The 72,089-nt window shown below is 33.9% G+C and overlaps 1 protein-coding gene across 3 annotated transcripts; it reads left to right on the top strand.

The window, feature by feature from the left end:
• Positions 1–44,453: 44,453 nt before the first annotated feature.
• On the top strand, positions 44,454–49,909 carry LOC139847507 (sugar transporter ERD6-like 5). 3 transcript variants are annotated; one of them, XM_071837176.1, is made up of 18 exons: positions 44,454–44,930; positions 45,523–45,585; positions 45,815–45,904; positions 46,003–46,062; positions 46,168–46,233; positions 46,604–46,669; positions 46,741–46,816; positions 46,903–46,967; positions 47,198–47,290; positions 47,454–47,534; positions 47,613–47,697; positions 47,953–47,996; positions 48,074–48,136; positions 48,371–48,430; positions 48,520–48,573; positions 49,290–49,349; positions 49,471–49,585; positions 49,659–49,909. In XM_071837176.1, the coding sequence occupies exons 1-18, from the start codon at positions 44,769–44,771 to the stop codon at positions 49,784–49,786; spliced, it is 1,431 nt and encodes a 476-aa protein (XP_071693277.1). In that variant the 5' UTR covers positions 44,454–44,768; the 3' UTR covers positions 49,787–49,909. The 3 variants fall into 3 exon arrangements, with proteins under 3 accessions (XP_071693277.1, XP_071693276.1, XP_071693278.1); XM_071837175.1 differs by having other exon boundaries at positions 44,457–44,930; positions 45,505–45,585; XM_071837177.1 differs by having other exon boundaries at positions 44,815–44,930; positions 45,476–45,585.
• Positions 49,910–72,089: the final 22,180 nt, after the last annotated feature.

The raw sequence follows: 72,089 nt of genomic DNA, 5'->3' as shown, positions 1-72,089 counted from the left end.
CACGTTAATGCAGTACCTGTGAAGGTATGCGTAGCGTACTTAACTTTGTCCTCTTCAGTACACTTACTTATGGCAAACACCGATTCGACCTTCTAGGTTCCCTGTTTCAATCTAATTGGTCCTTCGGTTCCATCAAATTTCAAAGGTTTGCAGGCAGTGAATTCTTTGTAGGAGCATCCTACACGATTTCTTGTGAAATTAGTTCCACTGCTAGATCCAGAGTTATTATTATTTTGCATCGCAGCCTGTACTGCGGCTATGTTTGATGCAAGGAAAACACGGAAGTCTTCCTCGCTCATGTTCAAATTCTGACGAGTCATCGGTGTCATTTCCTTCAAAAATAGCCGAAAAGAATTAAGTTAATCATATAGAATTTTAAGAGTAGTCAATAGTATTTCGTAGCATAGTATGAACTCATTTATAAAAGTTTTTTCTTCATATTAGCATTTTATAGTTTTAATTCGGGTAGTACCTACCCGTTAAGTTCATACTTAGTAGCTAATATACAATTCAACTACTACAATTCTATATGAAAAAATTGATTATAATAATATTTCACGTTCAAATTTTATACAATATTTTACAAACTTACAATATCGCTATTACACATATAGGATGAAATATAGCACATGATAACTTTGCTACTCGGCAGCTATAAAGGCAATTCTAGTTAATACGTAAGTCGTTCAGCAAAAGAAATAAAGACACGTAATTCATAAGTCCAGAAACAAGTCATGCATTCTGGTTTTACTAAGATGACTTCCCATCCTTGGTCTTGTGAAAAGTAACAGTTATGACCATTGACTAGGCAGTATGTTGTAATGTCGTCAAAAGGACGAGGGTTTCGTAATGTCCAACAGCCCCGTAATAATCTAAAAATCTTGTTTCTCACCCCAACTACTGAATCCGTCACTTGTGGGAAGGTTTTATTTAAAAGTTGTAATCCGATGTTCTTTTTCTCATTTTGGTAAGAAGCGAACATCACTAACCCGTAAGCATAACATGCTTCTTTATGTTGCATGTTAGAAGCTCTTTCTAACTCACGAAATCCTATGTTGGGATATGTTGAGTCAAAATAGGTTCTTAACCCGTAGCGTAAAATTGCATTTGGGTTCCCCGCATTTAACGCTTTAAAGAAAACACGGCGTAACTTACGGTCACCCCAATGTGATATACCCCACCTATCAAAGGAAAGCCTTTTATAAACTAAGGCATTTCTGGAAAGTCTTTCAAATGTTTGACAAGTTAATTTTGCCATAACTAATTGTGCTGATGAATTCTGACCGACTCTAGACAAGATTTCATCAATCATATCCTCTGGTAGGTCTTCTAAAATATTCGGTTGTCTACCCTTAACGTCCATTTTGTGTTTTTATACTGTAAAATAGATAATGATTAGATTCGTAAAAGATAATTAACAAACAATACAAGCAATTTTTACATAGAACATAAAAGTACCAGCACACTACAATACATATAATACACAACATGATTACAACCCTCTAATCTGAATCACTGGTTTCTTCTTCTTCGGACTTGGTTCGTTTTCCTAATTTTCTAGGGATATATGGTGTTCCTCTAATACGAGCTGTCGTTTTCCACAATGGTTTAGAAAAACCTGGTGGTTTAGAGGTTCTCGGGTTATTGTTACATTTTTGGAAATACGGATGTTGCCGATACATATAAAGTTCATCGGGGTTGGAATCAGGTTTCTCTATTTTTATACCTTTTCCCTTATTATTTTCTTTTGCTTTATTAAATTGGGTCGAGGTAATTTCTATAACATCATCGGAATCCTCATCGGGATCCGATTCATCGAAAAATTGGTAATCTTCCCAATATTTTGCTTCCTCGGTGGAAACACCATTGACCATTATTGACTTTGGTCCGTTGGTTGAGGATTTTCTTTTATTTAACCAATTTACTGTAGGTATCAATATTTCTTCCTCTAGAACCTCTTCTTCTTCTGGTTCTTCCTCTTCCGGTTCCTCCTCTTCCGGTTCCTCTTCTTCCGGTTCCTCCTCTTCCGGTTCTTCTTCGGGAATTTGTGAATCTTTCTAAAATATATTCGACTATTCATTATTATTAGGTGAGTCGATGGGATTTGTACTAGTGGTAGACATCTATCACACAATATTAAACACATTAATAGGTTAATATATCACATAATATTTACATGTTAATAATATATAGTTTCCAACAAAAGTGTTAAGCAATCGTTTTTAAAGAAAACACGGTCGAAGTCCAGACTCACTAATGTATCCTAACAAACTCGATAAGACACACTAATGAAAATTTCTGGTTCTCTAAGACCAACGCTCGGATACCAACTGAAATGTCCCGTTCATATTGATTATAAACGTTCCATATTAATTGATTTCGTTGTGAGGTTTTGACCACTATATGAGACATTTTTCAAAGACTGCATTCGTTTTTAAAACAAACCATAACCTTTATTTTATCGACAAGGTTAAAAAGACACCACCTAGATTATCCAGAAATGATAATCTAAAAATATCACACTTACACACTACCAAAACATATTGGTTTACAATATTAATATGTTACAACAAAGTAAATCTCAAATGCAGTTTTAAACAATATTATACAAGCATGCTGACACCAAATCTTGTCCATATTTTAGCATGCAACAGCGGAAGCTCTTAATAATCACCTGAGAATAAACATGCTTTAAACATCAACAAAAATGTTGGTGAGTTATAGGTTTAACCTATATATTTATCAAATCATAATAATAGACCACAAAATTTCATATTTCAATATACATCCCATACATAGAGATAAAAATCATTCATATGGTGAACACCTGGTAACCGACATTAACAAGATGCATATAAGAATATCCCCTATCATTCCGGGAAATCCTTCAGACATGATAAAAACGAATTCGAAGTACTAAAGCATCCGGTACTTTGGATGGGGTTCGTTAGGCCCAATAGATCTATCTTTAGGATTCGCGTCAATTAGTAGATCGGTTTACTAGTTCTTAGGCTACCAAGCAAAAAGGGGCATATTTGGCTTCGATCATTCACCCATATAATGTAATTTCATTTACTTGTGTCTATTTCGTAAAACATTTATAAAACTGCATGTATTCTCATCCCAAAATATTAGATTTTAAAATTGGGACTATAACTCACTTTCACAGATTTTTACTTCGTCGGGAAGTAAGACTTGGCCACTGGTCGATTCACGAACCTATAACAAGTATGTACATATATATCAAAGTATGTTCAAAATATATTTACAACATTTTTAATACGTTTTACTGTTTTAAGTTTATTAAATCAGCTGTCCTCGTTAGTAACCTACAACTAGTTGTCCACAGTTAGATGTACAGAAATAAATTGATATATATTATCTTGAATCAATCCATGACCCAGTGTATACACGTCTCAGGCTAGGTCACAAATCAAAGTATATATATTTTTGGAATCAACCTCAACCCTGTATAGCTAACTCAAACATTACTGCATATAGAGTGTCTATGGTTGTTCCAAATAATATACATACATGGGTCGATATGATATGTCAAAACATTTGTATACGTGTCTATGGTATCCCAAGATTACATAATATATTAGAATATATGTATAATACAATATGAGTTAGCTAGGATATGATTAATATAGATTTGTTACCAATTTTCACGTAGCTACAACAAGCAAAATTATCCAATCTTGTTTTACCCATAACTTCTTCGTTTTAAATCCGTTTTGAGTGATTCAAGTTGCTATGATTTCATATTGAACTTAAGTTTATGAATCTAAACAGAAAAAGTATAATTTTATAGTCAAAAATACAGGTTACAAGTCGTTTTTGTAAAGGTAGTCATTTCAGTCGAAAAAACGACGTCTAGATGACCATTTTGGAAAACATACTTCCACTTTGAGTTTAACCATGATTTTTGGATATATTTTCATGTTCATAAGAAAAATTATTTTCCCAGAAGAACAACTTTTAGATCAAAGTTTATCATAGTTTTTAATTAACTAACCCAAAACAGCCTGCGGTGTTACTACGACGGCATATATCCGGTTTTACAGTGTTTTTTGTGTTTTCAGGTTTTTAAATCATTAAGTTAGCATATCATATAGATATAGAACATGTGTTTAGTTGATTTTAAAAGTCAAGTTAGAAGGATTAACTTTTGTTTGCGAACAAGTTTAGAATTAACTAAACTATGTTCTAGTGATTACAAGTTTAAACCTTCGAATAAGGTAGTTTTATATATATGAATCGAATGATGTTATGAACATTATTAATACCTCAGGTTTTGTGGATAAACCTACTAGAAATGAGAAAAATAGATCTAGCTTCAAAGGATCCTTGGATGGCTTGAAAGTTCTTGAAGTAAAATCATGACACGAAAACAAGTTCAAGTAAGATTTTCACTCGAAATAAGATTGTTAAAGTTATAGAAATTGAATCAAAGTTTGAATATGAGTATTACCTTGTATTAGAAAGATATATTACTGTAAATAAGAAAGATTTCTTGAGGTTGGATGATCACTCAAAGTGGATTTGCAAGATTGGAAGTAAGCTAGCAAACTTGGAAGTGTTGTTGGTGTGTTCTTGAGTAGTTGTTTTATAACTTGGTTTATGTATGGATTTATGAACTAGATTGAGCTAGATTTTGATGAAGATGATGAAGAACACTTAGAACAATGGAAGAACACTTGAGAGAGAGTAGTTTTATGCATGTAAGTTGCAAAATGAAAGTGCGTATGTGTGTGTTCATTTACGTGAATATGGTGTCACCATATAGCCTCCATTAGTTTGTAATTTTGTGTAATCATTTATGCTAGTTGCCAAATGATGGTTCCCATATGGTTAGGTGGCTCACATGGGCTGCTAAGAGCTGATCATTAGAGTGTATATACCAGTAGTACATACATCTAGAAGCTGTGTATTGTACAAGTACGAATACGGGTGTATACGAGTAAAATTGTTGATGAAAACGAATGAGGATGTAATTGTAAGCATTTTTGCTAAGTAGAAGTACTTTGATATGTGTCTTGAAGTCTTTCAAAAGTGTTTAAATACATTTAAATATACTACATGTATATACATTTTAACAGAGTCGTTAAGTCATCGTTAGTCGTTACATGTAAGTGTTGTTTTGAAACCTTTAAGTTAATGATTTTGTTAGATGTAACTAATCCATTGTTATTATACCTAAATGAGATGTTAAATTGTTATGTTAACATAACAACATGGTGTAAAAATATATCTTAACATCATTTATATGTTAAAATACTATTACAATGATAATCGTTACATATATGTCTCGTTTCGAAATTCTTAAGTTAGTAGTCTTGTTTTACATATGTAGTTCATTGTTATCATACTTAATGATATATAAAATTATCATTTTATCATGTTAATGTAGTGCAACCATATCTTAATATGATACATATGTATTTAGTAAGACGTTGTTATAACGATAATCGTTATATATATCGTTTTGAGTTTCTTAACTTAGTAATCTCATTTTTGTGTATATAACTCGTTGTTAATATACCTAGTGAGATATTTACTTATCATAATATCATGTTAACAATATATATATATATATATATATATATATATATATATATATATATATATATATATATATATATATATATTCCATATACATATATCAACATGCCATTTTTACAAGTTGTATCGATCGTGAATCGCCGGTCAACTTGGGTGGTCAATTGTCTATATGAAACCTATTTCATTTAATCAAGTCTTAACAAGTTTGATTGCTTAACATGTTGTAAACACTTAATCATGTAAATATCAATTTTCATTTAATATATGTAAACATGGAAAAGTTCGGGTCACTACAACAACCTTAGGATACTGAGCATTCAGATGACCAAAAACTTGACAACAAGAACATCGAGGAGGTTTCCACTCATATTCAACTCGAACAGTATCCACTATACGACGTTCACCGTCCATTCTAGGAATATCCACTTTTATCTCTTCCAACAAATTAACATCAGCTGAGACCTCAATCATAGCACGAGCAAAATTAGGACATCCCCATGCTTCAAGACACATAGTGCTCGTATACGAATCAAGCATCATGGGATTCCCAATTTTTGACGCAATAATACTAAGACCATCATCCGTAAAACCAGCTAACGGGACATCATATAGTTTGACCCAAACCGGAACTCTAGTTAAATCTTCTTTCGTAAGAGACACCTCCAGAGACCATTTATTCAAGATGATTGGGATTGTTCAAATCCACGGGCCATTTTGGATAACATTCAGCATGCCTTCCTCTGTTGTAAACTTAAAAAAGAAGAAACCTTTGGCATTCATCATAATTTTTTCAATACCATATTTCTTTCAGGCATTCAAAGCATAGTTTTGCACGACAGGGAAAGCAACACGACGACCAATAAAATATCCATACAAAGTATTGATATACCTTTTAGATGCTTCCTTTACGAACTCCAATGGGATTGTAACATCGACACCATCTTCCAAGGGGAGACTCTGTTCAATTTTTCGAAAATATGCCTTCTTTTGGAAGGTGGGACCTGCAACAACATGTACATATGATACCAAAGGATCCACACCACCTCTTGAATCAGACTTACTCCAAGAATGAGAAGAATTATGTTCCTTCATAACTTAAACAGCTTCGTTTCCTTCCCCAGATGCATGAGATAAAGGAAAGCTAGGGCGAAAGGAAGGCTTTGACTAACTCCTTCTAGGGTGTAATTCCAATCTCTCGTATGGCTACGAGACTCACAATCAGGCGTCGCACCTTAGTAAGCTTTCAGGAAAGTAAGGACTATTTATTGTATTGTCGCATCAAGGAAAGATGAAATCTTTTCTGTTAATACTCTTTATTCCCACATTTTTGGAATCCGGCGTCGGGACTGACGGGGCTCGAACCCGCAGCTTCCCCTGTATCTTCATCTTCATGTACTGATGGTCCTGATTTTGAATGAATCACACCATCATCATCTTTTACATCACCAGTCTTTTCATTACCATCAACCCTAATACCCTCCTTAATGAGTTGATCTTTCCTAGCCATATTGATTTCCTCCTGACCATACAAGTTTACTCCTGATCCATTATTTATAGTAGGTATCATATTAGTAAGTGGAGGCATGAAATAATGTTTAGGATCCTATTGAGACTTCTCTTCCACAATAGTTTGGTCATCACGAAGATATGATTCCTCATCAGAAGAATCCGATGCTGTATGCACACTTACCTTATCATAATCCCTATTATCCATCGTGTTTGATGTACCACCGATTAATGGATTCAAGATACCTTTAGATGTTGCGGTGTTATTTGTATCCTCTGATCTTGATTCCATGTTAACTGTATTATCACTTATGGCTGGATTACCATCTTCAACAACTCCTATTTTTCGGCTACGTAAAACCCTAACAGTGGATTTTGGATCGTTCTTTTTCTTCGCCCCTCCAGAATTCTTCCCCATAAGAGTAGATAGCGAGAAGATAAGAATTCACGCTAACAATCAAAACAAGAATAGTAGAAAACCATGAAGAATTACGAACGATCGTGAAGTTTTTAATAATCGCCGCAACACTCCTGAAAATTCGGAGCAAAACCTATTTGCAAAACCTATTAGTATCGCTTCATTTTTTTAATGAACATGTTTTAAATACAAGTTGCAAGTTTTCTATATATTAAACAATCAATATTCCAGCTTACATTTATTTAATCAAAGACATTTTAAATAATCAAGTTCTATTATATCGAAAAGCGTTTTCGTACATTTCGTACATTTGAAAATAGATCAATCGAGTATTATGAAGTTTAATCTTCCACTAACCGTTATCTAACTCTTGAAACTTGACAATTTGTTCTTACTTGTAAGTCACTTTACCATTTTCCGAATATTGTTAAAGTGGGAAGATTTCTCAAATCAATGTGGACCTCTCAACAGAGACTCGTAATCATAATTCAATATATTTGAAAATTCAATCATTTTATATTATCTTTTAATTCTGTCGATAATTATTTTAAATATATTTTGAAACAAATACGTTCATGTAAAGTATTATACATCTAATACTTTGTTAACGTTTTCAAGTTATAATATATACACATATACAAATATAATCATATCCGTTCATATAATGGTTTGTAACGACCCGCACTTTTTCGATCATACTATACTTATAAGATTAATATTTACATAAATTAAACCTTGCCAACATGATAAGCAATCCAAATTGTCGAGACTTATATTTCCGAAAAGAGTTTTACACAACGTTTGACCGTCTAGTTTGACCGATGATATCACGAACTATACAATATATGATAATTATACGTTTGTGTATATAAATGTATATATACATATTTAACATGATTAATAAATGTTTTAATATCTCATTTTGTATTAATAACAACAAGTTATATGTGTATTTTGAAACTACTAACTTAAGTTTTCAAAACGATAACTATACGTAACGTTATTTGACATAAATACTTAAGACTTATAATGTTATACATATATTGTATAAGTAATGTATTTAATCACTTTTAAAGACTTAAATACATAAAACCATATAAGTGTATTCACAAAAGATAGCTATATTTGAATCCTCATTTCATTTTTCACAAAATTTCTATACGTATACCTAGAGTATTTGTACTCGTATCATACCTAGCTCCTATACGTATTTACTAATAGTAAATACACATCAAAATCACCACCTAACCAGCCATTATTCATGCCCTTAGAGCTAGGTAATTACTTTTGGATGATTACTTGACTAATTATACAAGAAAACAACTAAAACTTTTGTCCTTGTACACCATCAAAAACGCCACCATCACCACCTTAAATACTTCCATTCATTTCCCATTTTTGATTCACTTTCACTTCAATTATCTTAGCAAAAACACACACTCTTTCAAGAACTCTAAACTCCATAACACTTCAGCAACTTACCAAGAAGATCTAGCTTCAAAAACCATACTAAAACACCATAAGAAAACCATACAAAAACACTTCAAGAAAACCCTCCAAGAACACCAACTTACTTCCAATCTTTCATCCACTTCCAACACCCTTTTGATTCTAGCTTCTTACTCCTCTTTTACAGCAAACTTATCCAAGGAACTTGAGGTAGAGTCTATGTTCATAACCTTATTTGATTCATATATATATAAGCTATCTTATTTTGTGGTACAAAAGTTTAACAACAAGAACATAGTTTGAATGTTTCAAACTTGTTTGCAAACTAAATAGATCCTTCTAACTTAACTTTTAAAATACTTCAAGACCTGTAATATAACTTATGTATATGCTAATTTAACAAGGTAAAACTTGGTTTTTCAAAGTATAAGTATTTTTAGAAAAATGGTCATTAAATGATTTTGTTGTAACAAAAATGTTTAACTTCATATGTTTCACTAATGTTTCACTTATGCCGTATGATTTTGAATACAAACCAAGGTATTTACAGTTCATAGTCTTAAAGAAGAACTCGATCCAAGAAGATGGCAATTTGAATCAACGAAAACGGATTTGTAACGAAGAAACTATGACCGAAACAAAATTGGTTATCCTAGATCATTTCAACTACGGGATCAATTGGAAAAAAATGATATAAATCACATATTTCTAAGATAACATGATATTTTATATATATGTACTTATAATTCAATTTTATATGGTTCAGGATCACCCGTAAGCAACACGAGAAGATTAATCATAAGATCCCATGATTGTACGCAACACGTCATTTGACAACACCGGTACTTTATGTACGCAACACGTCATTTGACAACACCGGTACCATGGGTCAAGATTAATCTCGACCAACACATATACGATGGGGTTTTATTGATTTCGTTGGGGGTTTTATTTATTTCATTGCGGGTATATTAAACATCTAAAAATGAACCATTAAAATTGAATTACTAACATCGGACTGCTAACTACGGACTAAGGAATTATTCAAAGTATTAAAAGTATAACAAGTATATATTTATAACGTTTGTTTAAAAATGAAAACATATTGATATATTATATATGGATAGGTTCGTGATATCAACCGGAAGACCGAGTCAAATTATATATATCATCAAGACAAGAGTGAGTATATAGTCCCACTTTTAAACTTTAAATATTTCGGGATGAGAATACATGTATTTTATGTTTTACGATATGGACACAAGTAACTGAAAAATATATTCTACGTTGAGTTGTACCACTGGCATACTTCCCTGTAGCTTGGTAACTAATATTTACAGCGGTATTGTAAACGCGAATCCTGTTGATAGATCTATTGGGCCTGACAACCCCAACCGGACTGGACGACCAGTATTCAACGGTTGCACAGTACTTCGTTTTGTGACTACACTTGGTACGGTGTAGTAAGATTTCATATTAAAGGGAATATGCGACGTGAAAATGTTAAGTATGGTTACCAAGTGCTCAACCACTTAGAATACTTTTATTAAACTGTTTATATACGAAATCTTGTGGTCTATATATATATTGCTGCCGGCATTAAACCTATATCTCACCAACTTTATGTTGACCTTTTAAAACATGTCTATTCTCAGGTGATTTCTAAAGCTTCCGCTGCATCATGTTGGATCTAACCAGGATCTTGCGTACGCATGTTTGTGTCAAAAATAAAACTGCATATCCGAGATGTTGTATTGTAAAATATGCTAGAAACCGTGTTGTTGTCATCATTTGTAAAGTTTGTAAGTCGAAGATTATCGCTAAACGTTAATCTTCTTTTTATTGTCTTAAGCTTGTAACAAAAATAATGGTTGTGGTTTGTAATGTATAATATATGCAGTTTTTCTTTTAAAAATGTCTCATATAGAGGTCAATACCTCGCAATGAAATCATACGTTATCTAACGCGTTCTTATGGTTAAGGACGGGTTATGACATGTGGTATCAGAGCGTTGGTCTTAGCGAACCAGGTTTGCATCAGTGTGTCTAACCGAGAAGTCGTTAGGATACATTAGTAAAGTCTGGACTTTGACCGGGTCTGATTTAAAAAAAAAAAAAAAAACCATTGCTTATCACTGTTGGTTAAAATTTATGTGTAAATATTATGTAAGTACTAATGGGTTAGTTGTTGTGTGATAGATGTCGGGCTCGAAACTTATTATCACATTCAGCGACTCCGAATCAGAACCTTCAGATTGTGTTTCAGTCATTAACATATCCGATGACGAAAGTGGTATTTTTGGGGAAGACTCACAATTTCCGGATGAACCAACTATAGAAATATCGGAAAGTGAACCCGAGGAGGAAAGTGAACCCGAGGAGGAAAGTGAACCCGAGGAGGAAAGTGAACCCGAGGAAGAAATACAGGAAATTACAAAAGACGAGTTCGAACTAGGAAAGAAACGAAAGGCTAATGAATTAGAAAATCCAAATCCCGAGTTTAATGAGAATGAAGTGGCACCAATTCCACTCAACACTACCACCCCTATCCCCGCTATTCCTATTAGTGCTATCCCCGCATCTAGTTCTTCGGCACCTCAGCCAAAACGTAGGGAGACAGCTAGGATTCGCGTTGGGGGATTCCCTGGACATAAATGTTTTGGGAAATAGACCAAATGATGCGCTGCCGTATTAAACCATGGAATCACATAATGTTTTGTATAATATTATTAGTGTGGTTTGTTTAAAGTTTGATGTAAGCATATGTAAAATAGCGAAGTATGAAATGCAATAATTTTCCATGGTTAAGTATTATTTAGATTGTAGTAATTGGTTCTGTACTAAGCTATTAAGTATGAACATTAACGGGTAGGTACTACCCTAGATATAATTATAAAACGCTAATAAGAAGAAAAGGCTTTTATAATAATACCTGGTTCATATTATTAACAAGCTATAAATGTACTATAAATACACACTACATCTATAATATTCCATGTGAATAATTATTTTCTTTCATTAGGAAATGGCGCGATTGAATCGAATGACGGAACAAGAACTCGAGGAACTCATCAACCAGCGAGTGAACGACAGAATGTTATGGGTTGAGGCTGCAAGAGCTGCTGCAGTTAACCCAAATCCTCGTGTAGGATGCTCCTACAAGACGTTTCAAGCTTGCAAGCCCTCATCATTCAGTGGAACGGAAGGACCGATCGGTTTAACCCGGTGGATAGAAAAGATGGAAACTGTGTTCAAAATCAGTGGTTGTGTTGAAAAGGACATGACCAAATACGCATCGTGCACTTTACAAGATAGTGCACTCACGTGGTGGAAAAATTATGTGAAGGCTGTAGGAGGAGATGTAGCTTATGATACTCCGTGGGAAGAATTCAAAACAATGATAATCACCGAGTATTGTCCAAGGAATGAGGTTATTAAGTTAGAAGATGAGTTACGAAGTTTGAAGGTGGTTGGTACTGAAATCACCAACTACAATCAGCGATTCATGGAATTGGTTTTACTATGTCCTGAATTGGTTCCAACCGAAGCACGGAAGATAGAAATGTACAAAGGTGGTTTGCCCAAAAAGGTCAAGGCAAACGTTACAGCATCGAAACCTAAAACAATTCATGAAGCTATAACCATGGCGAACGAGCTAATGGATCAGGTCATTTTGGACAAGAAAGCATTCAATACTGAGGTGAAGGTATTGGGGAACAAGAAAAAGTGGAATGGAGGTTATGATCGAGGTAACCAACAACAACCTTATAAGAAACAAGAAACCACGAAAGGTGCGGGTAGCGGTTCAGGCTCTGGTTACAAAGGACAAAGTCCTTTATGCAACCGTTGTCACAAACATCACTTTGGTTACTGTAGTGTGTTGTGCACCAAATGCAATCGACAGGGACATCTTGCTGAAGATTGTAAGGCTCTCGTTACAAATGCAAATGGTAACAAGACTCCTGCCACCAACGCAAATAGAACTGCTTTGGCTAACGTTACTTGTTTTGGGTGTGGAAAACAAGGTCATTATAAGAGTCAGTGCCCGAATCCAGAAAAGAATGGCGGACCTGCACGTGGAAGAGCGTTTGTTATTAATGCTACAGAGGCACGTGAAGACCCGGAGCTTGTTACGGGTACGTTTACCATCAATAACTTATCAGCATCTATTTTATTTGATACTGGCGCCGATAGAAGTTACGTGTGTATAAATTTTTACACTAAATTGAATTGTTCATCATTACCTCTAGATGCTAAGTACTTGATTGAGTTAGCTAATGGTAAACTAATCAAAGCCGATAAAATTTGTCGTGATTGTGAAATAAATCTAGCCGGAGAAACGTTTAAAATCGACTTAATACCCGTAGAATTAGGAGGTTTTGATGTAATAGTCGGCATGGACTGGATGTCCAAAATAGGAGCGGAAGTTGTTTGTGCTAAGAAGGCAATTCGTATTCCTGGTAAGGATAAAATACCGGTGATGATTTATGGAGAGAAGGGTAATTCAAAGCTAAAACTCATTAGCTGTTTGAAAGCCAAGAAGTGTTTAGAAAAGGGATGTTACGCTATTTTAGCACATGTTAATAAAGTCGAAAAGAAAGAAAAGTGCATCAACGACGTGCCTGTGGCAAGAGATTTTCCTGAAGTTTTTCCGGAAGAATTGCCGGGATTACCTCCATTTAGATCGGTAGAATTTCAAATAGATTTAGTACCAGGAGCTGCACCAGTGGCTCGTGCTCCATATAGACTTGCACCGTCCGAGTTAAAAGAACTTCAAAGTCAGTTAAAAGAATTACTGGACCGTGGATTCATACGACCGAGTACTTCACCGTGGGGAGCTCCAATTTTGTTTGTTAAGAAGAAAGATGGATCTTTTAGGATGTGTATAGACTATCGTGAATTAAATAAGTTAACTATCAAGAATCGATATCCACTACCGAGAATTGATGACTTATTTGATCAACTGCAAGGATCATGTATTTATTCAAAAATCGACCTAAGATCGGGCTATCATCAACTACGCGTTAAAGAAGAGGACATTCCGAAAACTGCTTTTCGGACACGTTATGGTCATTACGAATTTTTGGTTATGCCGTTTGGATTGACGAATGCGCCAGCTGTATTCATGGACCTCATGAATCGAGTTTGTAGTCCGTATTTAGATAAGTTTGTTATCGTTTTCATTGATGATATTCTTATCTATTCCAAGAGTGAGCAAGAGCATGAAGAGCATTTAAGGTTGATATTGGAATTGTTGAGAAAAGAACAACTATATGCTAAATTTTCTAAGTGTGCTTTCTGGTTGAAAGAAGTGCAATTTCTTGGTCACGTTGTTAATAGCGAAGGAATTCAGGTTGATCCAGCAAAAACTTAAGCTATTGAAAAATGGGAGACTCCTAAGACACCAACGCAGATACGCCAATTTTTGGGTTTAGCCGGTTATTATAGAAGGTTTATTCAAGATTTTTCCCGAATAGCTAAGCCGTTGACAGCGTTAACGCAAAAAGGGAAGAAATATGAATGGACCTCGGAGCAGGAGAACGCATTTCAAATACTGAAGAAGAAGTTAACTACGGCGCCTATTTTATCGTTACCAGAAGGGAACGATGATTTTGAAATATATTGTGACGCTTCGCGACAAGGTTTTGGTTGTGTTCTTATGCAACGGAAGAAAGTTATTGCATTTGCATCCCGACAATTGAAGATTCACGAGCGAAATTATACGACGCATGATCTAGAATTGGGAGCAGTCGTGTTTGCATTGAAGATGTGGAGACACTACTTGTATGGGGTTAAATTCACTGTGTTTACTGATCATAAAAGCCTTCAACATATTTTTGATCAGAAACAATTGAACATGAGGCAACGTAGGTGGGTCGAGTTAATAAACGACTATGATTGTGAAATTCGTTATCATCCCGAAAAGGCGAACGTGGTGGCCGATGCTTTAAGCAGAAAGGAACGAGAACCAATTCGAGTTCGAGCAATGAATATAAAAATTCGCATGAACCTCAACTCACAAATCAAAGAAGTTCAACGAGAAGCACTTACTAAAGAAAATAAAGGAAATGAAATAATGAAGAAGTATGAGAAGCAACTCGTTATGCGGGAAGATGGAATTCGATATTTTGCAAATCGTATTTGGGTACCGAAGTTGGGTGGATTAAGGAAGTTAATATTGAACGAGGCACATAAGACAAGATATTCGATACATCCTGGAGTTGGAAAGATGTACCAAGATCTTAAGACGCATTATTGGTGGCCTAATTTGAAGACAGACGTTGCAACATATGTTGGGGAATGTTTAACTTGTTCCAAAGTCAAAGCAGAACACCAGAAGCCGTCAGGGTTACTTCAACAACCAGAAATCCCAGAATGGAAATGGGATGGTATTACCATGGATTTCATCACGAAGTTACCAAAGACTGCCTGGGGATACGACACCATTTGGGTAATTGTTGATCGTCTTACCAAATCTGCACATTTCTTGCCTATAAAGGAAACAGATAGAATGGAGAAACTATTACGATTGTATATAAAGGAAGTTGTTTCAAGGCATGGAATACCTATTTCCATTATATCCGATCGTGATAGTAGATTTACCTCAAAGTTTTGGCAATCACTACAGGAGGCACTAGGAACTCGTTTGGATATGAGTACCGCATATCATCCGCAAACGGACGGACAGAGTGAAAGAACAATTCAGACTCTTGAAGACATGCTCAGGGCATGTGTGATCGATTTTGGAAACGGATGGGATAAATATCTACCGTTAGCAGAATTCTCGTATAATAATAGTTATCATGCGAGCATTGGAGCTGCGCCATTCGAAGCATTGTACGGAAGGAAGTGTAGATCTCCTATCTGTTGGAATGAAGTAGGAGATCGACATTTAACTGGTCCCGAGATCATACATGAAACGACTGAGAAGATAGTGCAAATCAAGGAGAGATTGAAAACAGCCCGTAGTCGCCAAAAGAGCTACGCCGATGTCCGAAGGAAACCATTAGAGTTTCAGGTCGGGGACATGGTTATGCTAAAGGTGTCACCTTGGAAAGGTGTAATACGTTTCGGAAAAAGGGGTAAACTGAACCCAAGGTACGTAGGCCCGTTTAAGATCATCGAACGCATTGGACCGGTAGCTTATCGACTCGAGTTACCACAACAACTCGCCGAAGTACATAATACCTTTCACGTCTCAAACCTTAAGAAGTGTCTTGCAAAGGAAGACCTCACCATTCCTCTTGAAGAAATCCATGTCGACGAGAAACTACAATTCGTCGAAGAACCAATCGAAATCATGGACCGTGAAGTTAAACAGCTCAAACAGAGTAATATACCGATTGTTAAGGTTCGTTGGAATGCTAGAAGAGGTCCCGAGTTTACTTGGGAACGCGAGGATCAGATGAAACGAAAGTATCCACACTTGTTTCTCGATAACGCAAAATAGGTACAATTTTAAAATTTCGGGACGAAATTTATTTAACGGGGAGGTAATGTAACGACCCGCACTTTTTCGATCATACTATACTTATAAGATTAATATTTACATAAATTAAACCTTGCCAACATGATAAGCAATCCAAATTGTCGAGACTTATATTTCCGAAAAGAGTTTTACACAACGTTTGACCGTCTAGTTTGACCGATGATATCACGAACTATACAATATATGATAATTATACGTTTGTGTATATAAATGTATATATACATATTTAACATGATTAATAAATGTTTTAATATCTCATTTTGTATTAATAACAACAAGTTATATGTGTATTTTGAAACTACTAACTTAAGTTTTCAAAACGATAACTATACGTAACGTTATTTGACATAAATACTTAAGACTTATAATGTTATACATATATTGTATAAGTAATGTATTTAATCACTTTTAAAGACTTAAATACATAAAACCATATAAGTGTATTCACAAAAGATAGCTATATTTGAATCCTCATTTCATTTTTCACAAAATTTCTATACGTATACCTAGAGTATTTGTACTCGTATCATACCTAGCTCCTATACGTATTTACTAATAGTAAATACACATCAAAATCACCACCTAACCAGCCATTATTCATGCCCTTAGAGCTAGGTAATTACTTTTGGATGATTACTTGACTAATTATACAAGAAAACAACTAAAACTTTTGTCCTTGTACACCATCAAAAACGCCACCATCACCACCTTAAATACTTCCATTCATTTCCCATTTTTGATTCACTTTCACTTCAATTATCTTAGCAAAAACACACACTCTTTCAAGAACTCTAAACTCCATAACACTTCAGCAACTTACCAAGAAGATCTAGCTTCAAAAACCATACTAAAACACCATAAGAAAACCATATAAAAACACTTCAAGAAAACCCTCCAAGAACACCAACTTACTTCCAATCTTTCATCCACTTCCAACACCCTTTTGATTCTAGCTTCTTACTCCTCTTTTACAGCAAACTTATCAAAGGAACTTGAGGTAGAGTCTATGTTCATAACCTTATTTGATTCATATATATATAAGCTATCTTATTTTGTGGTACAAAAGTTTAACAACAAGAACATAGTTTGAATGTTTCAAACTTGTTTGCAAACTAAATAGATCCTTCTTACTTAACTTTTAAAATACTTCAAGACCTGTAATATAACTTATGTATATGCTAATTTAACAAGGTAAAACTTGGTTTTTCAAAGTATAAGTATTTTTAGAAAAATGGTCATTAAATGATTTTGTTGTAACAAAAATGTTTAACTTCATATGTTTCACTAATGTTTCACTTATGCCGTATGATTTTGAATACAAACCAAGGTATTTACAGTTCATAGTCTTAAAGAAGAACTCGATCCAAGAAGATGGCAATTTGAATCAACGAAAACGGATTTGTAACGAAGAAACTATGACCGAAACAAAATTGGTTATCCTAGATCATTTCAACTACGGGATCAATTGGAAAAAAATGATATAAATCACATATTTCTAAGATAACATGATATTTTATATATATGTACTTATAATTCAATTTTATATGGTTCAGGATCACCCGTAAGCAACACGAGAAGATTAATCATAAGATCCCATGATTGTACGCAACACGTCATTTGACAACACCGGTACTTTATGTACGCAACACGTCATTTGACAACACCGGTACCATGGGTCAAGATTAATCTCGACCAACACATATACGATGGGGTTTTATTGATTTCGTTGGGGGTTTTATTTATTTCATTGCGGGTATATTAAACATCTAAAAATGAACCATTAAAATTGAATTACTAACATCGGACTGCTAACTACGGACTAAGGAATTATTCAAAGTATTAAAAGTATAACAAGTATATATTTATAACGTTTGTTTAAAAATGAAAACATATTGATATATTATATATGGATAGGTTCGTGATATCAACCGGAAGACCGAGTCAAATTATATATATCATCAAGACAAGAGTGAGTATATAGTCCCACTTTTAAACTTTAAATATTTCGGGATGAGAATACATGTATTTTATGTTTTACGATATGGACACAAGTAACTGAAAAATATATTCTACGTTGAGTTGTACCACTGGCATACTTCCCTGTAGCTTGGTAACTAATATTTACAGCGGTATTGTAAACGCGAATCCTGTTGATAGATCTATTGGGCCTGACAACCCCAACCGGACTGGACGACCAGTATTCAACGGTTGCACAGTACTTCGTTTTGTGACTACACTTGGTACGGTGTAGTAAGATTTCATATTAAAGGGAATATGCGACGTGAAAATGTTAAGTATGGTTACCAAGTGCTCAACCACTTAGAATACTTTTATTAAACTGTTTATATACGAAATCTTGTGGTCTATATATATATTGCTGCCGGCATTAAACCTATATCTCACCAACTTTATGTTGACCTTTTAAAACATGTCTATTCTCAGGTGATTTCTAAAGCTTCCGCTGCATCATGTTGGATCTAACCAGGATCTTGCGTACGCATGTTTGTGTCAAAAATAAAACTGCATATCCGAGATGTTGTATTGTAAAATATGCTAGAAACCGTGTTGTTGTCATCATTTGTAAAGTTTGTAAGTCGAAGATTATCGCTAAACGTTAATCTTCTTTTTATTGTCTTAAGCTTGTAACAAAAATAATGGTTGTGGTTTGTAATGTATAATATATGCAGTTTTTCTTTTAAAAATGTCTCATATAGAGGTCAATACCTCGCAATGAAATCATACGTTATCTAACGCGTTCTTATGGTTAAGGACGGGTTATGACATGGTTCGTGAATCATCAAGGTCTGGTCAAGGTTAAATGAATGTATGAACAAAGTTTACTTTTCTTGAGATTTAACTTAACAAACTTTGTTCATCGGGTCGAAATAAAATAAAGATAAAGTTTAAATTTGGTCAGAAATTTCCGGGTTGTCACACCTCATTGCATATTAGTAATATGAATTAACCGAGTAGTTAAGATTCACACATAATAGCTTAGTACGGAAAGTTTTATTATGGTTTAAAAATTTATATATATAAGATATACATATAAATCCTTCAGTGGAAATGAGTTAATACTTCATAACTCGTTGATATGACATACTTGTTGTTGATTTGTAATGATGTCCACGGTGGTTCTTGAACTTGCAGAGTTTGTAATGTTATAGGTGCTGTTGATTCTGATGATACTGATGCCACTGACTGTGATGGTGATACTACGGTACCATTGATGATGTTGGTAAAACAAGCCTAGCTTGTAAATCACACACCATTCTTGTCAGGGTTTCTACTCTTCCTTCTATCATTTTGATTCACTCAACTGATTTATGGTTAGGGCTAGAATAGATAATCTCTAAGACTTTAGAGACTACATAATCGTCGCAGAATATTTCTCCAATGAAGGTTTGAATCAACACCTCATCATTTTTTTGTTGTTGGTATTCCTCGGTAGCTACAGAGCGTATGACATTGGTGCTCGTGGGACAGATTGTAAAGTTGAGGTTTACGACGCAGTTGTGGTTAGGGTTGGTAATGGTACTGTTGGCGTTGATGATGGTGGTACTGGTTATGCTGCTGGTGCTGCTGCTGGTGTTTACAACCTTTGCACCATATTCTCCAAAGCCACTACCTGAGCGTGAAGCTCGTTGACTTCTTTTATTACACAGGGGTGATTGTCGGTACGGATGAGCGGATAAATAAAATCTAGAATTTGATGCAGTATATAATCATGACGAGATACTCTGGAAATGAGAGATTCGCCGGTAAGTGCTTTAGGTTCTTCACCAAGAGGGCAATGTGGTAGATGGAAAGGATCACCTTCTTCTTGTCTCCAATGATTAAGGAGGCTACGAACCCATCCCCAATTCATCCAGAATAGATGATGGATAATTGGTTGGTCTATTCCGGTCACACTGCTTTCGGATCTTGAGTGAAACTCCATATCGAAATTCGAGGGACTTGAACTAGTGGCGAGTTCCATTTCGTATGATTGAATAAAGGATTTTTCGATATGACATGATTTTCGGCTATCGGATGGTTTTCTAATTACATAGAATATCTATATACATATATACATATATATATATATATATATATATATATATATATATATATATATATATATATATATATATATATATATATATATATATATATATATAGAGCAAAAGATTTCGTAGATTACGGAGAAATTTACGGAATATGTCAGGAAAGATTTACAATAACAGATACGCTAAGATATGAATTTTTGTCTACACACTATTCATGCAGTTAATGCAGTAAGATGTGTCTAGACTAAGAATGATAAGCAAGTGATTCCCTAAGAATGATAAGCAAGTAATTTTTGACACGAAATGATAAGCAAAACTTTTGACATGCAGACACGGTCGAAGTCCAGACTCATTAATGCATCTTATCAACTATCAGTTAGACACACTAATGCAAGACCTGGTTCGCTAAGACCACCGCTCTGATACCACATGTAAAGACCTGTCCTAATCTATAAGGACGAATACAACAACATATGATTACATCGCGAGATATTGGACCTATATATGATACATTTTACAAACATTGCATTTATTTTTAAAAGACAACCTTTCATTACATCGAAAGATGACATGCATGTATACCATTTCATAATATCCAACTTATAAATGACCTAATCTGTCATTTAATTAATAGTAATCTCTATTGAACTCAATGACTTGAATGCAACATCTTTTGAAATATGCCATGAATGATTCCAAGTAATATCTGTAAAATGAGCAAATGTGAAATGTCCCGTTCATATTGATTATAAACGTTCCATATTAATTGATTTCGTCGCAAGGTTTTGACCTCTATATGAGACGTTTTTCAAAGACTGCATTCATTTTTAAAACAACCATAACCTTTATTTTATCGATAAAGGTTTAAAAAGCATTACGTAGATTATCAAATAATGATAATCTAAAATATACCGTTTACAGACGACCATTACATAATGGTTTACAATAAGAATATATTACATCAAAAATAAGTTTCTTGAATGCAGTTTTTATATAATATCATACAAGCATGGACTCCAAATCTTGTGCTTATTTTAGTATGCAACAGCGGAAGCTCTTAATAATCACATGAGAATAAACATGCTTAAAACGTCAACAAAAATGTTGGTGAGTTATAGGTTTAACCTATATATTATCAAATCATAATAATAGACCACAAGATTTCATATTTCAATATGCATCCCATACATAGAGATAAAATTCATTCATATGGTGAACACCTGGTAACCGACATTAATAAAATGCATATAAGAATATCCCCTATCATTCCGAGAAATCCTTCGGACATGATATAAACGAATTCGAAGTACTAAAGCATCTGGTACTTTGGATGGGGTTCGTTAGGCCCAATAGATCTATCTTTAGGATTCGCGTCAATTAGTAGATCGGTTTACTAATTCTTAGGCTACCAAGGAAAAGGGGTATATTCGGCTTCGATCATTCACCCATATAATGTAGTTTCATTTACTTGTGTCTATTTCGTAAAATATTTATAAAACTGCATGTATTCTCATCCCAAAATATTAGATTTTAAAAATGGGACTATAACTCACTTTCACAGATTTTTACTTCGTCGGGAAGTAAGACTTGGCCACTGGTCGATTCACGAACCTATAACAAATATGTACATATATATCAAAGTATGTTCAAAATATATTTACAACACTTTTAATACATTTTGATGTTTTAAGTTTATTAAGTCAGCTGTCCTCGTTAGTAACCTACAACTAGTTGTCCAAAGTTAGATGTACAGAAAAAAAATGATATATATTATCTTGAATCAATCCACGACCCAGTGTATACACGTATCAGGCTAGATCACAACTCAAAGTATATATATTTTTGGAATCAACCTCAACCCTGTATAGCTAACTCCCACATTACTGCATATAGAGTGTCTATGGTTATTCCAAATAATATATACACATGGGTCGATATGATATGTCAAAATATTTGCATACGTGTCTATGGTATCCCAAGATTACATAATATATTAGAATACATGTATAATACAATATAAGTTAGCTAGGATATGATTAATATAGATTTGTTACCAATTTTCACGTAGCTACAACAAGAAAAATTATCCAATCTTGTTTTACCCATAACTTCTTCATTTTAAATCCCTTTTGAGTGAATCAAATTGCTATGGTTTCATATTGAACTCTATTTTATGAATCTAAACAGAAAAAGTATAGGTTTATAATCGGAAATATAAGTTACAAGTCATTTTTGTAAAGGTAGTCATTTCAGTCGAAAGAACGACGTCTAGATGACCATTTTAGAAAACATACTTACACTTTGAGTTTAACCATGATTTTTGGATATAGTTTCATGTTCATAAGAAAAATCATTTTCCCAGAAGAACAACTTTTAAATCAAAGTTTAACATAGTTTTTAATTAACTAACCCAAAACAGCCCGCGGTGTTACTACGACGGCGTATATCCGGTTTTACGGTGTTTTTCGTGTTTTCCGGTTTTAAATCATTAAGTTAGCATATAATATAGATATAGAACATGTGTTTATTTGATTTTAAAAGTTAAGTTAGAAGGATTAACTTTTGTTTGTGAACAACTTTAGAATTAACTAAACTATGTTCTAGTGATTTCAAGTTTAAACCTTCGAATAAGATAGCTTTATATGTATGAATCGAATGATGTTATGAACATCATTACTACCTCAAGTTTTGTGGATAAACCTACTGGAAAAAATACAAATGGATCGAGCTTCAAAGGATCTTGGATGGCTTGAAAGTTCTTGAAGTAGAATCATGACACGAAAACAAGTTCAAGTAAGATTTCCACTCGAAATAAGATTGTTATAGTTATATAAATTGAATCAAAGTTTGAATATGAGTATTACCTTGTATTAGAAAGATATCTTACTGTAAATAAGAAAGATTTCTTGAGGTTGGATGATCACTCTACAAGATTGGAAGTAAGCTAGCAAACTTGGAAGTATTCTTGATTTTATGAAACTAGAACTTGTAGAATTTATGAAGAACACTTAGAACTTGAAGATGGAACTTGAGAGAGATTAATTAGATGAAGAAAATTGAAGAATGAAAGTGTTTTTAGGTGTTTTTGGTCATTGGTATATGGATTAGATATAAAGGATATGTAATTTTGTTTTCATGTAAATAAGTCATGAATGATTACTCCTATTTTTGTAATTTTCTGAGATATTTCATGCTAGTTGCCAAATGATGGTTCCCACATTTATTAGGTGACTCACATGGGATGCTAAGAGCTGATCATTGGAGTGTATATACCAATAGTGCATACATCTAAAAGCTGTGTATTGTACGAGTACGAATATGGGTGCATACGAGTAGAATTGTTGATGAAACTGAACGAGGATGTAATTGTAAGCATTTTTGTTAAGTAGAAGTATTTTGATAAGTGTCTTAAAGTCTTTCAAAAGTGTATAAATACATATTAAAACACTACATGTATATACATTTTAACTGAGTCGTTAAGTCATCGTTAGTCGCTACATGTAAATGTTGATTTGAAACCTTTAAGTTAACGATCTTGTTAAATGTTGTTAACTCAATGTTTATTATATCTAATGAGATATTAAATTATTATATTATCATGATATTATGATATATTAATATATCTTAATATGATATATATACATTTAAATGTCGATACAACGATAATCGTTACATATATGTCTCGTTTCGAAATCATTAAGTTAGTAGTCTTATTTTTACATATGTAGTTCATTGTTAATACACTTAATGACATGTTTACTTATCATTTATCATGATTAAATATAGTGTATCAATATCTTAATATGATTCATATGTATTTAGTAAGAAGTTGTTATAACAATAATCGTTATATATATCGTTTCGAGTTTCTTAATTCAATAAACTCAATTTTATGTATATAACTCATTGTTAAAATACCTAATGAGATACTTACTTATCATAATATCATGTTAACTATATATATAATCATATATATGTCATCATATAGTTTTTACAAGTTTTAACGTTCGTGAATCACCGGTCAACTTGGGTGGTCAAATGTCTATATGAAACCTATTTCAATTAATCAAGTCTTAACAAGTTTGATTGCTTAACATGTTGGAAACACTTAATCATGTAAATATCAATTTCATTTAATATATATAAACATGGAAAAGTTCGGGTCACTACAAAATGCACAGTGGAAGATTTCCTTAATACCTGAGAATAAACATGCTTTAAAGTGTGAACCAAAAGGTTGGTGAGTTCATTAGTTTATCGTAATCAATCATTTCTATAATTTTAATAGACCACAAGATTTCCTTTATTCAATAATCATACACTCGCAAGTGTTTAAAATCATTCATATGGATTGAACACCTGGTAACCGACATTAACATAATGCATATAGAATATCCCCAAAACAGAAATCCATCTGTATAATATAAACTCGAAGTACTAAAGCATACCATTTTCCAGTATGGGGGGATTTAGTGCCCGTAGATCTACCTTTAGGATTCGCGTCAATTAGGGTGTCTGTTCCCTAATTCTTAGGTTACCAAGCTAAGAGGGTGATATTCGATTCGATAATCCAACCATAGAATGTAGTTTCGATTACTTGTGTCTATTTCGTAAAACATTTATAAAAGCAGCGCATGTATTCTCAGTCCCAAAAATATATATTGCAAAAGCATTTAAAAAGGGAGCAAATGAAACTCACAATACTGTATTTCGTAGTAAAAATACATATGACGTCATTGAACAAGTGCAAGGTTGGTCTCGCATTCACGAACCTATATTATTCATATATTTATTAAAACATATATTTGTAATCGAACAAGTTTAGATATTATTATTAATTGTTATTTCGGCAACTTGTATGTTTCATTGGTAACTATGTTAACTATATTTATTTTATATACTTTAGATAAATAATTAGTATTTATTATGAAAATATTAATGTTGTTATACGATATGTTTTAAATATATTCTTATATAGCTATTTATTTGTTAAAATAATATCAATAATAATAAATAAAAATTTGTATCTTTTTATGATAATAATAATAATACTAAAAGTAATTAGATTTAGTAATGATACTGCTATTAATAGTTTTGATAATAATACTAATAATAAAAGTAATGTTAGTAATAATAATAATTTAAATGAAAAAATATTAATGATAAGATAAAAATGTTAGTTTTCATAAAAAAAATATATTTTAAATAATAATGGTACTTTTAATAAAAATGATGATTCTAATAAAAATTTTAATAGTCATATTAATAATAATACTATATATTTTAATAATAATAACAATGATAATGATATTAATTATACTAATAATCTTATTTCTAATATTGGTAATAATAATATTACTTAATAACAATCAATAATAAATAATAATAACAATAATAATAACAATAATAAATAATAATGAAATAATAATAATGAAATAATAATAATAAGAGTAAGTAATAACTACATCAAAGAAGTGGTCCTTAAAAAAAATGCCCAAGTCCGGGTTTGAACCCGCGACGTCCCGTTAACCCGATAACATCCTTAACCCGAATCATCATCACTTGTAAACCTTTATTATCCTATTAAACTATCATCATTATAATCCTAATCATAATCCTAATCATAATCCTAATCATTTTAATTCCACCATCTTAATCATAATCATAATCAAAATCATAATTATAACATAATCATAATCATAATATAATCATAATCATATCATAATCATAATCATAATCATAATCATAATCATAATCATAATCATCTAAACGCTTCACTATCATCTTCATCATTCATTTACAACCTCAAATCATAATCATTCGGGAATCATATTCGACCTTCATCATCACTAACATAACCATTGAATATCATTATCATGAAGTATCATCCTCACAATCACGATCACCAATCACACCTTCATCATGTATCATCAAGTCACCATCATCTAAATCAAAATTTTTCATCATCCAATTCATTATTACGTGTTATTAGCAATCTATAACAGACTAGCGGTTATGGTCATGGCATTAACGGCCCAATCAGCAGAAATTTACAGCCCAACATTCACCCTAATCTCGGCCACAAACAAGAAATGAAGTTACAACCCATTTATTTAAAAGGAGTCCACTCAAACCCAATAGATACTTGTAACTGTTGTTGAGTTAATACTGGAACTCGAAAAGAAACAAAAAAAATAATGCACCACTAGTTGCAGCACTTGATAGGCCATGATGCAATCTCTAATAATTAATATCACTAATGAATATTTGGCAAGTGGGAAACATGTTGGCCATACTTCTTTTTCTTTTATGAACACCGAACCAAAAACAGAAATATTTGTAGTAATTGATTTTCGTGTAAGTTGTTTTTGGGCTGTGAATTGAAAATAGAAAAAGAAAAAAAATAAAAATAAAAGTGGGCTGTTGTAGGTTGAATATGATAACGATGGTGAGGGTGGTTTGTTGGCGATGGTTGGTGGCGTTTACACTGAGTAGCAGCAGATAGTTGCAGCTATAAAATTGTAGTTTATGATCGAGTTATGGGTGTGTTGTGTTAGGGCTGTTTGAACGAGACATGAAGCAAGAGAAACAGGATCGGATAATCACACAGAAACAAGTAGTAGCAACCGGTGTTTGAAAGGTTTTCGAAAGGCATAAAGTATAAATGGGTTTCTGTTCAATATCGACTTTATTCCTTTTTCTCTTACATATAGGGTTTATGAGTGTACGAAGGAGAAATAGATGGAGATTTAATTACCTTAGACTTTCATAGCTTCCAATGACTGCCGTATGAGATTGAAAATGGTAGGAGAAGAACTTATTGGCTCCTACATGCATCATACATCGATGTTACTTATGATGATGACATCGTGGTAAAATAGGATGGCAAGGGTGTTGAATAAATACTAAAAGCAACAAGTTAAATCAAGGTGGCAGTTTAATGAGTTGGGTTGGTAATTTGTATACGGTTATTAGGGGTTCTATGGCATGATGGTAACCGAGTTGTGATGATACTCTGGTGGTGGCGAATGGTGGTGTTAGAAGATTCATGGGTAGTAAGAATAAGTAGTGGGTATGTGTGATTGTAGCTCGACAATAGCAAAAGAAAGCAAGATGATGGTGTGTGATGGTGGTAGCCGGCAGAGGTGGTTTATGGTGATCTTGGTTGGTGAGGTGAACATGGTTGATCATATGTGGTAGTTGTGGTATGAGTGATTGAAGAATGATTTTTAACACAAGTGGATTTAGTGGTTGTTGTGTCCTTCACTCTACATATATGTATTATTATTGATGACAAATTGATAATACAGTAAAGGAAACATACAAATCTTAAAACGTGTTCAAATATCTAATATATAAATATAATACGGATAGTGGAGAGGAGAGAAACAAAATGGTTAATCAGCCTTTCTTTTGGTTGTTTCTACCGACGTTTTTAAATTACCGTTGCTGGTGAAGCGTAAGATAAAATCCGAAGGTTAGATAAACGTAATAAATCATTTTAATGTAAAACGTTAATTTACTTAACTTGTCGATATCCATTTTCTAAGTTATCTATTTTCTACAATTTTACTTCCACGTTAATTAATATACAAGTTTAATAGTTTATCTTATCAAAAGTCACGAGACAATTATTGTAAAGCATAAATTGAAAATCAAACGGGAATCTCCACTAACCCGTGTCTAGTTCCCATTAATTGACACATTTGTTCTTACATGTAAATTACTTTACCAAATATTCCGAATATCGTTAAAAAGGAAAGGTTTCTTAAATCAAAGTGGACCTCCTAACTGAGACTCGTAATCATACAATGTATCTGATAAATCAACCATTTGATATCATATTGTAATTTCGTCGATAAATATATTGAACAATTATGTTCATGTAAAGTATTATATGTTTAATACTTTGTTAACATTCTCAAGTTATAATATATATACACACACACATATATATAATCATATCCATTTATATAATGGTTCGTGAATCGTCGGAATTTGGTCGAGGTTAAATGAATGTAAGAACAGAGATTAAAATTCTTGAGATTTAACTTAACAAACTTTGCTTATCGTGTCGGAAAAATATAAAGATAAAGTTTAAATTTGTCAGAAATTTCCGGGTTGTCACATAAGGTATCGTGATGGGTATATTATGCAATAAAAGACAGATGGATCTTATCTTTCTTTAGCATGTTGGTAGGAGACGGAGACGGACTTGACGGTTGACTAAGTCAACAATGTGTGAATAGTGGTTTCGCGTGATACTTTTATCTCGATGATGTGGTTATGGAACGGCATTCTAAGTGGGGGAGTTTGAACTCTCGCACGAACATGTTCTAGTATGTTGATATTGTACGATGCTCGTATAGGTTCGAAGCTAGCATTGAGACCTACGTTGGTCGATTGTGGTAAAAGTACAGTTTGGAATAAATTGTACTTATGATTTTGGATTTAAATTATCACCGAGGTGGTAACGTAGTGAATCTCGTTGGGAGATAAATGGACATGTTTGACGAGTGATGTGTTCTAGAGGGTGTGTATGAAACGTCTATCAGTTTTATATTTATTTACAACAGGAAATCACCTAAATTAAACTAAAACACAAAAGGCAAGCATACCTATCGTGTAATAATATAGCTAAGGTAAAGTCCGGGAGGTCGATCCGTGGACACTATTATTGGGTGTCTTACTAGGTCAAATTAGTTAATTAAGTAGTTAAACTAGATTTAGTAATATATAGTAATTATAGGTAACTTTGGGGGGATTTACCGTTTAATGACCGGTTTGTCGATTTTGAGAATTATATCACAGTTAAAACCTAATGCAAAATATTAAATTTAAATATAACTTATTTTAAAGAGTAAAGTAAATGACACCAAATAAAAGTGCAATAATTAAAAATATAAATAAAGCGTAAAAATAAAAGTGCGATAATTTAAAGTACGATAAATAAAATGACGATAAATGAAAGTACGATGAGATATAAAATAAAGGAATTATGCTTATTTAAACTTCCGTAATCATGATGTTTGACGTTTTGATTTTAATTTATTACCATGGGTTAATTGTCCTTTGTCCTGGTTTATTTGATACGTCTATCTGGTTTTTGTCCATAATAGTCCATCGGTCATAAATATAAAGTGCGAGTGTCCTCATCAAATTACCCTTATACCCGAAGTCAAATATTCCAACTGATTAAGGATTTAAACTGTGACGCAGTTATCACTTCTGTCAACAATTACACCAGTTATCACTGTATGTAATCCACCCCTGTTTTAATTAGTTTATGAATATTAATTCATCCACTTGATCAGAATGAATAATCAATTACCCAACCCAATTGATTAATTAAATGATTATAACAGATTTCATATGAACATCACTAAATAGGACAACCATAATCATTATTAATTATTAGGTTAATTAATTTGAAGATAGGTTCGACAGACTCCAATGAGTTGTCACTCAATTAGACAATACCCCCATCTATTAATAGTCAATAGTCCAATTTTCACAAGTGTCGGTCTTTTGTCCAAACCCCAATTATGGTACAAAATCCAATAATCCCATCTTAATATTTAGTCCAACATCACGATTACTTCGGCTCAAATAAGCATAATAATAACTTAGTTACGATACATTAATTTAAAAAGGAAGAAAATAGCTTACAGTGGTTATTAATCGCGTAGCGTTACACGGACAGAGTTTCGACTTTAAAACCCGTAAAACATTTCTTACAATAACCCAATTATTATTAATCTTAAATTAAACTTAATATTATAAATATAAATATAAATTACATAAGAAAGAAAGAAAGAGTATGAAGAGGTGAAGGTGTATCTATTGGTGCCTCCTTGAATTCCATTTTATAGGCAAAATGAATTACTGTGGCAAGGTGGAAAGTTAGCTGGAAAGGTAGCTAACGATAATTCAATTCACTGAATTGAATTATTGATTGAAATATTTTCACTTATGATCCTTTAACTATGCTCAATTAACAACTTTTTATTATTTATTATTATTCTTATTATGAATTATTTAAATATTATATTATATTCTTGAGCATAGTTAACTTGTAATTTTAGCTCCGTTGCGTCGAGCGTTGAAAGTTGGTTCATGTCTCGGTTCCGGATTTTCGAACGCCTTTTCGTATAATTTAATATCTTGTACTTTGCATTTTGCGGCTTGTACTTTTATAATTTTGAGACGTTTCTCATCAATAAATTGAAACACTTGAATTGTACTTTATACTTTTTAACTTTTTGGTCATTTGCGTCTTCAAATCGTCGTTTTCTTCTTTTGTCTTCGCACTTATTTATTTAAACGAATATTACATTAAAATAGAACAATTGCAACTAAAAGATTTACATATTGGAAGGATATTGTGCCTAAATACATGTTCATTTGGAGCACTATCAAATATCCCCACACTTTAGCGTTGCTTGTCCTCAAGCAATACAGAACTTAAAATAAAATCACACTTCACTTGAATCACTTTTTTATTCTCATACTTTATACATCAGTCATTTTAATACGGCGGTATAAACAATGATAGTAACGATGTGGTTTACAGTCCCACATGACTATGAAAATTTAGATCCTTTAAGGAAATTGGATCTTTATGAAAATATTTGATCTTTTGAAAATTCATTCTAGCTTTTACCCTAGATAAGTTTTTCGGAATAACCCTTCACCGGTGTTTGCAAATTATTTTTGTGGGTTTTGTGGGTTTCAGATTTGAAAATTTTAGCTCAAAACTTATGGTTTTGTGTCACCCACTTGCTAACCTTGTATTGGGAAAGCAACACGTCCAGTATACTTGCTCTGTATATTACCTTTCGGTAAACTATCATCCGGTTGTAAAGGAAAGCGTTGAAGAAGCAACTGTTAAGGCAATGTCCCGTGACATGCTTTTAATTATGGTCTATATCGTGTCGGATGCAATTACTATCCTTTGTAGGAGCAATAGTAAAGATCACCCTATAGTTTTTTGGTCTGGCACAAGGTCCTGTCTTCGACCATGCTATGAAACCACCGTTCTTACGGTTGACACCCGATTTGGTTCAGGTGACCTAATGAATTTCAGGTGAATTCCTAGGATTTTACATTCAATGGTAATGAACGCGTTGAAAATTGGTTTTCAGAAAACAAATTGGTTTGTAATTTTGATCAAAATATTTTCTCGTTCAAGCTCGAGTTTAGATATCATCGAATTCCATGAGTTTGTAATTCTCAATCTTTAAAGTCAATCTCAAGGATTGAGTAATATCAGACTTAAAAGTTGATTTTTGATCTTTAAGGAGATTATCCTTTCTGGGGATCTGATTCATTAGTCTTATCAAGCTAATTTGCACGGTGCCCTCCCCATTTTACGAGACAGATCCTCTCATGGTTAGGATAAATCTGACCACTTGGCGTCCCTGTTTGATGCTGAGGTCCGTGGATTTCCTGCTAATTTTAGAGATGACTTTTCTAGATTTTTCGTCAACCTACAGCTGGTCTGGACGACAACTTCATGACCTAAATCAAGAAGCGCGTGTCTTTTTTGGAAGACTTTACTTCCTTTTAATGATGGAATTGATTCATCGTGTAGATTCATCTTTCTTTCAAATGTATTACAATAAATCGGGTAAAACTGATTAGTATCGTCCAAAATAAAAGTACCTGCAATAATCTTGTACAAAATAGGTGATATATGTTTTAATGAACTTGGTAAATTCTTCCCACACTTAGCTTTTATTTATTTTTTTCTTTGCCTTTTTATTCTCCTCTATTCCATTTTAAATGAATTCTAACATTTTGGGTTGTTTCTCCATTTATGTTCTCTCCGAGGTAACAATAATTTCGACATTAACACCTAGTTTTATCGTTCATAAATATGTGTAAACATGATTTTGAATTCATTTAGTTGAAAATTTTTCAAATTTTCACAAAATTTAGCAATTATACTAAGTGTAAACCCGAGAGAATTTATAACCCTTTCCCACACTTGAGATCATGCAATGCCCTCATTTGTATGAAATCAGACTATAATTATAAATTCATTGAGGGTGATTAGTGTAGAAAAGTGATTAAAAATACCGAGTTTGCAAACATATTATTTTATATCACATTTGATATTTTGCGTCTTATCGTCAAAATTAGTAGCTTTTGCTGAACTTAATATCAGTCTTTGAAAGTGCGCTGTTTTACCCTGTTTTGTACATAAGATAAACTACAAACATACATAATATTTTTATTATATTTTTTTTTATAAAACCTTTATTTATTAAAACAATTTAAATGAATAATTTTTAAAAATTTTGTTTCCTTTTACTTTAGGTAGTTTCGGTATGTTTACCTAGTCCGTCCCTTGACAAAATTTAAAATTTGTCGTTTTTAAAGCGATTGTTTTAAAAGCAAAGATTTTTGGGTTTTTTAATTTTTTTGGTATACTTTAGATCAATAAAATTAAAAATAATGATAACAAAATTCTTCGCCCCGCCCTCGAGTAAAGCAATTTCGGTTCCATGACCTAGTTTTCAACTTACGATGAATTTTAGAAATCATTTTTTAAACTTAATGAAATAAAGTAATTTTTTGTTTTTAAATTCACACAAAACTTAAATTTAAAAATGCATATTAATTTCATACAAAACCTACAAAACAAAAAAAACAAAAAAAAATAGAATGGGGGGAGAAAACTAGTTCTTTAGTGTCTGCTAGTGGAAAAGACCAATTGGATTCCATTCTCGGAGCTATACAAGAACAGAACAACTAACTCTAGATAGCATTTTCTTTTTAGAACATCTGAATCTCCCCACACTTAGGTAGCTGTGGTGTCGAATTTGTGATTAACTTCATTGTCAATTTCTTTTGGACCATAATCAACTTGGATATCTGTGACTTTTGCTTTAAGACATTGGTCGGATTCCTGTGTAATATCCACAAATTCAACTAGTTTTGCCTTTTCTTTATGCGATATATTGGATACTAACCGGTTACATAACTTAAAGTTCCCCTTGGTTCTAGCATCGTGAATCCGTTTAATAAGTTTCGTCATTGAACTATTAATAACGGGATCATTTAATTTCGTATCAACTATGGGGTTCTTTGTTATCAGGTCATCATTAAGTGTTACTTCATTTTCCCCACACTTAGGCGTTTTATTATTGTTAAGCACTACCGTTGGAGTTGGTAAAACAATATGTTTCTTACCAATCGTTTTTATTGGTTCAACGGTTTTGGTTGGTGAAGATTTAGACTTTCGACTCACAAAGGTGATCGATTTTTCATCATTACTAAGTGTCATTCTACCCTCTCTTACATCAAATAAATCCCCGGTGGACGCTAAGAATGGTCGACCTAAAATTAGAGGAATGTTTGAGTCCTCTTCTATGTCAATGACAATAAATTTGACTAGAAAGGTTAAATTACCTACTTGAATGGGTAGGTTGTCAGCAATTCCTACTGGGTGCTTAATGGTTTGGTCAAAGAGTCGAACACTCATTTCCGTTGGACTTAACTCACCTACTCATAATCTCTTATATAATGAAAGAGGCATAACACTTATACTCGCACCTAAATCTGCTAGTGCATCATACATGACACAATCACTAAGTAGGAATTGCTGGGTGGAGGTTTTGGTGCATCATACATGACACAATCACCTAAATTCACCCGGATCACCTACCCTAGGTGGAGGTTTTGGTGGAACTGTCTTTAATGGGTTTATCTTTACGATTTTAGTTTCTTGTACTTTCTTATTATTCTTCTTCTTTCCAGAGGTATCACAAACTTTATTACCTATTACTTCCTCATACTCAACTCCTTTTCTTGGAAACGGGATGGGTGGTCTGTATGGTGCCACCACTGGCTTTACATACTCGGGTGGTGGTGGTGGTGTAACTTCTTCATTGTTACTCACATCTAAAACCTTCCCATCTTCTGGTGTTGGTTTTTCAGAATTCGTTGAAACCATGTTAACATTTTCATTCCGAGGATTTACTTCAGTATTACTCGATAGCTTTCCTTGTTCCCTTTCACTCATCAATCTAGCAAGAGTACATACTTGTTTTTCTAGATTCAAAATGGAAGCTTGTTGAGTTCTAAATGATTGATCAAACCTCTCATTCGTTTGGGTTTGAGTTGCAATAAATTGTGTTTGAGATTCAACTAGCTTTTGTACCATTTCTTCCAGATTTGATTTTTTCTCTTCGGTTTGTTGTGGTGGTTTATACAAGCCAGGTCTTTGTTGATTGAAAGTGTTGTTTTGAGTTGGTTGGTTATCCGGACCTTGTTGGTTATACGAGTTATTGTTGGGTCCATTTGGATTGTAAAGAATGTTTTGATTTCGATTGAAGTTTAGCCTTGGCGGTTGATAATTATTTCCCGGCCTTTGGTTCATTTAGGAAACATTCTCACGTTGTTCCATGGTTTGCTCAATGTGACAATCTTTCGTTAAGTGTGGTCCACCGCATTGCTCATAATTGATTCGTATTGCGTGAATATCTTTATTCATCTTTTCCATTCGTCTCTCGAAAGCATCTATTTTTGCGGAAACGGAATCAAAGTCATGGCTAGAATCGGCTCTAGCCGCTTTAGATGAATGAAAAATGTCTTTTTCCTGATGCCACTCATGCGAGTGGGAGGCTGTGTTATCAATAATTTTGTGAGCTTTGGTTGCGGTTTTCTTCATAATGGAACCACCAGCTGTTATGTCGATGTCTTTTCGTGTAGCAATGTCGCATCCTTGGTAGAATATTTGTACTATTTGATAAGTGTCTAAACCATGTTGCGGACATCCTCTCAACAATTTTCCGAATCTTGTCCACGCCTCATATAGAGTTTCATTTGGCTTTTGCGCGAACGTAACAATTTCTCCTTGAAGTCTCACGGCCTTAGATGCCGAAAAGAATTATTTAAGAAATTTTTCAACTAAAACATCCCATGTATCAATCGCCCCTTCAGGTAACGATTCTAACCAATCTTTGGCTTCTCCCTTTAAAGTCCAGGGAAATAACATGAGATAGATCTGTTCATCCTCAATTTCTCGGATTTTAAATAGAGTACAGATCCTATTAAAGGTACGAAGATGTTCATTTGGATCTTCCTTCGGCGCACCACTAAATTGGCATTGATTAGTTACCATGTGTAGGATTTGTCTTTTGATTTCATAATCTGACGCATTAATGTCTGGCTTAATAATAGCGTGACATTGGCCAGTGCGTGTGGCTCTCATTCGGTCTTCCATACTTAGAGGTTCCGTTACTTCCATAATTGAATTTGTTGAATCTGAATCACTAGAGGATTCTGATTTAACGGTTTGTGTTTCAGGAGGAATAATTAGTGATTCAGGATATTGTCCTTGAATATCCTCCGAGTTTTCAATTTTGAATTCGGGTTCAAAAAATGGATTATCAGGATTTTGAGTTGGAGTACTTGGATAACTAGATGATGTTTCTAAAGAAAAATCAATGGCGACAATGTTGGCTAGATATCTTGATCGAGTTACAGGTGGTGAACGTATGAAAGGTGGTGAACGTTTTGCTCGGTGCATTCACTGAATATCCTATTAGTTATAAAAGATAAAAATTATATAAGTTATCAAATTAATAGATTTTTCTGATTTTGCCCACGTTTCGAATAGCCAATAGATGCAGCAGGTAGCCAGGACCCTTTAAATGGGAAGCCTACAACTCGCCACTAACAAATTCAACTATTTCTACGAACCAGAAAATTTGGATGTCTATCAATTTAACCACTTAAAATAATTTTTCGTTTTGAAATTTTAGATAAGAAATAGAAAATTCTATGTCCTAAAAACTAGAGCGTCGAGAAATAAAAAAAGAAAAAGAGTGCGTCGAAAATCGTCGAAAAATAAAAGGTCGAAAAATAAGAAAATTGTAGCGCGTCGAAAATTAAAAAGAGATTCTAAACGAAAAACGGGAATTATTTAAAAGGATACTAAAATTTTAACACGGCGTCACAAAAATTTAAGGCACCTAAATCTTAGTCTAAAGAAAAAGCACTTAAGAGATTTTACGGCAAAGCCTAAAAATCTAAAAGTATAAAAATAACTATGGCAAAACTAAACTTAATACTAAAAGTTGTGACTAGAGTCTAAAAATCCAAAAGTAATAAAACTTAAAAAAAAAAAAAAATTTTCGAAATTAATAATTTTTTTATTTTTTTAAATTATTATTATTTTTTTTTACGTTTTAATTTTTTTTTAAATATTTTTTTTAAATATTTTTTTTAAAAATTTTTTTTATTTTATTTTTATTTTTAAAAAAAACGAGATTTTTTTTATTATTATTTTTTAAATTTTTTTTTTTGATTTTTTGATTTTTTTAACTTAAAAAAAGTAGAAAAGAAAAAACTATTTAAATATTTTTTTTATTCATTTACTATTCATTGAATAGTAAATGAACGAAATTAATTAATTTACTATTCACATGAAAGCGACATGATAGAAATTATTAATTATAAGTTACATAATATACCCCTGAAGTATTTAATAAATACGACTTTTTAAAACTTTACTATTCAAATTTGATTCAAAATTATTATTATATTATTATATTTTATTTCAATATTATTATATTATTATATTTATTAAATTATTATATTTAAATTAATATATCTTTAATCAATCAAAAACTTAAAAAAAAAAACTTAAATACCCCGTGAAGACACAAAAAGTGTCCCCGGCAGCGACGCCAAAAACTTGATGTGTTCTAGAGGGTGTGTATGAAACGGCTATCAGTTTTATATTTATTTACAACAGGAAATCACCTAAATTAAACTAAAACACAAAAGGCAAGCATACCTATCGTGTAATAATATAGCTAAGGTAAAGTCCGGGAGGTCGATCCGTGGACACTATTATTGGGTGTCTTACTAGGTCAAATTAGTTAATTAAGTAGTTAAACTAGATTTAGTAATATATAGTAATTATAGGTAACTTTGGGGGGATTTACCGTTTAATGACCGGTTTGTCGATTTTGAGAATTATATCACAGTTAAAACCTAATGCAAAATATTAAATTTAAATATAATTTAAATATAACTTATTTTAAAGAGTAAAGTAAATGACACCAAATAAAAGTGCAATAATTAAAAATATAAATAAAGCGTAAAAATAAAAGTGCGATAATTTAAAGTACGATAAATAAAATGACGATAAATGAAAGTACGATGAGATATAAAATAAAGGAATTATGCTTATTTAAACTTCCGTAATCATGATGTTTGACGTTTTGATTTTAATTTATTACCATGGGTTAATTGTCCTTTGTCCTGGTTTATTTGATACGTCTATCTGGTTTTTGTCCATAATAGTCCATCGGTCATAAATATAAAGTGCTAGTGTCCTCATCAAATTACCCTTATACCCGAAGTCAAATATTCCAACTGATTAAGGATTTAAACTGTGACGCAGTTATCACTTCTGTCAACAATTACACCAGTTATCACTGTATGTAATCCACCCCTGTTTTAATTAGTTTATGAATATTAATTCATCCACTTGATCAGAATGAATAATCAATTACCCAACCCAATTGATTAATTAAATGATTATAACAGATTCTATATGAACGTCACTAAATAGGACAACCATAATCATTATTAATTATTAGGTTAATTAATTTGAAGATAGGTTCGACAGACTCCAATGAGTTGTCACTCAATTAGACAATACCCCCCATCTATTAATAGTCAATAGTCCAATTTCCACAAGTGTCGGTCTTTTGTCCAAACCCCAATTATGGTACAAAATCCAATAACCCCATCTTAATATTTAGTCCAACATCACGATTACTTCGGCTTAAATAAGCATAATAATAACTTAGTTACGATACATTAATTTAAAAAGGAAGAACATAGCTTACAGTGGTGATTAATCGCGTAGCGTTACACGGACAGAGTTTCGACTTTAAAACCCGTAAAACATTTCTTACAATAACCCAATTATTATTAATCTTAAATTAAACTTAATATTATAAATATAAATATAAATTACATAAGAAAGAAAGAAAGAGTATGAAGAGGTGAAGGTGTATCTATTGGTGCCTCCTTGAATTCCATTTTATAGGCAAAATGAATTACTGTGGCAAGGTGGAAAGTTAGCTGAAAAGGTAGCTAACGATAATTCAATTCAGTGAATTGAATTATTGATTGAAATATTTTCACTTATGATCCTTTAACTATGCTCAATTAACAACTTTTTATTATTTATTATTATTCTTATTATGAATTATTTAAATATTATATTATATTCTTGAGCATAGTTAACTTGTAATTTTAGCTCCGTTGCGTCGAGCGTTGAAAGTTGGTTCATGTCTCGGTTCCGGATTTTCGAACGCCTTTTCGTATAATTTAATATCTTGTACTTTGCGTTTTGCGGCTTGTACTTTTGTAATTTTGAGACGTTTCTCATCAATAAATTGAACCACTTGAATTGTACTTTATACTTTTTAGCTTTTTGGTCATTTGCGTCTTCAAATCGTCGTTTTATTCTTTTGTCTTCACACTTATTTATTTAAACGAATATTACATAAAAATAGAACAATTGCAACTAAAAGATTTACATATTGGAAGGATATTGTGCTTAAATACATGTTCATTTGGAGCACTATCAATGAGCAAGGTGGGATCCCCGGTTAAGGGATGTGCGTATTAGACTCTCTTCTAGAGAATTGTTGTTTTGGTGCCTATGTGCGATATAGGTGGTTCTTGCTCGATTGTGATGGCGTGGTGTATGCGTACGTATGATGCGTGTGCAAAGATTCCAAGTGAGTGGAATAATTATACATGTATGTATATAGTGTATTATTTGTATGCTATGGCATGATCTACGGAGCCGGAAGTGCCATAGTATGTGCGAGTGTGCTGTGATGCAAACCAAGGAGCCGGTGGCATCATGGTACGTGTATTGTAGTGTGAACCACTGAGCCGGTAGCACTATGGCACAAGTTGTAAGGTGTGAACTACGAAACCGGTAGTGCCTTAACGTGAGTATGACTCGAGTTATGATGTGAACCACGGAGCCGGTAGCATCATGACAATGCGTATGGTGTAAACCACGAAGCAGGTATCACCATGACGCGAGTATGGTTGACCATATGGTTTATATGGTGTTGGAGTAGTGTTATATCGGCATGGTATAACATTATCGGGAAATGTGAGTACCGGTGGGGAATGGGAGTACCATTCCTGTGTTGTGATTTCGGGAAGTGAGTCGCGTGTGGTGCATATTCACAATGACACGTGTAGATGCAGTCATTCTATTGGGATAGTGACTCTCGTGTGGTGCGGATTCACTAGGGCGCGTGTATGTTCGACCAATCCCGATTGTTGTTGCGGTGGAGGTAGTGAGTCGCGTGTGGTGCGGATTCGCTAAGGCGAGTGTAGTTTCGGCCAGCCTTCATGATGTTGGATTTGAGAACTATTGGTTGTTTTATACGCCGATGGTTCGGTTGGGAGGACCATGTTGGGTGATTAGTGATGCAATAGCCGTGTTTTGCTCACATATTTGTTGTAGTTGCGTATTAGCCGTGTTTGCGCACTACAAGGGATGTTAAGTCGTAAGTGTTATCCGTAAGGATTCGCTTTTATTCGGTCTTCATCGGTTTGGTTGTTGACCTTATTTTGGTATGTGGATACTTTAGCATTGTACTTGGTATGGGAACGCTAAGGAGTTGATATCTCGGTACGAGATTGGTTGAGTTTTCAGATGCGAGGGATTGAGCAAGTTCTTGTGCTCGGATTTGCGGATTCGATAAATCGTGGGTGACGATTTAGTTGTTGAAGGTGACTCTTTGAGAAGAATTGCCTAGAGGAGTTGGAAGAATACATGGTGATTCCGCGTATTCTAAGTGATCGTTGTAGACTTCGGATGTTGTGTGCGTTGCATGTCTCAGAATGCGTGCAAGTGTGTATTTGGTAAACAAAATAATCTTCGGGTTAATGAGAAATGTGGTAGAAGTCGGATTGGAACTATTGTTTGAGGACCATAGAGTGTGGGTCCGAACGGTTACGTGACGAGAATTTAAGTGGGGGAGAGTTGTACCACCCCGTTTTTCTAAACATGACATTTGGGACGTCATACGGAGTCCTAAGGTGCGTATTTTAACTTTGTGAACATTTAACTTTAACCGTGGTCGATTCAAATTAATTAAACGTTGGAAATTGGACAAGACTGGTGAACCATCGCGTTCTGATGCACCTTATCGTGTTTGGGATCATCGCGGATCGTGACATGGATGACTGAAACGCGATGACCTGAAAACCCCCTGACCTGAGCAAACTGTCACGTTTTGGGTGAGTTTATCGCGTCCTAGTTGTCGCGAAACGAGACATTGTCGCTGAACTGACTATTTTGACCCGTTTTTAAGGGTATCTTTTGGGGTGTTTTGGTCTTTTCACTATATGGACAGTTTGTGAACATAAAAACTGATACCAAGCTTATCCTTATCTCATTTTTTACACACTTCACCTCCTTCTTCAAACCCTAGAGTGAGAAACCCATTTAGTGAGAGAAAGCTTGAATCGGGGAAGAAGAAGAGTGTTTTGGGTCGGGTCTCAAGAGTTAAAGTTGTTCTACTCGTCAATGGCATCATTTTGGTGGTATTGGTAAGTCTCAACTCCGAATTTCATCTTTATGATTTGATATTCAAGTTAGGGTTTTGAGCTAGTTAATGGTGAAACCCCTTTAGATGATGAAGTGGGGTTTATAGTGACTAGTTATTGTTGATACTTGGCAGGTTTTGGGTTGGTTGACGTTTTGGCCATGATTAGGCTTTGATGTTGGGTGTAATCACTTAGTTTAGTGATATTGGAAGTGTTGGAACCCATTTGGATGTATTTGGTTGACTAATTTTGAAATGAGTCAAAATTAGGGTTTAGGTGTCAAATTGGGCATGATAGGTGTTCAACACTTATGTTTGGGTTCGATTGGCGTTATTAGGACCATTATCACTCTAGTTGGTGATTATTGGTAAGTTTGGGCATGGATTGGGTTTGAAAGTGCAATTGGGTCGAAATTGCACTAGGTGTCAATATGGGTTGGTTTGTAATACACCCTAATTGTGTTGCTTGTTATGTGATAAATGGAATAGGTATTTTCCATTGGCGATTACAGATTTTGGTTTTTGCATCCATCAAGATTTCAAGGTGAGTGTCAATATACTATGTGCATATGTATGTATAGGATGGGTGCGGGTCGGGTGAAGTGATCCTCGGCTATAGAGCTCACTTCACATATAGGTGGATTTGATGGACTTGTGTAATAGGTCCAATTAGCACGGTTATGCATTTTGGTTGACCACCTTTGGCGAGGTGCACACTTTGTGTGTACGTTATCACATGGGCTTGTGATGTGGATTTATATAACCCCGACGGCGAAGGGTTGGTATTGAGTTGCGGTGGAGTAACCCCGATGATGTGGATTTATATAATCCCGAAACCGTGGGTTTTGATTTGGGAGGTGAGTCACGTGTGGTGTGGATTCACGATGACGCGTGTAGATTCGGTCATCTTATTGAGGTAGTGGTCACGTGTGGTGCGGATTCGCTAAGGCTCGTGTAGTTTCGGCCAACCTCGATGTTGTAATGGTATTGAAGATAGTAGTCGCGTGTGGTGCGGATTTACTAAGGCTCATGTAGTTTCGGCCAATCCTCATTTGGTATTGGGTTAAGGGGTTAACCTTGGGCGGTTTATATATATATATATATATATATATATATATATATATATATATATATATATATATATATATATATATATACATATATATATATATATATACATATATATATATATATATATATATATATATATATATATATATATATATATATATATATATATTATCGTTTTGTTGTGATGTAGCTAACCCTCCGGGTGTAGCTTGATGGCGTTGTACATATCGTTGTTGGTGTACTTACATTGTTGATTTATTAGCTTGTTGTATAGCGATCGTACCGTATGATTAGATTAGCTTGCCCTTATGCTTGGACTTCGGTACGTGCTATTTAATTGTTATTGTGTGGCATGTCCATTTTATGCATATGTATGTATGTAGTATATTCTCACTCACTAAGTATTAGCTTACCCTCTCGTATTTACATTTTTATAGGTTCGCATGGTGGCGGCTTGGGTAAGCATGGGGACTAGTGTCTTGCGGGTTACTTTAGAAGATTGTGCTTTAGACTTTTGATTAGGATTGGGTAGCGTTCTCAATCACTATGCTCGGTTTTTGTTGGAAAGTAAAATAGTCGGGTCTAGGTTTACCTTTTGGTTATGTCAAACGGGTCTTGGGATGTATGCCCGTTTTGTAATTCAACTTATGTAATGTACGTTTTAAAGTCGATTAAACTTACTATTGTAATGAAGATGTTTTTGGAAACATAATTGGGACCTAAATGTTGTAAATATTATTTCGTTAAAAAAATATATGGGCCGGAATACGACGGGTTGGGTCGTTTCAAAGTGTTGTGAAAAGCTTTGTGCAGTCCGTGGCAGTTTAGACAAATTGCGAAGCTAGCTATACCTCCCTTTTAAATTTTTTGGATTTTTAGTCGGAGGAAGCATGAAACGCATGGCACAATGGCAGCCTTTAATCGATAAATTTTTCTCAAATCTCTCTTCTTGGTCGGCAAAGCTTTTTCAGTCGGTTGTAGATTTACGTTAATTAAAGCAGTTTTGGGAAGTCTCGACATTAACCATCTCTATCTTTTTAGAGCCTCGTCTTCGATTCGAAAGGCTCTTGAAAAAGATTTGGGCAAGTTTCTTCTTCGAAGGTGATCATGACTAGGCGACGGGGTATATGGAATGAACGAAACAGACAGGAAACTACCAATCAAAACAAGGAACATAATCAAACCATAAAGAAACAGGCCATCTCCAACAAGTGTTCTGAGGGTTTACAAACCCGCAGACACTACCAACCAACAACCAGCAGGTATCTCTCATCGACGTCCACCAGCGACAACAGGCAGCCGCAAGCAAAACACGACTACCACCACACCACCATAGGCTACTGGCGGCAGCCACTAACAGCCACCAACCGCAACTAGAATCATAACTGTCGTCGACAGCCATGAGTAGCAACCGAACAACCACCATAGCGCCAAGCAATAGCCCCAATCTACTAGTTTTAGCCACCCACAACCACCCAGAACAGTCGTCGGCCGCTAGCAACCACTCAAGGCCGCTAGCTGCCGCCAACCGCCCACAGTAGTCGCACGCAGCAAACACGCCACCGGAATCCACCGGATTTCAACACATAGCAACAGCAACAACCGGTCAACCACACACGACCCATACCACAAAACAAAACCGAGAACCGACCTTAAAGATTATAGAACTCCGTCAGAATTCGTCGCCTACAACCACCAAAAGAAAAAAGACGACTTTGATGAGCGGAGAGGAAGATTCCGACGAGCAAATTAAACCCTACAACAACCCCAAAACCTTAACAAATTTTAGATCCCGTGGTACGAAACTCGGAATCGTCACCTGGAAGTCACTGAATGACCTTTGAAGCCGAACGGACAAGAATATAGCCGAAAAAGTAGGACCAGAGGTTGTACATTATTAAACAAAAAGCGATAAAAGTCGAAAGCACGGGCGAGATGCCAGTGGTCGAAAATCAGAGCATCAGACGAGCTACAAAACGACGACGGTTGATGGATCTAAAAGAAAGAAGATGGCGGCTAAAGAAGAAAGGAACAACAGAAGAAGAAGAAGATAAGGTTTGTACAGAGAGAGTGTTTTTGTTTTTAGAGAGAGAGAGAGAGAGATTGTTTATGTGTGTGTAGCTTAATATTCTTTTGAGAAGTCATAGCTTCATGATCTTTTATAGCTTGTGTCTTTCCTTTGTGGCTTTAGCTTCTTGCTAGCCATTTTTTTATCAATAAAATATGCTCTTCCAAATATATATTTAGCTTCTTGAAATGATCTAAAGAGAACTTTTGATAGGATAACCCCGAGAACTAAAAGGAAATAAAAGCGCGACCAAACGATGTAGTCAGGTATCTTTTATTCGGGTAGAGTTACGTGTTCTTTGTAGACATGGTCCGTAAATAAAAAGAAAATAAAAGTGCGACGAAATGACGCAGGTGTGTTTTATTCGGGTAGAAGTACGAGCTCTCTATAGACATGGTCGATAAATTTTTAGATAAAATTATCTTCTTAATTCTTAAACAATAAATACCACCTTAAAAAATTTAAGAAAATATTTGTTGTTATTTTTGAACAAAAAGTCAAGTCAACGTGCCATCAACGTTCTCGCATTACACTACACTGATATGGAAGAAGACGGTGTTACTACGCCGGAGAGTTTATTGCTTACCGCCACCAGTGACGGTAGCCGGCACAATCGGAACAATGAGTCGGCTTCTCAAGCGACACGTGTCGTTGTCATGAGCACTTCCATAGCGGTCTGTGGATCTTACGTGTTCGGTTCTGCTGTAAGCTCTTCTATTAGTAATATAATCAAATCAACGAATATAATTATTATTAATTATTTTGTTTAATACTATTTATTTGTATTTGTATAGGTTGATCTACTTGTGTAAATCAAATTTCTAATTTCTAATAGGAAAATGAATTCAATTTATATTGTGACCCCGTGGAACTGAAATTCTGAATGTGTAATTAGTATTTTTATACATACTTTTACTAAGATGACTGCAAGTCTGCAATAATTTTTATTGAGCTGTCTATAAATAAGTAGATATTTGAAGTCTGCAATAATTTTTATTGAGCTGTCATCAATATAACATATTGATGACATTGAAGTTTTTTAGACTTTATATGCAACTTTTTGTCAAGTGAAACGTTGCGGTTATGTGAAGACTAGGTCACGTCGAGCGGATACAAATTTACCTCATACTCGAAAAGTAGAGTTAAAGCTACGAAAAATATTGGTTAACTCCTAAACTGTAAACAAAAACTAGAATGAGGCATAAATCTTTTACAGTCGATTTAATGTATTAATGAATGGATGAGGTAGGTCGATTTTTCATCAAGTGTAATATGTAGTCTATGGTGGATGCACAGGTTGGCTTTTCATCTCCTGCTCAGACTGGAATTATGAATGACCTTGGTTTGTCCTTGGAAGAGGTAATATATTTTCGATTCACACTTTAGTTACTTTACTTTTTGTATATAATATATAATCTAACTTAATCTATCATTTACAGTCTTTTTCAGAGGTTTAGAGACTAAAATCTGAAATCTTTAACAGTCATATGTCAATTATATAAACAACGGAATTTGCAGTTAAAAAGTACATATCAATATTATTTAATTTTAACGTTTAGATATCTTATATCTCTACCCTTACTTGCAGTACTCAGTTTTTGGGTCAATAATGACTATTGGAGCTATGATAGGTGCAGTAATGAGTGGGAAAATAGCTGATCATTTTGGACGAAGAATGGTAAAATTTTCTATTCTAACTATTGATTTGTAGTAGTCAGGTGCCATTATCTAACTCTGATTTTTTTTTTTAACAATGTAATATGATCTAAAACGTAGACCATGGGACTATCTGAAATGTTCTGTTTCGTGGGTTGGTTGGCAATTTTAGTTTCAGAGGTTAGTCTTCTACCTGTCAATTTATTCTTACACATAATAATGATATATACTTATTTGTAAAATTGTTACTTTTGTAATCCTTGATCTTTTAAATGTTTGTAGCAGGTTTCTTGGTTGCTTGATGCTGGAAGACTGTCTATTGGATATGGAATTGGAGTTCTTTCTTATGTGGTAGGTGAAAGTTTATTCTTGTAATCAAGTTTGTAAAATCCACAAGTCAGGGACGAGTCGGTCAATGACCAATGTTGACTTTCAGTAATAAATAAATTAAACAACTATATATTACACATAGATATATCAAACATAAACATAAATAATATTTCATACATAGATATATGGCACAAAATCTAATTTATAAAAAATATAGATGTTTCAACCTAACTTTTACCCACTTTGACCAACTTTTTAGCGTTGACTGACTTTTAAGGCATTTTTGGGCGAATCTGGATGGGCTAGTCTCCAAACCAAGGCGTCACCTGATGCGTTGCCTGACTCGGCCGACTTTTACTTTTGAAGGTCTCAACTTTGAATCATTAAATAGGTACCTATTTATGTAGCTGAAATAACACCTCAAAATCTTCGCGGATCATTCACAACTGTTAATCAGGTAAATAACACACTTTTGTCAGCACAGATTAAATAACGCCTATGACTAACTGCGTTCAATACTGTATACAGCTAATGATATGTACTGGAATGTCTGCTATGTGGATTATTGGAATTTTTATCTCCTGGCGCACTCTAGCTCTAATTGGTAATTGACTAATTTCTCTCATAAGTTTCAGCATTTTAACTGAATCTTGAAGACAATTTAATTAGTACAACAGTTTTTCGTTTCAGGAACCATTCCATGTCTACTACAGATTTTTGGCTTGTTCTTTATCCCCGAGTCTCCTCGATGGCTAGTAAGTTGTGTTCAAATTTGACAGTGTTTATAATATTTATATTGGTACCTTCAGATACGTTTATAGGATTAAAACTACATAGGTATATAATTGGTATGGTTTTAGTAAAGAATAAACAGAACTACCAAACTTTGTGTATAAGTGTTGGCTTCTTGCATGACATGGTCAAATAAATATAAGCCCAAATGTGTTTTTTTTTTGAAAGGTGGACGATAACTTGTTACTTGCAGGCAAAAATTGGTCAATGGGAGGACTGCAAGTCTGCTCTACAGCGACTCAGGGGAGAGAATGCAGAAATATCTAAAGAAGCAGCTGAAATTAGAGTAACAAATTCTTCACTTATGTTGCAATGTGATTCACTAGTTTACTAAAAACAGTTGAAATGGAAAAATTAAAGTCAAAAGTTGCAATTATAGAAAGTTCCGGTTTTTATAATCTATTACTTATAAATGATGATTAGAATATGTTGCTAATTTCAATGTACAGGATTATATAGAAACACTTGATCAGCTGTCAGAAACTAGAGTCTTCGATTTGTTCCAAACGAAATATGCCAAATCTCTCACTGTAATATTTTCAGTTATATTGTGAACCATCTGAATTTATTTTGGCCTTTGCATTCAAATGACGGTACTTGTGTTTTAGGTTGGAGTTGGACTCATGGTGTTGCAGCAATTTGGAGGTGTGAATGCTATTGCATTTTATGCAAACTCGATATTTATTTCTGCAGGTATGGGGCCCACTTTCGGATTATATTTTTACTTTGGTAGGATTGGTTGTGTTTTATGTCTTGTGTACTCTCTGAATAAATGATAATTTAGTTATGGCGTCCTAATTACTTGATATGAGGTGAAAGGTAGATGCGACCCATGGATTAGACATTGGAGTATAAAATTCCGAATTGCTGATCATAATCTATTTAGATTTGACGTAATTGATAATGTTGATACAAATTTGTTGATGAAACTTTGTTGTTCTCTTACAGGTTTTTCAGGTAGCATTGGAACAATAGCTTTGGTTATCGTTCAGGTTATTTATGCTGCTAACTAGCTGCTATATATCTTTAATTTTGGCATTTTAAATGATTATTGAACTTCGTTCTGTAGGTCCCACTTACCTTAGTTGGTGTACTTTTGATGGACGTTTCTGGAAGACGACTACTACTGATGGTAAATACATTCCTTATCTTATTTTTACAAATCATTTGTGCATACTCTCAATAAAAAATTCAAATTGACCTTTAATACATTTTGTTTTAGCTTGAAAGTAGTCAAGAGTTGAAAGTTGTAATCATATATCAATATTCAATACCAAAATAATCAATCTAAGTTTTTAATTGGGTTTAACAGATACAGTTACACATAGTGACAATCCAAACATATATAAATTTTTTTTTCATTAAGGTTTCTGCTGCTGGAACGAGCTTAGGTTGTTTCATCACAGGGATATCGTTCTTGCTACAGGTTTGTTTATTTCTATAAAATTTTATGTTCATCTTGAGTTTATTTTTTTCCATCTGAATATCATTGAAAATTCCAATTTGCTGCTGCAGGGTTTTCAAGACTATAAGGGGTTAAGCCCCGTATTGGCACTAGTAGGAGTAATGGTAATGTATTTATACACTGATCAACACTGTTTTTAATATATCAAGAGTATTTAAGATGTCATTTTTTGCTTCATAATTAAGCTTTCTGGTAGTTTTTATTAACTTTATCAACAGATTCATATATAAGGTTGCAAAACTGGCTATTCGGGGAGTACTTGGTCGGGATTTCGGAGGGAGTAATCGGAAATTCGGGGAGTTATCGGGGGTTAATCAGATTGGACTTTTTATGCATTTAAATAACAGTTTTCAAAATTATGTGTGTATATATACACTAAAATGAGGGATTGGGCTCTCTTCTTCTTGCTGCTGCTGCTGCTGCGCTGCTGCTGCTGCTGCTGCTGCTGCTGCTGTTTGGTGGTGGTGGTGGTGGTGTTGTTGTTGTTGTTGTTGTTGTTGTTGTTGTTGTTGTTGTTGTTGTTGTTGTTGTTGTTGTTGTTGTTGTTTGGTGTATACACTAAAACAGTAAACATAAATATAAACTTTAACACAATCGTTTAAAAACATAAAGATAATCGTTCATTTGTTCAGTAACTCTAAAATTCTAATTTAAATTCATATAAAAATGTTGAGCAATTTTGACTTGACCAACAAATTCAATTTTGACCCATTAACCGACGTTACACATTTTCTAAGATCGGATCGGTCTATTCTTAAAAGGAGTAATTGGGGTTTTATACAACAGTGTTTATATATGAGATCTGTGCTGTTGTAAGCAGGTATTCAAGGGTTCCTTTTCACTAGGAATGGGAGGTATACCGTGGGTCATTATGTCTGAGGTACGGCTTTTAGCCTGATAAATGTTATAGTATTTGATTGATATTGATGTGAATAAAGATAGATGCAAATCGTAATTCATGCAGTTCTAATAAAATCTCATTGCAATTTATTCTGCTTCAGATATTTCCCATGAATATTAAAAGTTCAGCTGGCAGCCTTGTTACGGTAGTTAACTGGACTGGCTCTTGGGCTGTTACATACTTTTTTAACTTCCTCATGAAGTGGAGCACTGCAGGTCTTTTATTTTATTTTTTTCAACACAATTTTGTTGATGATTTCTAACGGATGTCTATATATTCACATCACAGGAACTTTTTTCTTATTTTCAAGCATATGCGGGTTAACCATCCTATTCGTTGCAAAATTAGTGCCGGAGACAAAGGGTCGGACACTAGAAGAAATACAAGTGTCCATGAACCCGATTAAAGAGAATTAATGTAGTCTTTCACATTGACGAGCTGATAGTAATACATTTGTCTTATGTTATACTCGAATTGTTGCATAAAGAAACGATTTAGACTAACTTTTGTTGGTACAATATTGCATAACCAAAGATCAATGCTCGTGTCAAAACTTATTAGAATTAGGGGTTGATTAGGTGATGAACGAACGAAAAACCTGAGAATCCACTTTAGTGGGGGAGAACAACTCCTTAGATTTTATGAACCCGATTTACGCGGATTGATTTAAACTTTTTGCTCTAAAGATTTGCATTTTGCTATTCGGTGCTTAACTGTCTGAGGACCTTTATACTACATTTCTCTAATGGTATACATGGACTCGAGAGATATTATTATTACATTGTATTTTTTGTTTATTTTTTTAATTTTACCATTTAATTTATACCTACTTTTTTGTCTTAAAAGCAAAAAGTAATGATATAAAGAAACTTTTTTTTTTTTAGTAGACAATTAATTTGAGACTTTTCAAAATTGAATACTGGACAATTAAATAGGAACGGTGAGAGTATATGAATTATCTAAAAGTGTCAATATTGTTAAAGCCGATGATTGTTATGTTTGTTAGTATGAATGAATATAAAATAAGGGTAAAAAATTTAACGTAAATAAGTTATGGGCCGAATTTGTAAGTATTTCATAGTTTAAAGTTTTGTCTTTTCTGAGATGTATTTTCTTTTTTGGCGGTGGTCGGTGGGTAACAACAACCACGAGCAACCAAATTTTCTCATTTCGATCACAAACTAAGAATCAACATAATTTTTCACTTTTCTAGTTCAATCTTTCTGACGCTTTTTATTTTGAAGAATATACAACATACAAACGAATCTTGTTTTGTAGTTTAACTGGTAGTGACCTAACTCTGTTTGTTAGAGTTCAGAAGTATAAATCCTCCCGGAGACCACAACATTGCACACAAGGTTATCCTCTAACCTTGAAATCTACCCAAGGGCGCATTTCGCATATTGCGTTGCGGGAGCAGCGGGAGGGGGTTATCGTCAATGCCTTCAAATTGGTCCGGGTTATACTACAGCGAAAGATGATTGCATTAGTGGTTTAGTTCCCTCTAAGTGATCCTAACTGCTGACGAAAATAATATACAAAGGGAAGTAATGAAATAGTACAAGAAATTTATGTTTAAGTTTTTATAACACAACACCCCAACTTTTTCGATCATTTTAATACGAACGAATTTGAAACTTAGGTGGTCCAAAACAAACGAACTCGGTTAAAAAAAAACCGAAACTAATGAAAGTAACGAAATGGGTAACGAGGTTACTTAAAGTAACGATCATGGATCATCATCATAAAAAAAAAAAAAAAAAAAAAATTTAATAAAATAATCAAATTAATAAATAAATACGGTAATAAATAAATAAATATAACAATAATAAATTTATTTAATTGTTAGGGGAAAAAAATAAGATTTGAATTTTTCAAACTTTGGATAAAAGTCTAATCCTAAACTAACTCCAACTTCTTTGTGTTCATCCTAATCCTAATCATAATTCTAGATCATTCTTTAAGTAATTTGGATTGTGATCAAACTCTAACTATTTGGCCTATAAAAGAACCCTTAACCCTTCACAAATTCATTCATTAAAAACTCACAACTCTCTCCTCCTCTTCCTCTTGAACTCAGCAACCATCACTTCCCCCACATCACCACCGCCGACCAACAAAAACAACCACCATCACCGCCACTTGCTGCTATCTTTTGCAGCCACAAACCGCCGCCACCACCACCACCACCACCTGTTTGCTGCTGTAAACCGCCACCTGCAGCAGCCTTTTTGTTGCTATTTCCGGCCGCCAAACATCACCACACTATCGCCACTTATCACCATCCGAGCCCACCACAGTTTGCAGCTGCTGCTCCTGTGTTTCTGTTCGTGAAACATCACCAAAATCGAAGGTTTTGGGCTGCCTCTGCTGCTCATCTTCTGTTGTTCACGCCACCACCTTCAAACATCATCTCTCTCGTTCTTGTTCGGTATGAATCAATACCTTAACTGTTTAAATTTATATACTTATACTATTATGGTTATGAAAATGAAACACTAATATTGATATAAAAATTAAGAGATTATAATATAGATTATTTTGAATTGAAAAAAAGAAGAAGCCTGATGCTCGATCAGGAAGAGAAAAAGAAGATGGTGATTAAAAACTGGATTTTTACACTTTGATCCCTGATCTTTATTAATAGTTACAAAATATTTTAAAAGAATTATATATTTACTATTTAACCCCTGAACTATATATTATTACATAAAGTATATAGCTAAAATTTTATATATAATGTTTTATGAATTAAGATAACAAAGTATGATACATACATACTTATATTTTACGATAATACTTATTTAAATATAAGACTATGAGTTATGTGTTATGTGAAAAGTATAAAATATTAAATGTATGTATATATTTTATTCGTAAAACCCTAACATGAATATGATATTGTATATATGAAACATACAGATATATATTGTGACAACCCGGAAATTTCCGACCAAATTTAACCTTTATCTTTATATTCCGACACGATAAGCAAAGTTTGTTAAGTTGAATCTCAAGAAGTGTAAACTGTATTCATACATTCATTTAACCTTGATCAAATTCCGACGATTCACGAACCTTTATATAAACGGATATGATTATATATGTATATGTGTATTGATATTGATATTGCTATAAACATACATATATTTCGACGCAATATCATTTATATTTTATATTCTTTTATCGTTTACAAGGACATTAGATTCACATTTTGTGAGAAAAGCGACGAATGTAATACACATGTTAAAGTTGGAAGAAAAGACGATAAACGACGAATTTAAACAAATTATATATCGAGGAAACGTTTATCCGAAATCAAGAATAAAAGACGAAAAATATGCAAGTTCAAGATGATCGAAGAAAAAGAGTTCAAATGAAAGTTCCAAGTCAATATACGTTAACACGGGGTCAACAGAGAACAAAAATAGAAAAAAAAAAAAAACTGACGTTTACTCTTACGCGGATCGCGTACTTCTTTACGCGGAACGCGTAATGTTGTGACACTTCCAGATTCTAGTTTGCTCTTACGCGAAACGTGTGGATGTTTATGCGAAACGCGTAAGTTATTAAATGAAACAGTTAGCACGCCTCAAATATAGAATGCATTCTTTTACAAACTTTACAGAGAAAAGGAATATTCTACTTCATCAACTTGGCCAATTACAAACTCTCAATTGCTATATTACGGATGCATATACACAGAGGGGAGAAAAAAGAGACACAATATAATTTATCAATTTCTATCTACTGTATGAATTTTTCGAGTACTTAATATCATTGAAGTTTTATTTTATTTCAGTTCCAATTAATTTCAAGGTTCCAGATTTAGGATAGTTTCAATATTAAGGGTGTATTGTTCGCGATTAAGGGTATTATTGTTCGAGTGCAAGGGTGTTGTTATTGTAATTTTCTACCATTTGAAGTTAATGAAAGTGAAGATTTTCGTAAGTTTATTCTATTAAAATTATCGTTATCAATTTTTATCGTTATTATTATGTTTATATACTTATATTTTTATGTTTACCCTAGTATAATGAGTAGCTAAGTTTCCATAGTGTTTACTTAGATGTAGAGCCCTAGTGAAATGGATTGTTATCTTTTGTAAATATTAAAATGTAACTTAAGTTTTTTTAACATTGAGCTTAGTCAAAAGAACCATTGTTATACGATTAGATATTTAATCCTTATCACTTAATTTGTTAGATATAAATAGCGAAAGTTATTTCTATTAATATAAATTAAGCTTTAACACTAAAAGTAATTTAGACGAACTCATGGATAAGTTATTAACACTAATTTAGAAATAAGGTTCGGTGGTTCGGGTAATATCATTAGTTATATAATCATGAAATTGTAAAAAGGGAAACCGTTACGATTTAAGGTGTTGGAGAAGGTCAAAACTAGGTTAGGTCTCAATTTAAATACTTGGGGAATAGTAAACTATCTAAATAAGATCAAATGAAAATTAGATTTAATTTAGTTAGTTGAAACTTTATATATTCGAAAGAAAATATAAAATTGTATATTAAAACATTTTAATAGGGCTTAAATTCGAAACAATTCATGGATCTAGAGGTGAAACATTTAAGTGAACACTCTCATTTATATATTGCAAATTATTATTATTATTTTTACGTATTATTATTCAGAAAAATTAAAATATAAATCAATCTCCTTCAGTCTTAATACGTACTATTTTGTCACATCGAATATAACATACGCGGATCGTGTATACTTCCACACGAAACGCGTATCTGCAAAACATACGCGGAACGCGTATATATACACGCGAAACGCGTAAATATAAATACAGTAATGTTACGAATTTTGTTTAATTCCATGTTTTAATTAAAGTAATATTTATTATTACTTTAAAAGTATTTAATTTATAATTAGTTTAATTACTAAAATCTACTTTCATTCATCTTTAATTTAATTAAAACTTATTAATTAGTTAATTTAAATAATTTGTATTTTATTTTATTGGTTAAAACAAATTCTTAATCATTTAGTTTTATTGCAAGTTATTGTTTTACTTATTACCATTCAGTAATACAATTGTTTTATCATAAATAGTATAATTTCATTTAGTTCACTTTTAATTTAATGATTATAAATCCTGTAATCTTGTAATTTTATTTATAAAGTAAGTTAGTTTAATTAAGTTATTTTTCATTATTGTTATATTATATAATTCCTAATCCAAAACCCTCTTTAAATAAGTTTAACTTCAAAGACTATTAAAAAACCATTAAACACTCCATCTCCCTGTGGAACGAATCGGATTTACGTATAAAACTAAACTACGTGGATAGGACTAGTTGTCTATATATGTGTGAAATCAACCTGAATTCATTAAAACACCATATATATAATAAAACAATTCGTGTAACAAAATCACTCAAATCCGTTCATAAAAAAAAGGTTACGATTTAGCACATCAACTTCTTGGCGCCGCTGCCGGGGAGTTGGTAGTTAAATAAATAGATAATTTTTCTGATTCGTAGTAGTAGTTGGATTTGTACGTGGACTGGGTTATTGGAGCCAAACAGTACCCAATTATATTGGGACCAAACGAATCCTGCCCCTCTGCTGCATCTTTTGGCTATTCGAAACGTGAGCAAAATCAGAAGGAAAATCTGTTTGTTTAAAGGTTTTTATCATTGTTTTTATGTTATTCGATCCTTTTGTAGGAATTCAATTCTTAGAAAAGCTTTTGGTGTTGTGATTGCACAATAGAAATTAATGCATGAATTTACATTCTTCGAACACTGATTTAACTCCTTCATATCCTGAACCCGAAAGAGAATTTCACGAATGCTTAAGAGCTCAAGAAGTAGAGTCTCTCGCTGAGGGTTTAGAATCACTTTCATTAAATTCTAAATCTGAACCAGTTATTCAACCAATCATAGAGCCAGTTATTAAAGAAGAAGAAGAGATGGCTGCTACAAATCAAACGATGGATGCATTAATGAAGGCAACAAGAACAGGTCAAGGCCACGTAATTATTCAACCTACGATAACTGACGGGTTTGAAATAAAGGGTCAATTTCTCCACATGGTGACTAATACATGCCAATTCGGTGGAGCTTCAAATGAGGATGCTAACGAGCAACTTCGTAAGTTTGTAAGCATTTGCAAGCTATTCAAGATCAAAGATGTCACCGATGATATCGCATGTTTAAAAATCTTTCCATGGTCATTAAAGGATGATGCAAGAGATTGGCTAGACTCATTACCAGAAGGTTATATCGAAGATTGAAATGATATGATGGAAAAGTTTTTGTCAGAGTTCTTCCCTGCTTCAAAAGCAGCAAAATTGCAAAGTGATATAAATCACTTAAAGCAAAAGCCTAATGAGACTCTTTATGAAGCTTGGACCCGATTCAATAAAATGCTTAGGGTATGTCCTCAACACGGGTTGAATACATTCCAAAAGGTCCAAATATTCTATAAAGGAGTCAATGTGGCTACTCGAAAGGATATTGATGTTGCAGCAGGAGGATCAATCATGAAAAAAATGCCCGAAGAAGCTCACACAATCATTCCCGATATAGCAGCACATTCTCATAATTGGCGTCAAGAGATGGAGTTCTCTAGGTCAACAACTGTTGCTAGTATCGAAAGCAACGATGAAATCGCTGCTTTAAAAGTTTAATTGGCAAATCAAGGAAGGCAAATTGAGAAGGTGACCAAGGAAATGCATGCTATTAGGGTAGGGTGTGAATTGTGCCAAGGTCCTCACCTTACTAGAGATTGTGATCAAACAACAATGGAAGAGCAAGCGAATTTCTTAGGTTACTTGCGAAAAGATGAAATGAATTTCAACAATTTTTCGGCGGTTGAAGCAATGAACCGGAAATATCCTCCTATCAACAGCTACCAAATAGGAGGACCTTCAGGTTCAAACAATAATTACCAAGGAGGAAATCCGGTTTACCAAAATAACCGAAATTTCTCAAATCAAAATCAAAGAAATGCACCACCAGGTTACAATCACTTAAACAACCGAAATCAACCTCAACGAAATTACCAAAATAATTTCTAACAAAATCAACCACAACCACAACCACAACCACAACCACAAGCACCTATACAACCGCAACCCGAGAAGAAATTTGGTTTAGAAGATCTTTTGAGAGATTTTATGGTTAAGCACGAGCAAACTGCGGAACTTCAAAATCAGCAAATTCGAAATCAACAAGCTACGATACAGAATTTAGAAAGAGATGTTGGAAGAATCTCACAGTTACTAGCAGAGAGACCACCAGGCTCTCTCCCCTCAAATACTCAAGTGAATCCCAACAACAGTCAAACAAGGAATGAGCAAGTAAATTCCATAACCACGAGAAGTGGGTTAACTGTTAACCTCGATGTTCCAAAGCCTCATGTTCCTATTTCTATTCCAATTCCAAATGAAAAAGATTCTTCCGTGGAAGAGGATAAAGTGCCAACCACATGCGCACCTAAAACTCAACCGCCATTAAAAGAATACAAACATCCAATTCCATATCCACAACGTTTGAAGAAAGATAAATTACAAGCACAGTACAACAAGTTTGCTGAAATGATTAAGCAAATTTGTATCAATGTACCACTTGTAGATGTTCTTGCGGGTATGCCAAATTATGGAAGGTTTATCAAGGATCTCATAACCGATAAAGGTAAATATGAAGAAGTTTCAACCACATTCCTTAATGAGGAATGCTCGGTAATTTTGCAAAAGCAAAAGATGCCACCGAAACTCGGAGATCCTGGTAGTTTCATTATTCCGTGTCTGATGGGAGATTCAGTTATGTACGATGCATTAGCTGACTTAGGGGCAAGTATTAATCTTATGCCACACTCCTTGTACTTAAAACTAAACCTAGGTGATCTAAAGCCAACTAGGATGTGTATACGCCTAGCCGATAGAACTTTTAACTATCCTATTGGTATTGCCGAAAATCTACCGGTTAAAGTTAATCATTTAATCTTTCCTGCCAATTTCGTTGTCCTTGAAATGGAAGAAGATAGCAAGGTTCCCCTAATTCTAGGGCGACCTTTTCTAAATACCGCCGACGCGATTGTGCGTGTTAAAGATAAAAAACTTAGTTTAGGTGTAGGGGAAGATAGAGTTACCTTAAACATAGATAAAGCTATGAAACAACCTATCTCCTCCGATGACGAATGTTATAAGGTAGACATTGTTGATTGTTGTGTTGAAGAAGAATTACAAGAATTACTAAATGTCGACACCTCGAACTTCACCCCAATGAGTGAAATTGATGAATTTGATGTAGAGCTTGAACTTGACGAATTGTTGAAAGTAGTCATCGATGAAGATTGCTGTGAGGAAGAAATTCTCAAGGAAGATGAAACTTTTGAAGAAATTACCGATGGTAATAGGTTCCGGATAAAATCTTCCTTGGAAAAACCACCAACCTTGGAACATAAAGAACTCCAGGAACATTTGGAGTATGCTTATCTCCAAGGTACGTCACAATTACCTGTTATAATTTCATCAAAACTCTCTGATAACGAAAAGAGTAGGTTAATGTCCGTTCTAAAAACTCACAAAAGGGCAATTGCTTGGAAAACTACCGATATTCTAGGGATTAACCCAGCTTATTGTACTCATAAGATTCTACTGGAAGAAGATTTTAAACCCGTGGTACAAAGGCAACGAAGGTTAAACCCTAACATGAAAGAAGTTGTCAAGAAGGAGGTTATCAAGTTACTTGATGCCGGGTTAATATACCCTATATCCGATAGCCTGTGGGTTAGTCCTGTTCAAGTAGTACCCAAGAAAGGGGGTACAACTGTCATCCTTAATGATAAGAATGAACTCGTTCCCACAAGAACAGTCACTGGTTGGAGAGTCTGTATAGACTACCGTCGTTTAAACGACGCCACAAGGAAAGATCATTTCCTGCTTCCTTATATTGACCAAATGCTAGAACGTTTAGCGGGAAAAGAGTACTATTGTTTCCTTGATGGATTCTCCGGTTATTTTCAAATTCCCATTGATCCAAAAGACCAAGACAAGACAACTTTTACTTGTCCATTTGGTACATTCACATACCGACGAATGCCGTTCGGATTATGCAACGCGTCAGGCACCTTTTAAAGGTGTATGTGAAATGTCCCGTTCATATTGATTATAGACGTTCCATATTAATTGATTTCGTTGCGAGGTTTTGACCTCTATATGAGACGTTTTTCAAAGACTGCATTCATTTTTAAAACAACCATAACCTTTATTTTATCAATAAAGGTTTTAAAAAAATTACATAGATTATCAAATAATGATAATCTAAAATATACTGTTTACACACGACCATTACATAATGGTTTACAATAGAAATATATTACATCGACATATGTTTCTTGAATGCAGTTTTTATACAATATCATACAAACATGGACTCCAAATCTTGTCATTATTTTAGTATGCAACAGCAGAAGCTCTTAGTATTCACCTAAGAATAAACATGATTTAAACGTCAACAAAAATGTTGGTGAGTTATAGGTTTAACCTATATATATCAAATCATAACAATAGACCACAAAATTTCATATTTCAATACACATCCCATACATAGAGATAAAAATCATTCATATGGTGAACACCTGGTAACCGACATTAACAAGATGCATATATAAGAATATCCCCATCATTCCGGGACACCCTTCGGATATGATATAAATTTCGAAGTACTAAAGTATCCGGTACTTTGGATGGGGTTTGTTAGGCTCGATAGATCTATCTTTAGGATTCGCGTCAATTAGGGTGTCTGTTCCCTAATTCTTAGATTACCAGACTTAATAAAAAGGGGCATATTCGATTTCGATAATTCAACCATAGAATGTAGTTTCACGTACTTGTGTCTATTTTGTAAATCATTTATAAAATCTGCATGTATTCTCATCCCAAAAATATTAGATTTTAAAAGTGGGACTATAACTCACTTTCACAGATATTTCCTTCCTCGGAAATAAGACTTGGCCACGGATCGATTCACGAACCTATGCAAATATGTACATATATATCAAAGTATGATCAAAATATAATTACAACCATTTTTATTATGTTTTAAAGATTTGAGTGTATTAAGTCAGCTGTCCTCGTTAGTAACCTACAACTAGTTGTCCACAGTTGAATGTACAGAAATAAATCGATATATATTATCTTGAATCAATCTACGACCCAGTGTATACATGTCTCAGGCTAGATCACAACTCAAAGTATATATATTTTTGGAATCAACCTCAACCCTGTATAGCTAACTCCAACATTACTGCATATAGAGTGTCTATGGTTGTTCCAAATAATATATATACATGGGTCGATATGATATGTAAAAACATTTGCATACGTGTCTATGGTATCCCAAGATTACATAATATATTAGAATACATGTATAATATAATATAAGTTAGCTAGGATATGATTTGTATAGATTTGTTAAACATTTCCCGTAGCTAAAAAGATCAAAAATATCCAATCTTGTTTTACCCATAACTTCTTCATTTTAAATCCGTTTTGAGTGAATCAAATTGCTATGGTTTCATATTGAACTCTATTTTATGAATCTAAACAGAAAAAGTATAGGTTTATAGTCGGAAATATAAGTTACAAGTCATTTTTGTAAAGGTAATCATTTTAGTCGAAAGAACGACGTCTAGATGACCATTTTAGAAAACATACTTCCACTTTGAGTTTAACCTTGATTTTTGGATATAGTTTCATGTTCATATGAAAAATCATTTTCCCAGAAGAACAACTTTTAAATCAAAGTTTATCATAGTTTTTAATTATCCAAACCAAAACAGCCCCTGGTTTCGCTACGACGACGTATATCCGATTTTATGGTGTTAATCGTGTTTCCAGGTTTTAAATCATTAAGTTAGCATATCATATAGATATAGAACATGTGTTTAGTTGATTTTAAAAGTCAAGTTAGAAGAATTAACTTTTGTTTGCGAACAAGTTTAGAATTAACTAAACTATGTTCTAGTGATTACAAGTTTAAACCTTCGAATAAGATAGCTTTATATGTATGAATCGAATGATGTTATGAACATCATTACTACCTCAAGTTTTCTGGATAAAACTACTAGAAATGAGAAAAATGGATCTAGCTTCAAAGGATCCTTGGATGGCTTGAAAGTTCTTGAAGCAGAATCATGACACGAAAACAGTTCAAGTAAGATTTTCACTCGAAATAAGATTGTTATAGTTGTAGAAATTGAATCAAAGTTTGAATATGAATATTACCTTGAATTAGAAAGATAACCTACTGTAAATAACAAAGGTTCCTTGATCTTAGATGATTACTTGGAATGGATTAGAAAGATTGGAAGTAGACTTGCAAACTTGGAAGTATTCTTGATTTTTATGAAACTATACTTATGGAATTTATGAAGAACACTTAGAACTTGAAGATGGAACTTGAGAGAGATCAATTAGATGAAGAAAATTGAAGAATGAAAGTGTTTGTAGGTGTTTTTGGTCGTTGGTATATGGATTAGATATAAAGGATATGTAATTTTGTTTTCATGTAAATAAGTCATGAATGATTACTCATATTTTTGTAATTTTATGAGATATTTCATGCTAGTTGCCAAATGATGGTTCCCACATGTGTTAGGTGACTCACATGGGCTGCTAAGAGCTGATCATTGGAGTGTATATACCAATAGTACATACATCTAAAAGCTGTGTATTGTATGAGTACGAATACAGGTGCATACGAGTAGAATTGTTGATGAAAATGAACGAGGATGTAATTGTAAGCATTTTTGTTAAGTAGAAGTATTTTGATAAGTGTCTTGAAGTCTTTCAAAAGTGTATGAATACATATTAAAACACTACATGTATATACATTTTAACTGAGTCGTTAAGTCATCGTTAGTTGTTACATGTAAATGTTGTTTTGAAACCTTTAGGTTAACGATCTTGTTAAATGTTGTTAACCCATTGTTTATTATATCAAATGAGATGTTAAATTGTTACATTATCATGATATTATGATATATAATATATCTTAGTATGATATATATACAGTTAAATGTCGTTACAACGATAATCATTACATATATGTCTCGTTTCGAAATCATTAAGTTAGTATTCTTATTTTTACATATGTAGTTCATTGTTAATACACTTAATGATATATTTACTTATCATTTAAAATAATTAACCAAGTGTATCAATATCTTAATATGATTCATATGTACCTAGTAAGACGTTGTTATAACGATAATCGTTATATATATCGTTTTCGAGTTTCTTAACTTAGTAATCTCATTTCTTATGTATATCACACATTGTTAATATACTTAGTGAGATAATTACTCGTCATAATCTCATGTAAACCATATATATGTCTATATATACCACAACATGTAGTTTTTACAAATTTGTAACGTTCGTGAATCGCCGGTCAACTTGGGTGATCAATTGTCTCTATGAAACTTACTTCATTTAATCAAGTCTTAACAAGTTTGATTGCTTCACACATTGGAAACATTTAATCATGTAAATATCAATCTCAATTAATATATATAAACATGGAAAAGTTCGGGTCACTACAGTACCTACCCGTTAAATAAATTTCGTCCCGAAATTTTAAGCTGTTGAAGGTGTTGACGAATCTTCTAGAAATAGATGCGGGTATTTCTTCTTCATCTGATATTCACGCTCCCAGGTGAACTCGAGTCCTCTAAGAGCATTCCATCGAACCTTAACAATCGGTATCTTGTTTTGCTTAAGTCTCTTAACCTCACGATCCATTATTTCGACGGGTTCTTCAATGAATTGAAGTTTTTCATTGATTTGGATTTCGTCCAACGGAATAGTGAGATCTTCTTTAGCAAAACATTTCTTCAAATTCGAGACGTGGAAAGTGTTATGTACAGCCGCGAGTTATTGAGGTAGCTTCAGTTGGTAAGCTACTGGTCCAACACGATCTATAATCTTGAATGGTCCAATGTACATTGGATTTAGTTTCCCCCATTTACCAAATCGAACAACGCCTTTCCAAGGTGAAACCTTAAGCATGACCATTTCTCCAATTTCAAACTCTATATCTTTTCTTTTACTGTCCGCGTAGCTCTTTTGTCGACTCTGGGCGGTTTTTAATCGTTGTTGAATTTGGATGATTTTCTCGGTAGTTTCTTGTATTATCTCCGGAACCGTAATCTGTCTATCCCCCACTTCATTCCAACAAATCGGAGACCTGCACTTTCTACCATAAAGTGCCTCAAACGGCGCCATCTCAATACTAGAATGATAACTATTGTTGTAGGAAAATTCTGCTAACGGTAGGTGTCGATCCCAACTGTTTCCGAAATCAATAACACATGCTCGTAGCATGTCTTCAAGCGTTTGTATCATCCTTTCGCTCTGCCCATCAGTTTGTGGATGATAGGCAGTACTCATGTCTAGACGAGTCCCCAATGCTTGTTGCAACATCTGCCAGAACCTTGAAACAAATCTACCATCCCTATCAGAGATAATAGAGACGGGTATTCCATGTCTGGAGACAACCTCCTTCAAATACAATCGTGCCAACTTCTCCATTTTGTCATCTTCTCTCATTGGCAGGAAGTGTGCTGACTTGGTGAGACGATCAACTATTACCCAAATAGTATCATAACCACTTGCAGTCCATGACAATTTAGTAATGAAATCCATGGTAATGTTTTCCCATTTCCATTCCGGGATTTCAGGTTGTTGTAGTAGACCTGATGGTTTCTGATGTTCAGCTTTGACCTTAGAACACGTCAAACATTCTCCTACATATTTAGCAATATCGGCTTTCATACCCGGCCACCAAAAGTGTTTCTTGAGATCTTTATACATCTTCCCCGCTCCGGGATGTATTGAATCTCTGGTTTTATGTGCTTCTTTATATACCTTTCTCTCACATCTCCAAACCTTGGTACCCAAATTCTATCAGCCCTATATCGGGTTTCGTCTTCCCGAATATTAAGATGTTTCTCTGATTTTTTTTTTGTATCTCATTCTTCAACTTTCCTTCTTTTACAACCCCCTGTTGTGCCTCCTTTATTTGAGTAGTAAGGTTAGTACGAATAATTATATTCATAGCTTTTACCCGTATAGGTTCTCTGTCCTTTCTACTCAAAGCGTCGGCTATCACATTCGCCTTCCCCGGGTGGTATCGAATCTCAAAATCATAATCATTCAACAGTTCAATCCACCTGCGTTGTCTCATATTCAGTTGCTTCTGATTAATTATATGTTGGAGACTTTTGTGGTCGGTATATATAATACTTTTGACTTCATATAAATAATGGCTCCAAGTCTTTAATGCAAAAACAACAGCACCCAATTCCAAATCGTGAGTTGTATAATTTTGCTCGTGAATCTTCAATTGTCTAGACGCATAAGCAATCACCTTCGTTCGTTGCATTAATACACAACCGAGACCTTGCTTTTATGTGTCACAATAAATCACAAAATCATCATTTCCTTCAGGCAATGACAATATAGGTGCCGTATTTAGCTTTTTCTTCAATAACTGAAACGCCTTCTCTTGTTCATCCTTCCATTCAAATTTCTTCCCTTTATGCGTTAATGCAGTCAAGGGTTTTGCTATTTTGGAGAAATCTTGGATGAATCATCTGTAGTAACCAACCAATCCTAAAAATTGACGTATATGCTTCGGAGTTTTTGAGGTTTCCCACTTTTTAACGGTTTTAATCTTTGCCGGGTCCACCTGGATACCTTCTTTGTTCACTATGTGACCGAGGAATTGAACTTCTTCCAACCAAAATGCACACTTTGAAAACTTAGCGTACAGTTTTTCTTTCCTCAATACTTCTAGCACTTTTCTCAAATGTTCTTCGTGCTCTTGATCATTCTTTGAGTAAATAAGTATGTCATCGATGAAAACAATGACAAACTTGTCAAGATATGGCCCACACACTCGGTTCAAAAGGTCCATGAACACAGCTAGTGCGTTAGTCAATCCAAACAGCATAACCATAAACTCGTAATGACCATAACGCGTCCTAAAAGCAGTTTTTGGAATATCATCCTCCTTTACTCGCATTTGATGATATCCAGAACGTAAATCGATTTTTGAATAAACCGACGAGCCTTGTAGTTGATCAAATAAGTCATCAATTCTCGGCAGTGGATAACGGTTTTTGATGGTAAGTTTATTCAACTCTCTGTAGTCAATACACAACCTAAATGTACCATCCTTCTTCTTGACAAAAAAAAAAACAGGAGCTCCCCATGGTGATGTGCTTGGTCGAATGAAACCACGTTCTAATAGTTCTTGCAGTTGGCTTTGCAGTTCTTTCATCTCGCTAGGTGCGAGTCTGTAAGGAGCATGAGCTATTGGTGCAGCTCCTGGTACAAGATCTACTTGAAATTCAACAGATCGATGTGGAGATAGTCCCGGTAATTCTTTTGGAAATACATCGGAAAATTCTTTTGCGACGGGAACATCATTGATGCTCTTTTCTTTAGTTTGTACTTTCTCGACGTGTGCTAGAACAGCATAGCAACCTTTTCTTATTAGTTTTTGTGCCTTCAAATTACTAATAAGATGTAGCTTCGTGTTGCCCTTTTCTCCATTCACCATTAAGGGTTCTCTTTCTTCTCGTACAATGCGAATTATATTTTTGTAACATACGATCACTGCTTTCATCTCCTTCAGCCAGTCCATGCCAACTATTACATCAAAACTCCCTAAGTCTACTGGTATCAAATCAATCTTAAATATTTCGCTACCCAGTTTAATTTCTCGATTCCGACATATATAATCTGCTGAAATTAATTTACCGTTTACTAATTCGAGTAAAAATTTACTATCCAATGGCGTCAATGGACAACTTAATTTAGCACAAAAATCTCTACTCATATTGCTTCTATCCGCACCCGAATCAAATAAAACGTAAGCAGATTTATTGTCAATAAGAAACGTACCCGTAACAAGCTCCGGGTCTTCCTGTGCCTCTGCCGCATTAATATTGAAAACTCTTCCGCGGCCTTGTCCATTCGTATTCTCCTGGTTCGGGAAATTTCTAATAATGTGGCCCAGTTTTCCACATTTATAACAAACTACATTGGCATAACTTGCTCCGACACTACTTGCTCCGCCATTACTCGTTCCGACACCATTTGTTCCTTTCGTTCTGTTAACCCCTGGTCCGTAGACCTCTCACTTCATCGCGCTATGACCATTTCTTTTACACTTGTTGCAAAATTTGGTGCAGAACACCGAGTGATACTTTTCACACCTTTGGCATAGCTGCTTCTGATTGTTGTTGTTGTTGTTGTGGTTGTTATTGTTGTTGGGATGATTGTTGTAGTAGTAGTTGTTGTTGTTGTTGTTGTTGTGCCGTTTGTTGTAGTTGCGATTGATGTTGCGATTGTTGGGATAGTTGTTGTTGTTTTGGTGACTCTTATCACCATTTTCCTCCCACTTTCTTTCGACTAACTTCACGTTGGCCTCTTCAGCCGCCTGTTCTTTAATTCTTCCCTCAATCTGGTTCACTAGTTTGTGAGCCATTCTACATGCCTTTTGTATGGAGGCAGGCTCGTGTGAACTTATATCTTCTTGGATTCTCTCCGGTAACCCTTTCACAAACACGTCGATCTTCTCTTCCTCATCTTCGAACGCTCTCGGACACAATAGGCACAATTCTGTGAATCGTCTTTCGTACGAAGTAATATCGAATCCCTGTGTTCGTAACCCTCTAAGTTCTGACTTGAGCTTATTGACCTCGATTCTGGGACGGTACTTCTCGTTCATCAAGTGCTTGAATGCTGACCACGGTAGCGCGTAAGCAGCATCTTATCCCACTTGCTCTAGATAGGTATTCCACCATGTTAACGCAATACCTGTGAAGGTATGCGTAGCGTACTTCACTTTGTCTCCTTCAACAAACTTACTTATGGCAAACATCGATTCAACTTTCTCGGTCCACCGTTTCAATCCGATTGGTCCTTCGGTCCCATCAAATTCTGAAGGTTTGCAGGCAGTGAATTCCTTGTAGGAGCATCCTACACGATTTCTTGCGCCGTTAGCTGTATTGCTAGATTCAGAGTTATTGTTGGTATGTAGCGCGGCCTGTACTGCGGCTATGTTTGAAGCAAGAAAGGCACGAAATTCCTCTTCGCTCATATTCAAAGTGTGTCGAGTAGTCGGTGCCATTTCCTTCAAAATAGTCAAATGAAACAATTTAATCATACAGAATATTAAGAGTAGTCAATAGTATCTCGTAGCATAATATGAACTCATTTATAAAAGCTTTTTCTTCATATTAGCGTTTTATAAGTTTAAATTCGGGTACTACCTACCCGTTAAGTTCATACTTAGTAGCTAATATACAATTCAACTACTACAATTCCATATGAAAAACTGATTATAATAATATATCACATACAAATATTCTTCAAACTTACAACTTCGCTATATTACATATAACATGAAATATAGTACACTATGATACCGGACAGTTTTGAAGATAAATCTAGTTAATACGCAAGTTGTTTAGCAAAGGAAATAAAGACACGTAATTCATAAGTCCAGAAACAAGTCATGCATTCTGGTTTTACTAAGACGACTTCCCATCCTTGGTCTTGTGGAAAATAACTGTTATGAGCATTAGCTAGGCAGCATGTTGTAATGTCGTCAAAAGGACGAGGGTTTCGTAATGTCCAACAGCCCCGTAATAATCTAAAAACCATGTTTCTTACCCCAACTACTAAATCCGTCACTTGTGGGAAAGTTTTATTTAAAAGCTGCAATCCGATGTTCTTTTTCTCACTTTGGTAAGAAGCGAAAATCACTAACCCGTAAGCATAACATACTTCTTTATGTTGCATGTTAGAAGCTCTTTCTAATTCACGAAATCCTATGTTGGGATATGTTGAGTCAAAATAGGTTCTTAACCCGTAGCGTAAAATTGCATTTGGGTTCCCTGCATTTAACGCTTTAAAGAAAATACGGCGTAACTTAAAGTCTCCCCAATGTGATATACCCCACCTATCAAAGGAAAGCCTTTTATAAACTAAGGCATTTCTGGAAAGTCTTTCAAATGTTTGACAAGTTAATTTCGCCATAACTAAATGTGCTGATGAATTCTGACCGACTCTAGACAAGATTTCCTCAATCATATCCTCTGGTAGGTCTTCTAAAATATTTGATTGTCTACCCTTAACGTCCATTTTGTTTTTATACTGTAAAATAGACAAGGATTAGATTTGTAATAACAAACAATACAAGCAATTTTTACATAGAACATAAAAGTACAAGTACACTACAATACATTTATTACATAACATGCTCACACCCCTCTAATCTGAATCACTGGTTTCTTCTTCTTCGGACTTAGTTCTTTTTCCTAATCTTCTAGGAATATATGATGTTCCTCTAATACGAGTCGTCGTTTTCCACATTGGTTTAGAAAAACCTGGTGGTTTAGAGGTTCCCGGTTATTGTCACGATATTGAAAATACGGGTGTTGACGGTACATATAAAGTTAATCGGGGTCGGAATCAGATTTCTCTATTTTGATGCCTTTTCCCTTATTATTTTCTTTTGCCTCATTAAATTGGGTCAGGGTAATTTCTATAACATCATCGGAATCCTCATCAGGATCCGATTCATCGGAAAATTGGTAATTTTCCTAATATTTTGCTTCCTTAGAGGAAACACCATTGACCATTATTAACTTTGGTCCATTGGTTGAGGATTTTCTTTTATTTGACCTGTTTTCTGTGGTTCCTACTATTCCCCCCTCCGGAACCTCTTCTTCTTCCGGTTCCTCTTCTTCTGGTTCCTCTTCTTCCGATTCCGTTTCCTCTTCTTCCGGTTCTTCGGGAACTTGTGAATCTTGCCAATATATATTCGACTCTTCATTATTATTAGGTGAGTCAATGGGATTTGTGCTAGAGGTAGACATCTATCACACAATATCAAACATGTTAAGAGATTAATATATCACATAATATTTACATGTTAATAATATATAGTTTCCAACAAAAATGTTAAGCAATCATTTTTAAAGAAAACACGGTCGAAGTCCAGACTCACTAATGCATCCTAACAAACTCGATAAGACACACTAATGCAAATTTTATGGTTCTCTAAGACCAACGCTCGGATACCAACTGAAATATAGTTGGGGACAACCACCGTCCCACCCAGTGCCTTCCCAGCTAACCGCCTAGTGACCACTGAGTGTACCTCAGATACTGATTTTAGGGCCTGCCTGTAGTGACCCGAACTTTTCCATGTTTATATATATTAATTAAGATTGATATTTACATGATTAAATGTTTCCAACATGTTAAGCAATCAAACTTGTTAAGACTTGATTAATTGAAATATGTTTCATATAGACAATTGACCACCCAAGTTGACCGGCGATTCACGAACGTTAAAACTTGTAAAAATGACATGACGATATATATATGGATATACATATGGTTAACATGAGATTATGATAAGTAAGTATCTCCATAAGTATATTAACAATGAGTTATATACATATAAACAAGACTACTAACTTAAGGATTTCGAAACGAGACATATATGTAACGATTATCGTTGTAACGACATTTAAATGTATATATATATCATATTAAGATATATTAATATATCATAATATCATGATAATATAATAATTTAACATCTCATTAGATATAATAAACAATGGGTTAACAACATTAATTGAGATCGTTAACTTAAAGGTTTCAAAACAACACTTACATGTAACGACTAACGATGACTTAACGACTCAGTTAAAATGTATATACATGTAGTGTATTTAGATGTATTAAAATACTTTTGGAAGACTTCAAGACATATATCAAAACACTCATACTTAACGAAAATGGTTACAGTTACTTTTCCATTCTTTTCTTTCATCAAGAATTCTAGTCGTATTCTTACCCGTATTATACACAGCTTCAAAACGTACTTACTATGAGTATATACCAATAGGAACTAGCATGGGATTCCACTCTTGATTATGTCATGTATGACTAATCAATTTTAACTTCTACCATGAGCTAGTCAACTAACTAGAACTCCTTTTAACCCCACTCACCACTCACCAATTACCACTCATCATTCACTCCATTTCACTTCCAATTCTCTTTCTAATTCTCTCTCAACACACACACACTATTATGAACGTATTTTTCCAGTAGTTAATCATCATCTTCATCAAAAATCACTTCAAGAATCAAGCTATAATCATCATAGGAAGAACACTTCAAGAACACTTCAAAAATCCCTTCAAGTTTACTAATTTACTTCCAAGCTTTCTAATCCATTCCAAGTAATCATCTAAGATCAAGAAACCTTTGTTATATACAGTAGGTTATCTTTCTTATTCAAGGTAATATTCATATTCAAACTTTGATTCAATTTCTATAACTATAAACTATCTTAATTCGAGTAAAAATCTTACTTGAACTTGTTTTTGTGTCATGATCCTACTTCAAGAACTTTCAAGCCATCCAAGATCCTTTGAAGCTAGATCATTTCTTGTCACTTCCAGTAGATTTACCTACTAAACTTGAGGTAGTAATGATGTTCATAACATCATTCGATTCATATATATAAAACTATCTTATTCAAAGGTTTAAACTCGTAATCACTAGAACATAGTTTAGTTAATTCTAAACTTGTTCGCAAACAAAAGTTAATCCTTCTAACTTGACTTTTAAAATTAACTACACACATGTTCTATATCTATATGATATGCTAACTTAATGATTTAAAACCTGGAAACATGAAAAACAACGTAAAACCGGATTTACGCCGTCGTAGTAACACCGTGGGCTGTTTTGGGTTAGTTAATTAAAAACTATGATAAACTTTGATTTAAAAGTTGTTATTCTGAGAAAATGATTTTTATTATGAACATGAAACTATATCCAAAAATTATGGTTAAACTCAAAGTGGAAGTATGTTTTCTAAAATGGTCATCTAGACGTCGTTCTTTCGACTGAAATGACTACCTTTACAAAAACGACTTGTAACTTATTTTTCCGATTATAAACCTATACTTTTCTATTTAGATTCATAAAATAGAGTTCAATATGAAACCATAGCAATTTGATTCACTCAAAACGGATTTAAAATGAAGAAGTTATGGGAAAAACAAGATTGGATAATTTTTCTCATTTTAGCTACGTGAAAATTGGTAACAAATCTATTCCAACCATAACTTAATCAACTTGTATTGTATATTATGTAATCTTGAGATACCATAGACACGTATACATGTTTCGACCTATCATGTCGACACATCTATATATATTTCGGAACAACCATAGACACTCTATATGTGAATGTTGGAGTTAGCTATACAGGGTTGAGGTTGATTCTAAAATATATATAGTTTGAGTTGTGATCAATACTGAGATACGTATACACTGGGTCGTGGATTGATTCAAGATAATATTTATCGATTTATTTCTGTACATCTAACTGTGGACAACTAGTTGTAGGTTACTAACGAGGACAGCTGACTTAATAAACTTAAAACATCAAAATATATTAAAAGTGTTGTAAATATATTTTAAACATACTTTGATATATATGTATATATTGTTATAGGTTCGTGAATCAACCAGTGGCCAAGTCTTACTTCCCGACGAAGTAAAAATCTGTGAAAGTGAGTTATAGTCCCACTTTTAAAATCTAATATTTTTGGGATGAGAATACATGCAGGTTTTATAAATGATTTACAAAATAGACACAAGTACGTGAAACTACATTCAATGGTTGAATTATTAAAATCGAATATGCCCCTTTTTATTAAGTCTGGTAATCTAAGAATTAGGGAAGAATCCTATAGATAGATCTATTGGGCCTAACAAACCCCATCCAAAGTACCAGATGCTTTAGTACTTCGAAATTTATATCATATCCGAAGGGTGTCCCGGAATGATGGGGATATTCTTATATATATGCATCTTGTTAATGTCGGTTACCAGGTGTTCACCATATGAATGATTTTTATCTCTATGTATGGGATGTGTATTGAAATATGAAATCTTGTGGTCTATTGTTACGATTTGATATATATAGGTTAAACCTATAACTCACCAACATTTTTGTTGACGTTTAAAGTATGTTTATTCTCAGGTGAATACTAAGAGCTTCCGCTGTTGCATACTAAAATAAGGACAAGATTTGGAGTCCATGTTTGTATGATATTGTGTAAAAACTGCATTAAAGAAACTGATTTTGATGTAACATATTTGTATTGTAAACCATTATGTAATGGTCGTGTGTAAACAGGATATTTTAGATTATCATTATTTGATAATCTACGTTAAGCTTTTTAAACCTTTATTTATGAAATAAAGGTTATGGTTTGTTTTAAAAATGAATGCAGTCTTTGAAAAACGTCTCATATAGAGGTCAAAATGTCATAACCCGTCCTTAACCATAAGAACGCGTTAGATAACGTATGATTTCATTGCGAGGTATTGACCTCTATATGAGACATTTTTGAAAGAAAACTGCATATATTATACATTACAAACCATAACCATTATTTTTGTTACAAGCTTAAGACAATAAAAAGAAGATTAACGTTTAGCGATAATCTTCGACTTACAAACTTTACAAATGATGACAACAACACGGTTTCTAGCATATTTTACAATACAACATCTCGGATATGCAGTTTTATTTTTGACACAAACATGCGTACGCAAGATCCTGG

This window comes from Rutidosis leptorrhynchoides, chromosome 5 (genome assembly GCF_046630445.1).
Source record: "Rutidosis leptorrhynchoides isolate AG116_Rl617_1_P2 chromosome 5, CSIRO_AGI_Rlap_v1, whole genome shotgun sequence".
NCBI classification, from domain to species: domain Eukaryota; kingdom Viridiplantae; phylum Streptophyta; class Magnoliopsida; order Asterales; family Asteraceae; genus Rutidosis; species Rutidosis leptorrhynchoides.
The sequence above is the reverse complement of the archived record's forward strand: the minus strand, read 5'-3'. Positions and strand labels throughout refer to the sequence as shown.

Excerpts from the sequence above, each read along its gene's own strand:
- LOC139847507 (XM_071837175.1), top strand. The coding sequence starts at position 44,769 with ATGGAAGAAGACGGTGTTACTACGCCGGAGAGTTTATTGCTTACCGCC. Across the intron at positions 47,535-47,612 it reads AATATGCCAAATCTCTCACT|GTTGGAGTTGGACTCATGGT; the intron begins GTAATATTTTCA and ends CTTGTGTTTTAG. Across the intron at positions 48,574-49,289 it reads TGGCACTAGTAGGAGTAATG|GTATTCAAGGGTTCCTTTTC; the intron begins GTAATGTATTTA and ends TGTTGTAAGCAG.